Here is a 72,089-nt window from a genome sequence, read left to right as displayed (position 1 = left end):
AGCCTCTGGAAGCCCACCCCACCATCCATATGCTAGCCCCGCAGTGATTTTAGCTCCCACCGAGCAGTCCCCAGTCACTTTGCACACCCCTGCATAAGTTCTCCTGGATGCCCGCAGCCCCGTTCACAGGTCTAGTGCCTTTGCCATTTTCATTCAAATTGCCAGCCCCGCAGTCCACTTCCCAGCCCCACAGAGATTTCAGCCGCACCCCAAGAGGTGCCATCACAGGCACAGGCAATATTCTACCATCGACGGGGTATTCAGGCGCAAGCTTGCGGCCCCCTTTCCCCACTCCACACATCCTGTTCTACTATTAGTGGCAATACCCAGCCCCTGCATCCATGTCACAGGCCTAGAGTGATCTCGGCGCAAGAACAATACACTGCCTTTACCAGCCCTAAGGTTGCTGTGATGTGTTAAGCTACAATTCAAGTCCCCAAAGGATGACAAGAGCAGGCGCAGTGACTCCAGCTCTTTCAGCTCTTGACCCATAAGCTTTATTTTACTGCCAGCTCTCTTCTTCCAGCCCCAGCTCTGTGTTTCTCCAGCTTCAAATGGCAGCATCTGGCTCTTGGCTCCAGCTCGGCGACAATTCAGCTCTGGCACGAGCCTCTGGAAGGCCACCCCACCATCCATATGCTAGCCCCGCAGTGATTTTAGCTCCCACCGAGCAGTCCCCAGTCACTTTGCACACCCCTGCATAAGTTCTCCTGGATGCCCGCAGCCCCGTTCACAGGTCTAGTGCCTTTGCCATTTTCATTCAAATTGCCAGCCCCGCAGTCCACTTCCCAGCCCCACAGTGCGCCCCAAGAGGTGCCATCACAGGCACAGGCAATATTCTACCATCGACGAGGTTTTCAGGCGCAAGCGTGCGGCCCCCTTTCCCCACTCCACACATCCTGTTCTACTATTAGTGGCAATACCCAGCCCCTGCATCCATGTCACAGGCCTAGAGTGATCTCGGCGCAAGAACAATACACTGCCTTTACCAGCACTAAGGTTGCTGTGATGTGTTAAGCTACAATTCCAGTCCCCAAAGGATGACAAGAGCAGGCGCAGTGACTCCAGCTCTTTCAGCTCTTGACCCATAAGCTTTATTTTTCTGCCAGCTCTCTTCTTCCAGCCCCAGCTCTGTTTTTCTCCAGCTTCAAATGGCAGCATCTGGCTCTTGGCTCCAGCTCGGCGACAATTCAGCTCTGGCACGAGCCTCTGGAAGCCCACCCCACCATCCATATGCTAGCCCCGCAGGTATTTTAGCTCCCACCGAGCAGTCCCCAGTCACTTTGCACACCCCTGCATAAGTTCTCCTGGATGCCCGCAGCCCCGTTCACAGGTCTAGTGCCTTTGCCATTTTCATTCAAATTGCCAGCCCCGCAGTCCACTTCCCAGCCCCACAGTGCACCCCAAGAGGTGCCATCACAGGCACAGGCAATATTCTACCATCGACGGGGTATTCAGGCGCAAGCTTGCGGCCCCCTTTTTCCACTCCACACGTCCTGTTCTACTATTAGTGGCAATACCCAGCCCCTGCATCCATGTCACAGGCCTAGAGTGATCTCGGCGCAAGAACAATACACTGCCTTTACCAGCCCTAAGGTTGCTGTGATGTGTTAAGCTACAATTCCAGTCCCCAAAGGATAACAAGAGCAGGCGCAGTGACTCCAGCTCTTTCAGCTCTTGACCCATAAGCTTTATTTTACTGCCAGCTCTCTTCTTCCAGCCCCAGCTCTGTGTTTCTCCAGCTTCAAATGGCAGCATCTGGCTCTTGGCTCCAGCTCGGCGACAATTCAGCTCTGGCACGAGCCTCTGGAAGGCCACCCCACCATCCATATGCTAGCCCCGCAGTGATTTTAGCTCCCACCGAACAGTCCCCAGTCACTTTGCACACCCCTGCATAAGTTCTCCTGGATGCCCGCAGCCCCGTTCACAGGTCTAGTGCCTTTGCCATTTTCATTCAAATTGCCAGCCCCGCAGTCCACTTCCCAGCCTCACAGTGCACCCCAAGAGGTGCCATCACAGGCACAGGCAATATTCTACCATCGACGGGGTTTTCAGGCGCAAGCTTGCGGCCCCCTTTCCCCACTCCACACATCCTGTTCTACTATTAGTGGCAATACCCAGCCCCTGCATCCATGTCACAGGCCTAGAGTGATCTCGGCGCAAGAACAATACACTGCCTTTACCAGCCCTAAGGTTGCTGTGATGTGTTAAGCTACCATTCCAGTCCCCAAAGGATGACAAGAGCAGGCGCAGTGACTCCAACTCTTTCAGCTCTTGACCCATAAGCTTTATTTTACTGCCAGCTCTCTTCTTCCAGCCCCAGCTCTGTGTTTCTCCAGCTTCAAATGGCTGCATCTGGCTCTTGGCTCCAGCTGGGCGACAATTCAGCTCTGGCACGAGCCTCTGGAAGCCCACCCCACCATCCATATGCTAGCCCCGCAGTGATTTTAGCTCCCACCGAGCAGTCCCCAGTCACTTTGCACACCCCTGCATAAGTTCTCCTGGATGCCCGCAGCCCCGTTCACAGGTCTAGTGCCTTTGCCATTTTCATTCAAATTGCCAGCCCCGCAGTCCACTTCCCAGCCCCACAGTGCGCCCCAAGAGGTGCCATCACAGGCACAGGCAATATTCTACCATTGACGGGGTTTTCAGGCGCAAGCTTGCGGCCCCCTTTCCCCACTCCACACATCCTGTTCTACTATTAGTGGCAATACCCAGCCCCTGCATCCATGTCACAGTCCTAGAGTGATCTCGGCGCAAGAACAATACACTGCCTTTACCAGCCCTAAGGTTGCTGTGATGTGTTAAGCTACAATTCCAGTCCCCAAAGGATGACAAGAGCAGGCACAGTGACTCCAGCTCTTTCAGCTCTTGACCCATAAGCTTTATTTTACTGCCAGCTCTCTTCTTCCAGCCCCAGCTCTCTGTTTCTCCAGCTTCAAATGGCAGCATCTGGCTCTTGGCTCCAGCTCGGCGACAATTCAGCTCTGGCACGAGCCTCTGGAAGCCCACCCCACCATCCATATGCTAGCCCCGCAGTGATTTTAGGTCCCACCGAGCAGTCCCCAGTCACTTTGCACACCCCTGCATAAGTTCTCCTGAATGCCCGCAGCCCCGTTCACAGGTCTAGTGCCTTTGCCATTTTCATTCAAATTGCCAGCCCCGCAGTCCACTTCCCAGCCCCACAGAGATTTCAGCCGCACCCCAAGAGGTGCCATCACAGGCACAGGCAATATTCTACCATTGACGGGGTATTCAGGCGCAAGCTTGCGGCCCCCTTTCCCCACTCCACACATCCTGTTCTACTATTAGTGGCAATACCCAGCCCCTGCATCCATGTCACAGGCCTAGAGTGATCTCGGCGCAAGAACAATACACTGCCTTTACCAGCCCTAAGGTTGCTGTGATGTGTTAAGCTACAATTCCAGTCCCCAAAGGATGACAAGAGCAGGCGCAGTGACTCCAGCTCTTTCAGCTCTTGACCCATAAGCTTTATTTTACTGCCAGCTCTCTTCTTCCAGCCCCAGCTCTGTGTTTCTCCAGCTTCAAATGGCAGCATCTGGCTCTTGGCTCCAGCTCGGCAACAATTCAGCTCTGGCACGAGCCTCTGGAAGGCCACCCCACCATCCATATGCTAGCCTCGCAGTGATTTTAGCTCCCACCGAGCAGTCCCCAGTCACTTTGCACACCCCTGCATAAGTTCTCCTGGATGCCCGCAGCCCCGTTCACAGGTCTAGTGCCTTTGCCATTTTCATTCAAATTGCCAGCCCCGCAGTCCACTTCCCAGCCCCACAGAGATTTCAGCCGCACCCCAAGAGGTGCCATCACAGGCACAGGCAATATTCTACCATCGACGGGGTATTCAGGCGCAAGCTTGCGGCCCCCTTTCCCCACTCCACACATCCTGTTCTACTATTAGTGGCAATACCCAGCCCCTGCATCCATGTCACAGGCCTAGAGTGATCTCGGCGCAAGAACAATACACTGCCTTTACCAGCCCTAAGGTTGCTGTGATGTGTTAAGCTACAATTCAAGTCCCCAAAGGATGACAAGAGCAGCCGCAGTGACTCCAGCTCTTTCAGCTCTTGACCCATAAGCTTTATTTTACTGCCAGCTCTCTTCTTCCAGGCCCAGCTCTGTGTTTCTCCAGCTTCAAATGGCAGCATCTGGCTCTTGGCTCCAGCTCGGCAACAATTCAGCTCTGGCACGAGCCTCTGGAAGGCCACCCCACCATCCATATGCTAGCCCCGCAGTGATTTTAGCTCCCACCGAGCAGTCCCCAGTCACTTTGCACACCCCTGAATAAGTTCTCCTGGATGCCCGCAGCCCCGTTCACAGGTCTAGTGCCTTTGCCATTTTCATTCAAATTGCCAGCCCCGCAGTCCACTTCCCAGCCCCACAGTGCGCCCCAAGAGGTGCCATCACAGGCACAGGCAATATTCTACCATCGACGGGGTATTCAGGCGCAAGCTTGCGGCCCCCTTTCCCCACTCCACACATCCTGTTCTACTATTAGTGGCAATACCCAGCCCCTGCATCCATGTCACAGGCCTAGAGTGATCTCGGCGCAAGAACAATACACTGCCTTTACCAGCCCTAAGGTTGCTGTGATGTGTTAAGCTACAATTCCAGTCCCCAAAGGATGACAAGAGCAGGCGCAGTGACTCCAGCTCTTTCAGCTCTTGACCCATAAGCTTTATTTTACTGCCAGCTCTCTTCTTCCAGCCCCAGCTCTCTGTTTCTCCAGCTTCAAATGGCAGCATCTGGCTCTTGGCTCCAGCTCGGCGACAATTCAGCTCTGGCACGAGCCTCTGGAAGCCCACCCCACCATCCATATGCTAGCCTCGCAGTGATTTTAGCTCCCCCCGAGCAGTCCCCAGTCACTTTGCACACCCCTGCATAAGTTCTCCTGGATGCCCGCAGCCCCGTTCACAGGTCTAGTGCCTTTGCCATTTTCATTCAAATTGCCAGCCGCGCAGTCCACTTCCCAGCCCCACAGAGATTTCAGCCGCACCCCAAGAGGTGCCATCACAGGCACAGGTAATATTCTACTATTGATGGGGTAATCAGGCGCAAGCTTGCGGCCCCCTTTCCCCACTCCACATATCCTGTTCTACTATTAGTGGCAATACCCAGCCCCTGCATCCATGTCACAGGCCTAGAGTGATCTCGGCGCAAGAACAATACACAGCCTTTACCAGCCCTAAGGTTGCTGTGATGTGTTAAGCTACAATTCCAGTTCCCAAAAGATTACAAGGGCAGGCACAGTGACTCCAGCTCTTTCAGCTCTTGACCCATAAGCTTTATTTTACTGCCAGCTCTCTTCTTCCAGCCCCAGCTCTGTGTTTCTCCAGCTTCAAATGGCAGCATCTGGCTCTTGGCTCCAGCTCGGCAACAATTCAGCTCTGGCACGAGCCTCTGGAAGGCCACCCCACCATCCATATGCTAGCCTCGCAGTGATTTTAGCTCCCACCGAGCAGTCCCCAGTCACTTTGCACACCCCTGCATAAGTTCTCCTGGATGCCCGCAGCCCCGTTCACAGGTCTAGTGCCTTTGCCATTTTCATTCAAATTGCCAGCCCCGCAGTCCACTTCCCAGCCCCACAGAGATTTCAGCCGCACCCCAAGAGGTGCCATCACAGGCACAGGCAATATTCTACCATCGACGGGGTATTCAGGCGCAAGCTTGCGGCCCCCTTTCCCCACTCCACACATCCTGTTCTACTATTAGTGGCAATACCCAGCCCCTGCATCCATGTCACAGGCCTAGAGTGATCTCGGCGCAAGAACAATACACTGCCTTTACCAGCCCTAAGGTTGCTGTGATGTGTTAAGCTACAATTCAAGTCCCCAAAGGATGACAAGAGCAGCCGCAGTGACTCCAGCTCTTTCAGCTCTTGACCCATAAGCTTTATTTTACTGCCAGCTCTCTTCTTCCAGGCCCAGCTCTGTGTTTCTCCAGCTTCAAATGGCAGCATCTGGCTCTTGGCTCCAGCTCGGCAACAATTCAGCTCTGGCACGAGCCTCTGGAAGGCCACCCCACCATCCATATGCTAGCCCCGCAGTGATTTTAGCTCCCACCGAGCAGTCCCCAGTCACTTTGCACACCCCTGAATAAGTTCTCCTGGATGCCCGCAGCCCCGTTCACAGGTCTAGTGCCTTTGCCATTTTCATTCAAATTGCCAGCCCCGCAGTCCACTTCCCAGCCCCACAGTGCGCCCCAAGAGGTGCCATCACAGGCACAGGTAATATTCTACTATCGATGGGGTATTCAGGCGCAAGCTTGCGGCCCCCTTTCCCCACTCCACACATCCTGTTCTACTATTAGTGGCAATACCCAGCCCCTGCATCCATGTCACAGGCCTAGAGTGATCTCGGCGCAAGAACAATACACTGCCTTTACCAGCCCTAAGGTTGCTGTGATGTGTTAAGCTACCATTCCAGTCCCCAAAGGATGACAAGAGCAGGCGCAGTGACTCCAGCTCTTTCAGCCCATGACCCATAAGCTTTATTTTACTGCCAGCTCTCTTCTTCCAGCCCCAGCTCTGTGTTTCTCCAGCTTCAAATGGCAGCATCTGGCTCTTGGCTCCAGCTCGGCGACAATTCAGCTCTGGCACGAGCCTCTGGAAGGCCACCCCACCATCCATATGCTAGCCCCGCAGTGATTTTAGCTCCCCCCGAGCAGTCCCCAGTCACTTTGCACACCCCTGCATAAGTTCTCCTGGATGCCCGCAGCCCCGTTCACAGGTCTAGTGCCTTTGCCATTTTCATTCAAATTGCCAGCCCCGCAGTCCACTTCCCAGCCCCACAGTGCGCCCCAAGAGGTGCCATCACAGGCACAGGCAATATTCTACCATCGACGGGGTATTCAGGCGCAAGCTTGCGGCCCCCTTTCCCCACTCCACACATCCTGTTCTACTATTAGTGGCAATACCCAGCCCCTGCATCCATGTCACAGGCCTAGAGTGATCTCGGCGCAAGAACAATACACTGCCTTTACCAGCCCTAAGGTTGCTGTGATGTGTTAAGCTACAATTCCAGTCCCCAAAGGATGACAAGAGCAGGCGCAGTGACTCCAGCTCTTTCAGCTCTTGACCCATAAGCTTTATTTTACTGCCAGCTCTCTTCTTCCAGCCCCAGCTCTGTGTTTCTCCAGCTTCAAATGGCAGCATCTGGCTCTTGGCTCCAGCTCGGCGACAATTCAGCTCTGGCACGAGCCTCTGGAAGCCCACCCCACCATCCATATGCTAGCCTCGCAGTGATTTTAGCTCCCCCCGAGCAGTCCCCAGTCACTTTGCACACCCCTGCATAAGTTCTCCTGGATGCCCGCAGCCCCGTTCACAGGTCTAGTGCCTTTGCCATTTTCATTCAAATTGCCAGCCGCGCAGTCCACTTCCCAGCCCCACAGAGATTTCAGCCGCACCCCAAGAGGTGCCATCACAGGCACAGGTAATATTCTACTATTGATGGGGTAATCAGGCGCAAGCTTGCGGCCCCCTTTCCCCACTCCACATATCCTGTTCTACTATTAGTGGCAATACCCAGCCCCTGCATCCATGTCACAGGCCTAGAGTGATCTCGGCGCAAGAACAATACACAGCCTTTACCAGCCCTAAGGTTGCTGTGATGTGTTAAGCTACAATTCCAGTTCCCAAAAGATTACAAGGGCAGGCACAGTGACTCCAGCTCTTTCAGCTCTTGACCCATAAGCTTTATTTTACTGCCAGCTTTCTTCTTCCAGCCCCAGCTCTGTGTTTCTCCAGCTTCAAATGGCAGCATCTGGCTCTTGGCTCCAGCTCGGCGACAATTCAGCTCTGGCACGAGCCTCTGGAAGCCCACCCCACCATCCATATGCTAGCCCCGCAGTGATTTTAGCTCCCACCGAGCAGTCCCCACTCACTTTGCACACCCCTGCAAAAGTTCTCCTGGATGCCCGCAGCCCCGTTCACAGGTCTAGTGCCTTTGCCATTTTCATTCAAATTGCCAGCCCCGCAGTCCACTTCCCAACCCCACAGCGCGCCCCAAGAGGTGCCATCACAGGCACAGGCAATATTCTACCATCGACGGGGTTTTCAGGCGCAAGCTTGCGGCCCCCTTTACCCACTCCACACGTCCTGTTCTACTATTAGTGGCAATACCCAGCCCCTGCATCCATGTCACAGGCCTAGAGTGATCTCGGCGCAAGAACAATACACTGCCTTTACCAGCCCTAAGGTTGCTGTGATGTGTTAAGCTACAATCCCATTCCCCAAAGGATGACAAGAGCAGGCGCAGTGACTCCAGCTCTTTCAGCTCTTGACCCATAAGCTTTATTTTACTGCCAGCTCTCTTCTTCCAGCCCCAGCTCTGTGTTTCTCCAGCTTCAAATGGCAGCATCTGGCTCTTGGCTCCAGCTCGGCGACAATTCAGCTCTGGCACGAGCCTCTGGAAGCCCACCCCACCATCCATATGCTAGCCCTGCAGTGATTTTAGCTCCCACCGAGCAGTCCCCACTCACTTTGCACACCCCTGCATAAGTTCTCCTGGATGCCCGCAGCCCCGTTCACAGGTCTAGTGCCTTTGCCATTTTCATTCAAATTGCCAGCCCCGCAGTCCACTTCCCAGCCCCACAGTGCGCCCCAAGAGGTGCCATCAAAGGCACAGGTAATATTCTACTATCGACGGGGTATTCAGGCGCAAGCTTGCGGCCCCCTTTCCCCACTCCACACATCCTGTTCTACTATTAGTGGCAATACCCAGCCCCTGCATCCATGTCACAGGCCTAGAGTGATCTCGGCGCAAGAACAATACACTGCCTTTACCAGCCCTAAGGTTGCTGTGATGTGTTAAGCTACAATTCCAGTCCCCAAAGGATGACAAGAGCAGGCGCAGTGACTCCAGCTCTTTCAGCTCTTGACCCATAAGCTTTATTTTACTGCCAGCTCTCTTCTTCCAGCCCCAGCTCTGTGTTTCTCCAGCTTCAAATGGCAGCATCTGGCTCTTGGCTCCAGCTCGGCGACAATTCAGCTCTGGCACGAGCCTCTGGCAGCCCACCCCACCATCCATATGCTAGCCCTGCAGTGATTTTAGCTCCCACCGAGCAGTCCCCACTCACTTTGCACACCCCTGCATAAGTTCTCCTGGATGCCCGCAGCCCCGTTCACAGGTCTAGTGCCTTTGCCATTTTCATTCAAATTGCCAGCCCCGCAGTCCACTTCCCAGCCCCACAGAGATTTCAGCCGCACCCCAAGAGGTGCCATCACAGGCACAGGCAATATTCTACCATCGACGGGGTATTCAGGCGCAAGCTTGCGGCCCCCTTTCCCCACTCCACACGTCCTGTTCTACTATTAGTGGCAATACCCAGCCCCTGCATCCATGTCACAGGCCTAGAGTGATCTCGGCGCAAGAACAATACACTGCCTTTACCAGCCCTAAGGTTGCTGTGATGTGTTAAGCTACAATTCCAGTCCCCAAAGGATGACAAGAGCAGGCACAGTGACTCCAGCTCTTTCAGCTCTTAACTCATAAGCTTTATTTTACTGCCAGCTCTCTTCTTCCAGCCCCAGCTCTGTGTTTCTCCAGCTTCAAATGGCTGCATCTGGCTCTTGGCTCCAGCTCGGCGACAATTCAGCTCTGGCACGAGCCTCTGGAAGGCCACCCCACCATCCATATGCTAGCCCCGCAGTGATTTTAGCTCCCACCGAGCAGTCCCCAGTCACTTTGCACACCCCTGCATAAGTTCTCCTGGATGCCCGCAGCCCCGTTCACAGGTCTAGTGCCTTTGCCATTTTCATTCAAATTGCCAGCCCCGCAGTCCACTTCCCAGACCCACAGTGCGCCCCAAGAGGTGCCATCACAGGCACAGGCAATATTCTACCATCGACGGGGTTTTCAGGCGCAAGCTTGCGGCCCCCTTTACCCACTCCACACATCCTGTTCTACTATTAGTGGCAATACCCAGCCCCTGCATCCATGTCACAGGCCTAGAGTGATCTCGGCGCAAGAACAATACACTGCCTTTACCAGCCCTAAGGTTGCTGTGATGTGTTAAGCTACAATTCCAGTCCCCAAAGGATGACAAGAGCAGGCACAGTGACTCCAGCTCTTTCAGCTCTAAACTAATAAGCTTTATTTTACTGCCAGCTCTCTTCTTCCAGCCCCAGCTCTGTGTTTCTCCAGCTTCAAATGGCTGCATCTGGCTCTTGGCTCCAGCTCGGCGACAATTCAGCTCTGGCACGAGCCTCTGGAAGCCCACCCCACCATCCATATGCTAGCCCCGCAGTGATTTTAGCTCCCACCGAGCAGTCCCCAGTCACTTTGCACACCCCTGCATAAGTTCTCCTGGATGCCCGCAGCCCCGTTCACAGGTCTAGTGCCTTTGCCATTTTCATTCAAATTGCCAGCCCCGCAGTCCACTTCCCAGCCCCACAGAGATTTCAGCCGCACCCCAAGAGGTGCCATCACAGGCACAGGCAATATTCTACCATCGACGGGGTATTCAGGCGCAAGCTTGCGGCCCCCTTTCCCCACTCCACACATCCTGTTCTACTATTAGTGGCAATACCCAGCCCCTGCATCCATGTCACAGGCCTAGAGTGATCTCGGCGCAAGAACAATACACTGCCTTTACCAGCCCTAAGGTTGCTGTGATGTGTTAAGCTACAATTCAAGTCCCCAAAGGATGACAAGAGCAGGCGCAGTGACTCCAGCTCTTTCAGCTCTTGACCCATAAGCTTTATTTTACTGCCAGCTCTCTTCTTCCAGCCCCAGCTCTGTGTTTCTCCAGCTTCAAATGGCAGCATCTGGCTCTTGGCTCCAGCTCGGCGACAATTCAGCTCTGGCACGAGCCTCTGGAAGGCCACCCCACCATCCATATGCTAGCCCCGCAGTGATTTTAGCTCCCACCGAGCAGTCCCCAGTCACTTTGCACACCCCTGCATAAGTTCTCCTGGATGCCCGCAGCCCCGTTCACAGGTCTAGTGCCTTTGCCATTTTCATTCAAATTGCCAGCCCCGCAGTCCACTTCCCAGCCCCACAGTGCGCCCCAAGAGGTGCCATCACAGGCACAGGCAATATTCTACCATCGACGAGGTTTTCAGGCGCAAGCGTGCGGCCCCCTTTCCCCACTCCACACATCCTGTTCTACTATTAGTGGCAATACCCAGCCCCTGCATCCATGTCACAGGCCTAGAGTGATCTCGGCGCAAGAACAATACACTGCCTTTACCAGCACTAAGGTTGCTGTGATGTGTTAAGCTACAATTCCAGTCCCCAAAGGATGACAAGAGCAGGCGCAGTGACTCCAGCTCTTTCAGCTCTTGACCCATAAGCTTTATTTTTCTGCCAGCTCTCTTCTTCCAGCCCCAGCTCTGTTTTTCTCCAGCTTCAAATGGCAGCATCTGGCTCTTGGCTCCAGCTCGGCGACAATTCAGCTCTGGCACGAGCCTCTGGAAGCCCACCCCACCATCCATATGCTAGCCCCGCAGGTATTTTAGCTCCCACCGAGCAGTCCCCAGTCACTTTGCACACCCCTGCATAAGTTCTCCTGGATGCCCGCAGCCCCGTTCACAGGTCTAGTGCCTTTGCCATTTTCATTCAAATTGCCAGCCCCGCAGTCCACTTCCCAGCCCCACAGTGCACCCCAAGAGGTGCCATCACAGGCACAGGCAATATTCTACCATCGACGGGGTATTCAGGCGCAAGCTTGCGGCCCCCTTTTTCCACTCCACACGTCCTGTTCTACTATTAGTGGCAATACCCAGCCCCTGCATCCATGTCACAGGCCTAGAGTGATCTCGGCGCAAGAACAATACACTGCCTTTACCAGCCCTAAGGTTGCTGTGATGTGTTAAGCTACAATTCCAGTCCCCAAAGGATAACAAGAGCAGGCGCAGTGACTCCAGCTCTTTCAGCTCTTGACCCATAAGCTTTATTTTACTGCCAGCTCTCTTCTTCCAGCCCCAGCTCTGTGTTTCTCCAGCTTCAAATGGCAGCATCTGGCTCTTGGCTCCAGCTCGGCGACAATTCAGCTCTGGCACGAGCCTCTGGAAGGCCACCCCACCATCCATATGCTAGCCCCGCAGTGATTTTAGCTCCCACCGAACAGTCCCCAGTCACTTTGCACACCCCTGCATAAGTTCTCCTGGATGCCCGCAGCCCCGTTCACAGGTCTAGTGCCTTTGCCATTTTCATTCAAATTGCCAGCCCCGCAGTCCACTTCCCAGCCTCACAGTGCACCCCAAGAGGTGCCATCACAGGCACAGGCAATATTCTACCATCGACGGGGTTTTCAGGCGCAAGCTTGCGGCCCCCTTTCCCCACTCCACACATCCTGTTCTACTATTAGTGGCAATACCCAGCCCCTGCATCCATGTCACAGGCCTAGAGTGATCTCGGCGCAAGAACAATACACTGCCTTTACCAGCCCTAAGGTTGCTGTGATGTGTTAAGCTACCATTCCAGTCCCCAAAGGATGACAAGAGCAGGCGCAGTGACTCCAACTCTTTCAGCTCTTGACCCATAAGCTTTATTTTACTGCCAGCTCTCTTCTTCCAGCCCCAGCTCTGTGTTTCTCCAGCTTCAAATGGCTGCATCTGGCTCTTGGCTCCAGCTGGGCGACAATTCAGCTCTGGCACGAGCCTCTGGAAGCCCACCCCACCATCCATATGCTAGCCCCGCAGTGATTTTAGCTCCCACCGAGCAGTCCCCAGTCACTTTGCACACCCCTGCATAAGTTCTCCTGGATGCCCGCAGCCCCGTTCACAGGTCTAGTGCCTTTGCCATTTTCATTCAAATTGCCAGCCCCGCAGTCCACTTCCCAGCCCCACAGTGCGCCCCAAGAGGTGCCATCACAGGCACAGGCAATATTCTACCATTGACGGGGTTTTCAGGCGCAAGCTTGCGGCCCCCTTTCCCCACTCCACACATCCTGTTCTACTATTAGTGGCAATACCCAGCCCCTGCATCCATGTCACAGTCCTAGAGTGATCTCGGCGCAAGAACAATACACTGCCTTTACCAGCCCTAAGGTTGCTGTGATGTGTTAAGCTACAATTCCAGTCCCCAAAGGATGACAAGAGCAGGCACAGTGACTCCAGCTCTTTCAGCTCTTGACCCATAAGCTTTATTTTACTGCCAGCTCTCTTCTTCCAGCCCCAGCTCTCTGTTTCTCCAGCTTCAAATGGCAGCATCTGGCTCTTGGCTCCAGCTCGGCGACAATTCAGCTCTGGCACGAGCCTCTGGAAGCCCACCCCACCATCCATATGCTAGCCCCGCAGTGATTTTAGGTCCCACCGAGCAGTCCCCAGTCACTTTGCACACCCCTGCATAAGTTCTCCTGAATGCCCGCAGCCCCGTTCACAGGTCTAGTGCCTTTGCCATTTTCATTCAAATTGCCAGCCCCGCAGTCCACTTCCCAGCCCCACAGAGATTTCAGCCGCACCCCAAGAGGTGCCATCACAGGCACAGGCAATATTCTACCATTGACGGGGTATTCAGGCGCAAGCTTGCGGCCCCCTTTCCCCACTCCACACATCCTGTTCTACTATTAGTGGCAATACCCAGCCCCTGCATCCATGTCACAGGCCTAGAGTGATCTCGGCGCAAGAACAATACACTGCCTTTACCAGCCCTAAGGTTGCTGTGATGTGTTAAGCTACAATTCAAGTCCCCAAAGGATGACAAGAGCAGCCGCAGTGACTCCAGCTCTTTCAGCTCTTGACCCATAAGCTTTATTTTACTGCCAGCTCTCTTCTTCCAGGCCCAGCTCTGTGTTTCTCCAGCTTCAAATGGCAGCATCTGGCTCTTGGCTCCAGCTCGGCAACAATTCAGCTCTGGCACGAGCCTCTGGAAGGCCACCCCACCATCCATATGCTAGCCCCGCAGTGATTTTAGCTCCCACCGAGCAGTCCCCAGTCACTTTGCACACCCCTGAATAAGTTCTCCTGGATGCCCGCAGCCCCGTTCACAGGTCTAGTGCCTTTGCCATTTTCATTCAAATTGCCAGCCCCGCAGTCCACTTCCCAGCCCCACAGTGCGCCCCAAGAGGTGCCATCACAGGCACAGGCAATATTCTACCATTGACGGGGTTTTCAGGCGCAAGCTTGCGGCCCCCTTTCCCCACTCCACACATCCTGTTCTACTATTAGTGGCAATACCCAGCCCCTGCATCCATGTCACAGTCCTAGAGTGATCTCGGCGCAAGAACAATACACTGCCTTTACCAGCCCTAAGGTTGCTGTGATGTGTTAAGCTACAATTCCAGTCCCCAAAGGATGACAAGAGCAGGCGCAGTGACTCCAGCTCTTTCAGCTCTTGACCCATAAGCTTTATTTTACTGCCAGCTCTCTTCTTCCAGCCCCAGCTCTCTGTTTCTCCAGCTTCAAATGGCAGCATCTGGCTCTTGGCTCCAGCTCGGCGACAATTCAGCTCTGGCACGAGCCTCTGGAAGCCCACCCCACCATCCATATGCTAGCCTCGCAGTGATTTTAGCTCCCCCCGAGCAGTCCCCAGTCACTTTGCACACCCCTGCATAAGTTCTCCTGGATGCCCGCAGCCCCGTTCACAGGTCTAGTGCCTTTGCCATTTTCATTCAAATTGCCAGCCGCGCAGTCCACTTCCCAGCCCCACAGAGATTTCAGCCGCACCCCAAGAGGTGCCATCACAGGCACAGGTAATATTCTACTATTGATGGGGTAATCAGGCGCAAGCTTGCGGCCCCCTTTCCCCACTCCACATATCCTGTTCTACTATTAGTGGCAATACCCAGCCCCTGCATCCATGTCACAGGCCTAGAGTGATCTCGGCGCAAGAACAATACACAGCCTTTACCAGCCCTAAGGTTGCTGTGATGTGTTAAGCTACAATTCCAGTTCCCAAAAGATTACAAGGGCAGGCACAGTGACTCCAGCTCTTTCAGCTCTTGACCCATAAGCTTTATTTTACTGCCAGCTTTCTTCTTCCAGCCCCAGCTCTGTGTTTCTCCAGCTTCAAATGGCAGCATCTGGCTCTTGGCTCCAGCTCGGCGACAATTCAGCTCTGGCACGAGCCTCTGGAAGCCCACCCCACCATCCATATGCTAGCCCCGCAGTGATTTTAGCTCCCACCGAGCAGTCCCCACTCACTTTGCACACCCCTGCAAAAGTTCTCCTGGATGCCCGCAGCCCCGTTCACAGGTCTAGTGCCTTTGCCATTTTCATTCAAATTGCCAGCCCCGCAGTCCACTTCCCAACCCCACAGCGCGCTCCAAGAGGTGCCATCACAGGCACAGGCAATATTCTACCATCGACGGGGTTTTCAGGCGCAAGCTTGCGGCCCCCTTTACCCACTCCACACGTCCTGTTCTACTATTAGTGGCAATACCCAGCCCCTGCATCCATGTCACAGGCCTAGAGTGATCTCGGCGCAAGAACAATACACTGCCTTTACCAGCCCTAAGGTTGCTGTGATGTGTTAAGCTACAATCCCAGTCCCCAAAGGATGACAAGAGCAGGCGCAGTGACTCCAGCTCTTTCAGCTCTTGACCCATAAGCTTTATTTTACTGCCAGCTCTCTTCTTCCAGCCCCAGCTCTGTGTTTCTCCAGCTTCAAATGGCAGCATCTGGCTCTTGGCTCCAGCTCGGCGACAATTCAGCTCTGGCACGAGCCTCTGGAAGCCCACCCCACCATCCATATGCTAGCCCTGCAGTGATTTTAGCTCCCACCGAGCAGTCCCCACTCACTTTGCACACCCCTGCATAAGTTCTCCTGGATGCCCGCAGCCCCGTTCACAGGTCTAGTGCCTTTGCCATTTTCATTCAAATTGCCAGCCCCGCAGTCCACTTCCCAGCCCCACAGTGCGCCCCAAGAGGTGCCATCAAAGGCACAGGTAATATTCTACTATCGACGGGGTATTCAGGCGCAAGCTTGCGGCCCCCTTTCCCCACTCCACACATCCTGTTCTACTATTAGTGGCAATACCCAGCCCCTGCATCCATGTCACAGGCCTAGAGTGATCTCGGCGCAAGAACAATACACTGCCGTTACCAGCCCTAAGGTTGCTGTGATGTGTTAAGCTACAATTCCAGTCCCCAAAGGATGACAAGAGCAGGCGCAGTGACTCCAGCTCTTTCAGCTCTTGACCCATAAGCTTTATTTTACTGCCAGCTCTCTTCTTCCAGCCCCAGCTCTGTGTTTCTCCAGCTTCAAATGGCAGCATCTGGCTCTTGGCTCCAGCTCGGCGACAATTCAGCTCTGGCACGAGCCTCTGGAAGCCCACCCCACCATCCATATGCTAGCCCTGCAGTGATTTTAGCTCCCACCGAGCAGTCCCCACTCACTTTGCACACCCCTGCATAAGTTCTCCTGGATGCCCGCAGCCCCGTTCACAGGTCTAGTGCCTTTGCCATTTTCATTCAAATTGCCAGCCCCGCAGTCCACTTCCCAGCCCCACAGTGCGCCCCAAGAGGTGCCATCACAGGCACAGGTAATATTCTACTATCGACGGGGTATTCAGGCGCAAGCTTGCGGCCCCCTTTCCCCACTCCACACATCCTGTTCTACTATTAGTGGCAATACCCAGCCCCTGCATCCATGTCACAGGCCTAGAGTGATCTCGGCGCAAGAACAATACACTGCCTTTACCAGCCCTAAGGTTGCTGTGATGTGTTAAGCTACAATTCCAGTCCCCAAAGGATGACAAGAGCAGGCGCAGTGACTCCAGCTCTTTCACCTCTTAACTCATAAGCTTTATTTTACTGCCAGCTCTCTTCTTCCAGCCCCAGCTCTATGTTTCTCCAGCTTCAAATGGCTGCATCTGGCTCTTGGCTCCAGCCTGGCGACAATTCAGCTCTGGCACGAGCCTCTGGCAGCCCACCCCACCATCCATATGCTAGCCCCGCAGTGATTTTATCTCCCACCGAGAAGTCCCCAGTCACTTTGCACACCCCTGCATAAGTTCTCCTGGATGCCCGCAGCCCCGTTCACAGGTCTAGTGCCTTTGCCATTTTCATTCAAATTGCCAGCCCCGCAGTCCACTTCCCAGCCCCACAGAGATTTCAGCCGCACCCCAAGAGGTGCCATCACAGGCACAGGCAATATTCTACCATCGACGGGGTATTCAGGCGCAAGCTTGCGGCCCCCTTTCCCCACTCCACACATCCTGTTCTACTATTAGTGGCAATACCCAGCCCCTGCATCCATGTCACAGGCCTAGAGTGATCTCGGCGCAAGAACAATACACTGCCTTTACCAGCCCTAAGGTTGCTGTGATGTGTTAAGCTACAATTCAAGTCCCCAAAGGATGACAAGAGCAGGCGCAGTGACTCCAGCTCTTTCAGCTCTTGACCCATAAGCTTTATTTTACTGCCAGCTCTCTTCTTCCAGGCCCAGCTCTGTGTTTCTCCAGCTTCAAATGGCAGCATCTGGCTCTTGGCTCCAGCTCGGCGACAATTCAGCTCTGGCACGAGCCTCTGGAAGGCCACCCCACCATCCATATGCTAGCCCCGCAGTGATTTTAGCTCCCACCGAGCAGTCCCCAGTCACTTTGCACACCCCTGCATAAGTTCTCCTGGATGCCCGCAGCCCCGTTCACAGGTCTAGTGCCTTTGCCATTTTCATTCAAATTGCCAGCCCCGCAGTCTACTTCCCAGCCCCACAGTGCGCCCCAAGAGGTGCCATCACAGGCACAGGCAATATTCTACCATCGACGAGGTTTTCAGGCGCAAGCGTGCGGCCCCCTTTCCCCACTCCACACATCCTGTTCTACTATTAGTGGCAATACCCAGCCCCTGCATCCATGTCACAGGCCTAGAGTGATCTCGGCGCAAGAACAATACACTGCCTTTACCAGCACTAAGGTTGCTGTGATGTGTTAAGCTACAATTCCAGTCCCCAAAGGATGACAAGAGCAGGCGCAGTGACTCCAGCTCTTTCAGCTCTTGACCCATAAGCTTTATTTTTCTGCCAGCTCTCTTCTTCCAGCCCCAGCTCTGTTTTTCTCCAGCTTCAAATGGCAGCATCTGGCTCTTGGCTCCAGCTCGGCGACAATTCAGCTCTGGCACGAGCCTCTGGAAGCCCACCCCACCATCCATATGCTAGCCCCGCAGGTATTTTAGCTCCCACCGAGCAGTCCCCAGTCACTTTGCACACCCCTGCATAAGTTCTCCTGGATGCCCGCAGCCCCGTTCACAGGTCTAGTGCCTTTGCCATTTTCATTCAAATTGCCAGCCCCGCAGTCCACTTCCCAGCCCCACAGTGCACCCCAAGAGGTGCCATCACAGGCACAGGCAATATTCTACCATCGACGGGGTATTCAGGCGCAAGCTTGCGGCCCCCTTTTTCCACTCCACACGTCCTGTTCTACTATTAGTGGCAATACCCAGCCCCTGCATCCATGTCACAGGCCTAGAGTGATCTCGGCGCAAGAACAATACACTGCCTTTACCAGCCCTAAGGTTGCTGTGATGTGTTAAGCTACCATTCCAGTCCCCAAAGGATGACAAGAGCAGGCGCAGTGACTCCAACTCTTTCAGCTCTTGACCCATAAGCTTTATTTTACTGCCAGCTCTCTTCTTCCAGCCCCAGCTCTGTGTTTCTCCAGCTTCAAATGGCTGCATCTGGCTCTTGGCTCCAGCTGGGCGACAATTCAGCTCTGGCACGAGCCTCTGGAAGCCCACCCCACCATCCATATGCTAGCCCCGCAGTGATTTTAGCTCCCACCGAGCAGTCCCCAGTCACTTTGCACACCCCTGCATAAGTTCTCCTGGATGCCCGCAGCCCCGTTCACAGGTCTAGTGCCTTTGCCATTTTCATTCAAATTGCCAGCCCCGCAGTCCACTTCCCAGCCCCACAGTGCGCCCCAAGAGGTGCCATCACAGGCACAGGCAATATTCTACCATTGACGGGGTATTCAGGCGCAAGCTTGCGGCCCCCTTTCCCCACTCCACACATCCTGTTCTACTATTAGTGGCAATACCCAGCCCCTGCATCCATGTCACAGGCCTAGAGTGATCTCGGCGCAAGAACAATACACTGCCTTTACCAGCCCTAAGGTTGCTGTGATGTGTTAAGCTACAATTCCAGTCCCCAAAGGATGACAAGAGCAGGCGCAGTGACTCCAGCTCTTTCAGCTCTTGACCCATAAGCTTTATTTTACTGCCAGCTCTCTTCTTCCAGCCCCAGCTCTGTGTTTCTCCAGCTTCAAATGGCAGCATCTGGCTCTTGGCTCCAGCTCGGCGACAATTCAGCTCTGGTACGAGCCTCTGGAAGGCCACCCCACCATCCATATGCTAGCCTCGCAGTGATTTTAGCTCCCACCGAGCAGTCCCCAGTCACTTTGCACACCCCTGCATAAGTTCTCCTGGATGCCCGCAGCCCCGTTCACAGGTCTAGTGCCTTTGCCATTTTCATTCAAATTGCCAGCCCCGCAGTCCACTTCCCAGCCCCACAGAGATTTCAGCCGCACCCCAAGAGGTGCCATCACAGGCACAGGCAATATTCTACCATCGACGGGGTATTCAGGTGCAAGCTTGCGGCCCCCTTTCCCCACTCCACACATCCTGTTCTACTATTAGTGGCAATACCCAGCCCCTGCATCCATGTCACAGGCCTAGAGTGATCTCGGCGCAAGAACAATACACTGCCTTTACCAGCCCTAAGGTTGCTGTGATGTGTTAAGCTACAATTCAAGTCCCCAAAGGATGACAAGAGCAGCCGCAGTGACTCCAGCTCTTTCAGCTCTTGACCCATAAGCTTTATTTTACTGCCAGCTCTCTTCTTCCAGGCCCAGCTCTGTGTTTCTCCAGCTTCAAATGGCAGCATCTGGCTCTTGGCTCCAGCTCGGCAACAATTCAGCTCTGGCACGAGCCTCTGGAAGGCCACCCCACCATCCATATGCTAGCCCCGCAGTGATTTTAGCTCCCACCGAGCAGTCCCCAGTCACTTTGCACACCCCTGAATAAGTTCTCCTGGATGCCCGCAGCCCCGTTCACAGGTCTAGTGCCTTTGCCATTTTCATTCAAATTGCCAGCCCCGCAGTCCACTTCCCAGCCCCACAGTGCGCCCCAAGAGGTGCCATCACAGGCACAGGTAATATTCTACTATCGATGGGGTATTCAGGCGCAAGCTTGCGGCCCCCTTTCCCCACTCCACACATCCTGTTCTACTATTAGTGGCAATACCCAGCCCCTGCATCCATGTCACAGGCCTAGAGTGATCTCGGCGCAAGAACAATACACTGCCTTTACCAGCCCTAAGGTTGCTGTGATGTGTTAAGCTACCATTCCAGTCCCCAAAGGATGACAAGAGCAGGCGCAGTGACTCCAGCTCTTTCAGCCCATGACCCATAAGCTTTATTTTACTGCCAGCTCTCTTCTTCCAGCCCCAGCTCTGTGTTTCTCCAGCTTCAAATGGCAGCATCTGGCTCTTGGCTCCAGCTCGGCGACAATTCAGCTCTGGCACGAGCCTCTGGAAGGCCACCCCACCATCCATATGCTAGCCCCGCAGGTATTTTAGCTCCCCCCGAGCAGTCCCCAGTCACTTTGCACACCCCTGCATAAGTTCTCCTGGATGCCCGCAGCCCCGTTCACAGGTCTAGTGCCTTTGCCATTTTCATTCAAATTGCCAGCCCCGCAGTCCACTTCCCAGCCCCACAGTGCGCCCCAAGAGGTGCCATCACAGGCACAGGCAATATTCTACCATCGACGGGGTATTCAGGCGCAAGCTTGCGGCCCCCTTTCCCCACTCCACACATCCTGTTCTACTATTAGTGGCAATACCCAGCCCCTGCATCCATGTCACAGGCCTAGAGTGATCTCGGCGCAAGAACAATACACTGCCTTTACCAGCCCTAAGGTTGCTGTGATGTGTTAAGCTACAATTCCAGTCCCCAAAGGATGACAAGAGCAGGCGCAGTGACTCCAGCTCTTTCAGCTCTTGACCCATAAGCTTTATTTTACTGCCAGCTCTCTTCTTCCAGCCCCAGCTCTGTGTTTCTCCAGCTTCAAATGGCAGCATCTGGCTCTTGGCTCCAGCTCGGCGACAATTCAGCTCTGGCACGAGCCTCTGGAAGCCCACCCCACCATCCATATGCAAGCCTCGCAGTGATTTTAGCTCCCCCCGAGCAGTCCCCAGTCACTTTGCACACCCCTGCATAAGTTCTCCTGGATGCCCGCAGCCCCGTTCACAGGTCTAGTGCCTTTGCCATTTTCATTCAAATTGCCAGCCGCGCAGTCCACTTCCCAGCCCCACAGAGATTTCAGCCGCACCCCAAGAGGTGCCATCACAGGCACAGGTAATATTCTACTATTGATGGGGTAATCAGGCGCAAGCTTGCGGCCCCCTTTCCCCACTCCACATATCCTGTTCTACTATTAGTGGCAATACCCAGCCCCTGCATCCATGTCACAGGCCTAGAGTGATCTCGGCGCAAGAACAATACACAGCCTTTACCAGCCCTAAGGTTGCTGTGATGTGTTAAGCTACAATTCCAGTTCCCAAAAGATTACAAGGGCAGGCACAGTGACTCCAGCTCTTTCAGCTCTTGACCCATAAGCTTTATTTTACTGCCAGCTTTCTTCTTCCAGCCCCAGCTCTGTGTTTCTCCAGCTTCAAATGGCAGCATCTGGCTCTTGGCTCCAGCTCGGCGACAATTCAGCTCTGGCACGAGCCTCTGGAAGCCCACCCCACCATCCATATGCTAGCCCCGCAGTGATTTTAGCTCCCACCGAGCAGTCCCCACTCACTTTGCACACCCCTGCAAAAGTTCTCCTGGATGCCCGCAGCCCCGTTCACAGGTCTAGTGCCTTTGCCATTTTCATTCAAATTGCCAGCCCCGCAGTCCATTTCCCAACCCCACAGCGCGCCCCAAGAGGTGCCATCACAGGCACAGGCAATATTCTACCATCGACGGGGTTTTCAGGCGCAAGCTTGCGGCCCCCTTTACCCACTCCACACGTCCTGTTCTACTATTAGTGGCAATACCCAGCCCCTGCATCCATGTCACAGGCCTAGAGTGATCTCGGCGCAAGAACAATACACTGCCTTTACCAGCCCTAAGGTTGCTGTGATGTGTTAAGCTACAATCCCAGTCCCCAAAGGATGACAAGAGCAGGCGCAGTGACTCCAGCTCTTTCAGCTCTTGACCCATAAGCTTTATTTTACTGCCAGCTCTCTTCTTCCAGCCCCAGCTCTGTGTTTCTCCAGCTTCAAATGGCAGCATCTGGCTCTTGGCTCCAGCTCGGCGACAATTCAGCTCTGGTACGAGCCTCTGGAAGCCCACCCCACCATCCATATGCTAGCCCTGCAGTGATTTTAGCTCCCACCGAGCAGTCCCCACTCACTTTGCACACCCCTGCATAAGTTCTCCTGGATGCCCGCAGCCCCGTTCACAGGTCTAGTGCCTTTGCCATTTTCATTCAAATTGCCAGCCCCGCAGTCCACTTCCCAGCCCCACAGTGCGCCCCAAGAGGTGCCATCAAAGGCACAGGTAATATTCTACTATCGACGGGGTATTCAGGCGCAAGCTTGCGGCCCCCTTTCCCCACTCCACACATCCTGTTCTACTATTAGTGGCAATACCCAGCCCCTGCATCCATGTCACAGGCCTAGAGTGATCTCGGCGCAAGAACAATACACTGCCTTTACCAGCCCTAAGGTTGCTGTGATGTGTTAAGCTACAATTCCAGTCCCCAAAGGATGACAAGAGCAGGCGCAGTGACTCCAGCTCTTTCAGCTCTTGACCCATAAGCTTTATTTTACTGCCAGCTCTCTTCTTCCAGCCCCAGCTCTGTGTTTCTCCAGCTTCAAATGGCAGCATCTGGCTCTTGGCTCCAGCTCGGCGACAATTCAGCTCTGGCACGAGCCTCTGGCAGCCCACCCCACCATCCATATGCTAGCCCTGCAGTGATTTTAGCTCCCACCGAGCAGTCCCCACTCACTTTGCAAACCCCTGCATAAGTTCTCCTGGATGCCCGCAGCCCCGTTCACAGGTCTAGTGCCTTTGCCATTTTCATTCAAATTGCCAGCCCCGCAGTCCACTTCCCAGCCCCACAGTGCGCCCCAAGAGGTGCCATCACAGGCACAGGCAATATTCTACCATCGACGGGGTATTCAGGCGCAAGCTTGCGGCCCCCTTTCCCCACTCCACACATCCTGTTCTACTATTAGTGGCAATACCCAGCCCCTGCATCCATGTCACAGGCCTAGAGTGATCTCGGCGCAAGAACAATACACTGCCTTTACCAGCCCTAAGGTTGCTGTGATGTGTTAAGCTACAATTCCAGTCCACAAAGGATGACAAGAGCAGGCACAGTGACTCCAGCTCTTTCACCTCTTAACTCATAAGCTTTATTTTACTGCCAGCTCTCTTCTTCCAGCCCCAGCTCTATGTTTCTCCAGCTTCAAATGGCTGCATCTGGCTCTTGGCTCCAGCCTGGCGACAATTCAGCTCTGGCACGAGCCTCTGGCAGCCCACCCCACCATCCATATGCTAGCCCCGCAGTGATTTTATCTCCCACCGAGAAGTCCCCAGTCACTTTGCACACCCCTGCATAAGTTCTCCTGGATGCCCGCAGCCCCGTTCACAGGTCTAGTGCCTTTGCCATTTTCATTCAAATTGCCAGCCCCGCAGTCCACTTCCCAGCCCCACAGAGATTTCAGCCGCACCCCAAGAGGTGCCATCACAGGCACAGGCAATATTCTACCATCGACGGGGTATTCAGGCGCAAGCTTGCGGCCCCCTTTCCCCACTCCACACATCCTGTTCTACTATTAGTGGCAATACCCAGGCCCTGCAACCATGTCACAGGCCTAGAGTGATCTCGGCGCAAGAACAATACACTGCCTTTACCAGCCCTAAGGTTGCTGTGATGTGTTAAGCTACAATTCCAGTCCCCAAAGGATGACAAGAGCAGGCGCAGTGACTCCAGCTCTTTCAGCTCTTGACCCATAAGCTTTAATTTACTGCCAGCTCTCTTCTTCCAGCCCCAGCTCTGTGTTTCTCCAGCTTCAAATGGCAGCATCTGGCTCTTGGCTCCAGCTCGGCGACAATTCAGCTCTGGCACGAGCCTCTGGCAGCCCACCCCACCATCCATATGCTAGCCCCGCAGTGATTTTATCTCCCACCGAGAAGTCCCCAGTCACTTTGCACACCCCTGCATAAGTTCTCCTGGATGCCCGCAGCCCCGTTCACAGGTCTAGTGCCTTTGCCATTTTCATTCAAATTGCCAGCCCCGCAGTCCACTTCCCAGCCCCACAGAGATTTCAGCCGCACCCCAAGAGGTGCCATCACAGGCACAGGCAATATTCTACCATTGACGGGGTATTCAGGCGCAAGCTTGCGGCCCCCTTTCCCCACTCCACACATCCTGTTCTACAATTAGTGGCAATACCCAGCCCCTGCATCCATGTCACAGGCCTAGAGTGATCTCGGCGCAAGAACAATACACTGCCTTTACCAGCCCTAAGGTTGCTGTGATGTGTTAAGCTACAATTCCAGTCCCCAAAGGATGACAAGAGCAGGCGCAGTGACTCCAGCTCTTTCAGCCCATGACCCATAAGCTTTATTTTACTGCCAGCTCTCTTCTTCCAGCCCCAGCTCTGTGTTTCTCCAGCTTCAAATGGCTGCATCTGGCTCTTGGCTCCAGCTCGGCGACAATTCAGCTCTGGCACGAGCCTCTGGAAGGCCACCCCACCATCCATATGCTAGCCCCGCAGTGATTTTAGCTCCCCCCGAGCAGTCCCCAGTCACTTTGCACACCCCTGCAAAACTTCTCCTGGATGCCCGCAGTCCCGTTCACAGGTCTAGTGCCTTTGCCATTTTCATTCAAATTGCCAGCCCCGCAGTCCACTTCCCAGCCCCACAGAGATTTCAGCCGCACCCCAAGAGGTGCCATCACAGGCACAGGCAATATTCTACCATCGACGGGGTATTCAGGCGCAAGCTTGCGGCCCCCTTTCCCCACTCCACACATCCTGTTCTACTATTAGTGGCAATACCCAGCCCCTGCATCCATGTCACAGGCCTAGAGTGATCTCGGCGCAAGAACAATACACTGCCTTTACCAGCCCTAAGGTTGCTGTGATGTGTTAAGCTACAATTCAAGTCCCCAAAGGATGACAAGAGCAGGCGCAGTGACTCCAGCTCTTTCAGCTCTTGACCCATAAGCTTTATTTTACTGCCAGCTCTCTTCTTCCAGGCCCAGCTCTGTTTTTCTCCAGCTTCAAATGGCAGCATCTGGCTCTTGGCTCCAGCTCGGCAACAATTCAGCTCTGGCACGAGCCTCTGGAAGGCCACCCCACCATCCATATGCTAGCCCCGCAGTGATTTTAGCTCCCACCGAGCAGTCCCCAGTCACTTTGCACACCCCTGAATAAGTTCTCCTGGATGCCCGCAGCCCCGTTCACAGGTCTAGTGCCTTTGCCATTTTCATTCAAATTGCCAGCCCCGCAGTCCACTTCCCAGCCCCACAGTGCGCCCCAAGAGGTGCCATCACAGGCACAGGTAATATTCTACTATCGATGGGGTATTCAGGCGCAAGCTTGCGGCCCCCTTTCCCCACTCCACACATCCTGTTCTACTATTAGTGGCAATACCCAGCCCCTGCATCCATGTCACAGGCCTAGAGTGATCTCGGCGCAAGAACAATACACTGCCTTTACCAGCCCTAAGGTTGCTGTGATGTGTTAAGCTAAAATTCCAGTCCCCAAAGGATGACAAGAGCAGGCGCAGTGACTCCAGCTCTTTCAGCCCATGACCCATAAGCTTTATTTTACTGCCAGCTCTCTTCTTCCAGCCCCAGCTCTGTGTTTCTCCAGCTTCAAATGGCAGCATCTGGCTCTTGGCTCCAGCTCGGCGACAATTCAGCTCTGGCACGAGCCTCTGGAAGCCCACCCCACCATCCATATGCTAGCCCCGCAGTGATTTTAGCTCCCCCCGAGCAGTCCCCAGTCACTTTGCACACCCCTGCATAAGTTCTCCTGGATGCCCGCAGCCCCGTTCACAGGTCTAGTGCCTTTGCCATTTTCATTCAAATTGCCAGCCCCGCAGTCCACTTCCCAGCCCCACAGTGCGCCCCAAGAGGTGCCATCACAGGCACAGGCAATATTCTACCATCGATGGGGTATTCAGGCGCAAGCTTGCGGCCCCCTTTCCCCACTCCACACATCCTGTTCTACTATTAGTGGCAATACCCAGCCCCTGCATCCATGTCACAGGCCTAGAGTGATCTCGGCGCAAGAACAATACACTGCCTTTACCAGCCCTAAGGTTGCTGTGATGTGTTAAGCTACAATTCCAGTCCCCAAAGGATGACAAGAGCAGGCGCAGTGACTCCAGCTCTTTCAGCTCTTGACCCATAAACTTATTTTACTGCCAGCTCTCTTCTTCCAGGCCCAGCTCTGTGTTTCTCCAGCTTCAAATGGCAGCATCTGGCTCTTGGCTCCAGCTCGGCGACAATTCAGCTCTGGCACGAGCCTCTGGAAGGCCACCCCACCATCCATATGCTAGCCTCGCAGTGATTTTAGCTCCCCCCGAGCAGTCCCCAGTCACTTTGCACACCCCTGCATAAGTTCTCCTGGATGCCCGCAGCCCCGTTCACAGGTCTAGTGCCTTTGCCATTTTCATTCAAATTGCCAGCCGCGCAGTCCACTTCCCAGCCCCACAGAGATTTCAGCCGCACCCCAAGAGGTGCCATCACAGGCACAGGTAATATTCTACTATTGATGGGGCATTCAGGCGCAAGCTTGCGGCCCCCTTTCCCCACTCCACATATCCTGTTCTACTATTAGTGGCAATACCCAGCCCCTGCATCCATGTCACAGGCCTAGAGTGATCTCGGCGCAAGAACAATACACTGCCTTTACCAGCCCTAAGGTTGCTGTGATGTGTTAAGCTGCAATTCCAGTTCCCAAAAGATTACAAGGGCAGGCACAGTGACTCCAGCTCTTTCAGCTCTTGACCCATAAGCTTTATTTTACTGCCAGCTTTCTTCTTCCAGCCCCAGCTCTGTGTTTCTCCAGCTTCAAATGGCAGCATCTGGCTCTTGGCTCCAGCTCGGCGACAATTCAGCTCTGGCACGAGCCTCTGGAAGCCCACCCCACCATCCATATGCTAGCCCCGCAGTGATTTTAGCTCCCACCGAGCAGTCCCCACTCACTTTGCACACCCCTGCAAAAGTTCTCCTGGATGCCCGCAGCCCCGTTCACAGGTCTAGTGCCTTTGCCATTTTCATTCAAATTGCCAGCCCCGCAGTCCACTTCCCAACCCCACAGCGCGCCCCAAGAGGTGCCATCACAGGAACAGGCAATATTCTACCATCGACGGGGTTTTCAGGCGCAAGCTTGCGGCCCCCTTTCCCCACTCCACACGTCCTGTTCTACTATTAGTGGCAATACCCAGCCCCTGCATCCATGTCACAGGCCTAGAGTGATCTCGGCGCAAGAACAATACACTGCCTTTACCAGCCCTAAGGTTGCTGTGATGTGTTAAGCTACAATCCCAGTCCCCAAAGGATGACAAGAGCAGGCGCAGTGACTCCAGCTCTTTCAGCTCTTGACCCATAAGCTTTATTTTACTGCCAGCTCTCTTCTTCCAGCCCCAGCTCTGTGTTTCTCCAGCTTCAAATGGCAGCATCTGGCTCTTGGCTCCAGCTCGGCGACAATTCAGCTCTGGCACGAGCCTCTGGAAGCCCACCCCACCATCCATATGCTAGCCCTGCAGTGATTTTAGCTCCCACCGAGCAGTCCCCAGTCACTTTGCACACCCCTGCATAAGTTCTCCTGGATGCCCGCAGCCCCGTTCACAGGTCTAGTGCCTTTGCCATTTTCATTCAAATTGCCAGCCGCGCAGTCCACTTCCCAGCCCCACAGAGATTTCAGCCGCACCCCAAGAGGTGCCATCACAGGCACAGGCAATATTCTACCATCGACGGGGTGTTCAGGCGCAAGCTTGCGGCCCCCTTTCCCCACTCCACACATCCTGTTCTACTATTAGTGGCAATACCCAGGCCCTGCAACCATGTCACAGGCCTAGAGTGATCTCGGCGCAAGAACAATACACTGCCTTTACCAGCCCTAAGGTTGCTGTGATGTGTTAAGCTACAATTCCAGTCCCCAAAGGATGACAAGAGCAGGCGCAGTGACTCCAGCTCTTTCAGCTCTTGACCCATAAGCTTTAATTTACTACCAGCTCTCTTCTTCCAGCCCCAGCTCTGTGTTTCTCCAGCTTCAAATGGCAGCATCTGGCTCTTGGCTCCAGCTCGGCGACAATTCAGCTCTGGCACGAGCCTCTGGAAGCCCACCCCACCATCCATATGCTAGCCCCGCAGTGATTTTAGCTCCCACCGAGCAGTCCCCACTCACTTTGCACACCCCTGCATAAGTTCTCCTGGATGCCCGCAGCCCCGTTCACAGGTCTAGTGCCTTTGCCATTTTCATTCAAATTGCCAGCCCCGCAGTCCACTTCCCAGCCCCACAGAGATTTCAGCCGCACCCCAAGAGGTGCCATCACAGGCACAGGCAATATTCTACCATTGACGGGGTATTCAGGCGCAAGCTTGCGGCCCCCTTTCCCCACTCCACACATCCTGTTCTACTATTAGTGGCAATACCCAGCCCCTGCATCCATGTCACAGGACTAGAGTGATCTCGGCGCAAGAACAATACACTGCCTTTACCAGCCCTAAGGTTGCTGTGATGTGTTAAGCTACAATTCCAGTCCCCAAAGGATGACAAGAGCAGGCACAGTGACTCCAGCTCTTTCAGCTCTTGACCCATAAGCTTTAATTTACTGCCAGCTCTCTTCTTCCAGCCCCAGCTCTGTGTTTCTCCAGCTTCAAATGGCAGCATCTGGCTCTTGGCTCCAGCTCGGCGACAATTCAGCTCTGGCACGAGCCTCTGGCAGCCCACCCCACCATCCATATGCTAGCCCCGCAGTGATTTTAGCTCCCACCGAGCAGTCCCCAGTCACTTTGCACACCCCTGCATAAGTTCTCCTGGATGCCCGCAGCCCCGTTCACAGGTCTAGTGCCTTTGCCATTTTCATTCAAATTGCCAGCCCCGCAGTCCACTTCCCAACCCCACAGCGCGCCCCAAGAGGTGCCATCACAGGCACAGGCAATATTCTACCATCGACGGGGTATTCAGGAGCAAGCTTGCGGCCCCCTTTCCCCACTCCACACGTCCTGTTCTACTATTAGTGGCAATACCCAGCCCCTGCATCCATGTCACAGGCCTAGAGTGATCTCGGCGCAAGAACAATACACTGCCTTTACCAGCCCTAAGGTTGCTGTGATGTGTTAAGCTACAATTCCAGTCCCCAAAGGATGACAAGAGCAGGCGCAGTGACTCCAGCTCTTTCAGCTCTTGACCCATAAGCTTTATTTTACTGCCAGCTCTCTTCTTCCAGCCCCAGCTCTGTGTTTCTCCAGCTTCAAATGGCAGCATCTGGCTCTTGGCTCCAGCTCGGCGACAATTCAGCTCTGGCACGAGCCTCTGGAAGCCCACCCCACCATCCATATGCTAGCCCCGCAGTGATTTTAGCTCCTCCCGAGAAGTCCCCACTCACTTTGCACACCCCTGCATAAGTTCTCCTGGATGCCCGCAGCCCCATTCACAGGTCTAGTGCCTTTGCCATTTTCATTCAAATTGCAAGCCGCGCAGTCCACTTCCCAGCCCCACAGAGATTTCAGCGGCACCCCAAGAGGTGCCATCACAGGCACAGGCAATATTCTACCATTGACGGGGTTGTTAGGCCCAAGCTTGCGGCCCCCTTTCCCCACTCCACACATCCTGTTCTACTATTAGTGGCAATACCCAGCCCCTGCATCCATGTCACAGGCCTAGAGTGATCTCGGCGCAAGAACAATACACTGCCTTTACCAGCCCTAAGGTTGCTGTGATGTGTTAAGCTACAATTCCAGTCCCCAAAGGATGACAAGAGCAGGCGCAGTGACTCCAGCTCTTTCAGCTCTTGACCCATAAGCTTTATTTTTCTGCCAGCTCTCTTCTTCCAGCCCCAGCTCTGTGTTTCTCCAGCTTCAAATGGCAGCATCTGGCTCTTGGCTCCAGCTCGGCGACAATTCAGCTCTGGCATGAGCCTCTGGAAGCCCACCCCACCATCCATATGCTAGCCCCGCAGTGATTTTAGCTCCCACCGAGCAGTCCCCACTCACTTTGCACACCCCTGCATAAGTTCTCCTGGATGCCCGCAGCCCCGTTCACAGGTCTAGTGCCTTTGCCATTTTCATTCAAATTGCCAGCCCCGCAGTCCACTTCCCTGCCTCACAGAGATTTCAGCCGCACCCCAAGAGGTGCCATCACAGGAACAGGCAATATTCTACCATCGACGGGGTATTCAGGCGCAAGCTTGCGGCCCCCTTTCCCCACTCCACACATCCTGTTCTACTATTAGTGGCAATACCCAGCCCCTGCATCCATGTCACAGGCCTAGAGTGATCTCGGCGCAAGAACAATACACTGCCTTTACCAGCCCTAAGGTTGCTGTGATGTGTTAAGCTACAATTCAAGTCCCCAAAGGATGACAAGAGCAGGCGCAGTGACTCCAGCTCTTTCAGCTCTTGACCCATAAGCTTTATTTTACTGCCAGCTCTCTTCTTCCAGCCCCAGCTCTGTGTTTCTCCAGCTTCAAATGGCAGCATCTGGCTCTTGGCTCCAGCTCGGTGACAATTCAGCTCTGGACGAGCCTCTGGAAGCCCACCCCACCATCCATATGCTAGCCCCGCAGTGATTTTAGCTCCCACCGAGCAGTCCCCAGTCACTTTGCACACCCCTGCATAAGTTCTCCTGGATGCCCGCAGCCCCGTTCACAGGTCTAGTGCCTTTGCCATTTTCATTCAAATTGCCAGCCCCGCAGTCCACTTCCCAGCCCCACAGTGCGCCCCAAGAGGTGCCCTCACAGGCACAGGCAATATTCTACCATCGACGGGGTATTCAGGCGCAAGCTTGCGGCCCCCTTTCCCCACTCCACACATCCTGTTCTACTATTAGTGGCAATACCCACCCCCTGCATCCTTGTCACAGGCCTACAGTGATCTCGGCGCAAGAACAATACACTGCCTTTACCAGCCTTAAGGTTGATGTGATGTGTTAAGCTGCAATTAACACATTAACACACAAAATACCAGTGCCACAATTATGACAATAGCAGGCCCAGTGATTTATGCTCTTTCAGCTCTTGTCCCACAAGCTTTATTTTATCGTCTCTGTGCCAGCCCTATAGTTCCCATGTTGTGTGCAGACCCGATCCTAGTCCCACAATGATAAGACCAGGCCCAGTGATTCCAGCTCTTTCAGTTCTTGACCCACAAGCTTTATTTTACTGCCAGCTCTCTTCTTCCAGCCCCAGCTCTGTGTTTCTCCAGCTTCAAATGGCTGCATCTGGCTCTTGGCTCCAGCTGGGCGACAATTCAGCTCTGGCACGAGCCTCTGGAAGCCCACCCCACCATCCATATGCTAGCCCCGCAGTGATTTTAGCTCCCACCGAGCAGTCCCCAGTCACTTTGCACACCCCTGCATAAGTTCTCCTGGATGCCCGCAGCCCCGTTCACAGGTCTAGTGCCTTTGCCATTTTCATTCAAATTGCCAGCCCCGCAGTCCACTTCCCAGCCCCACAGAGATTTCAGCCGCACCCCAAGAGGTGCCATCACAGGCACAGGCAATATTCTACCATTGACGGGGTATTCAGGCGCAAGCTTGCGGCCCCCTTTCCCCACTCCACACATCCTGTTCTACTATTAGTGGCAATACCCAGCCCCTGCATCCATGTCACAGGACTAGAGTGATCTCGGCGCAAGAACAATACACTGCCTTTACCAGCCCTAAGGTTGCTGTGATGTGTTAAGCTACAATTCCAGTCCCCAAAGGATGACAAGAGCAGGCACAGTGACTCCAGCTCTTTCAGCTCTTGACCCATAAGCTTTAATTTACTGCCAGCTCTCTTCTTCCAGCCCCAGCTCTGTGTTTCTCCAGCTTCAAATGGCAGCATCTGGCTCTTGGCTCCAGCTCGGCGACAATTCAGCTCTGGCACGAGCCTCTGGCAGCCCACCCCACCATCCATATGCTAGCCCCGCAGTGATTTTAGCTCCCACCGAGCAGTCCCCAGTCACTTTGCACACCCCTGCATAAGTTCTCCTGGATGCCCGCAGCCCCGTTCACAGGTCTAGTGCCTTTGCCATTTTCATTCAAATTGCCAGCCCCGCAGTCCACTTCCCAACCCCACAGCGCGCCCCAAGAGGTGCCATCACAGGCACAGGCAATATTCTACCATCGACGGGGTATTCAGGAGCAAGCTTGCGGCCCCCTTTCCCCACTCCACACGTCCTGTTCTACTATTAGTGGCAATACCCAGCCCCTGCATCCATGTCACAGGCCTAGAGTGATCTCGGCGCAAGAACAATACACTGCCTTTACCAGCCCTAAGGTTGCTGTGATGTGTTAAGCTACAATTCCAGTCCCCAAAGGATGACAAGAGCAGGCACAGTGACTCCAGCTCTTTCAGCTCTTGACCCATAAGCTTTATTTTACTGCCAGCTCTCTTCTTCCAGCCCCAGCTCTGTGTTTCTCCAGCTTCAAATGGCAGCATCTGGCTCTTGGCTCCAGCTCGGCGACAATTCAGCTCTGGCACGAGCCTCTGGAAGCCCACCCCACCATCCATATGCTAGCCCCGCAGTGATTTTAGCTCCTCCCGAGCAGTCCCCACTCACTTTGCACACCCCTGCATAAGTTCTCCTGGATGCCCGCAGCCCCATTCACAGGTCTAGTGCCTTTGCCATTTTCATTCAAATTGCAAGCCGCGCAGTCCACTTCCCAGCCCCACAGAGATTTCAGCGGCACCCCAAGAGGTGCCATCACAGGCACAGGCAATATTCTACCATTGACGGGGTTGTTAGGCCCAAGCTTGCGGCCCCCTTTCCCCACTCCACACATCCTGTTCTACTATTAGTGGCAATACCCAGCCCCTGCATCCATGTCACAGGCCTAGAGTGATCTCGGCGCAAGAACAATACACTGCCTTTACCAGCCCTAAGGTTGCTGTGATGTGTTAAGCTACAATTCCAGTCCCCAAAGGATGACAAGAGCAGGCGCAGTGACTCCAGCTCTTTCAGCTCTTGACCCATAAGCTTTATTTTTCTGCCAGCTCTCTTCTTCCAGCCCCAGCTCTGTGTTTCTCCAGCTTCAAATGGCAGCATCTGGCTCTTGGCTCCAGCTCGGCGACAATTCAGCTCTGGCATGAGCCTCTGGAAGCCCACCCCACCATCCATATGCTAGCCTCGCAGTGATTTTAGCTCCCACCGAGCAGTCCCCACTCACTTTGCACACCCCTGCATAAGTTCTCCTGGATGCCCGCAGCCCCGTTCACAGGTCTAGTGCCTTTGCCATTTTCATTCAAATTGCCAGCCCCGCAGTCCACTTCCCTGCCTCACAGAGATTTCAGCCGCACCCCAAGAGGTGCCATCACAGGAACAGGCAATATTCTACCATCGACGGGGTATTCAGGCGCAAGCTTGCGGCCCCCTTTCCCCACTCCACACATCCTGTTCTACTATTAGTGGCAATACCCAGCCCCTGCATCCATGTCACAGGCCTAGAGTGATCTCGGCGCAAGAACAATACACTGCCTTTACCAGCCCTAAGGTTGCTGTGATGTGTTAAGCTACAATTCAAGTCCCCAAAGGATGACAAGAGCAGGCGCAGTGACTCCAGCTCTTTCAGCTCTTGACCCATAAGCTTTATTTTACTGCCAGCTCTCTTCTTCCAGCCCCAGCTCTGTGTTTCTCCAGCTTCAAATGGCAGCATCTGGCTCTTGGCTCCAGCTCGGTGACAATTCAGCTCTGGACGAGCCTCTGGAAGCCCACCCCACCATCCATATGCTAGCCCCGCAGTGATTTTAGCTCCCACCGAGCAGTCCCCAGTCACTTTGCACACCCCTGCATAAGTTCTCCTGGATGCCCGCAGCCCCGTTCACAGGTCTAGTGCCTTTGCCATTTTCATTCAAATTGCCAGCCCCGCAGTCCACTTCCCAGCCCCACAGTGCGCCCCAAGAGGTGCCCTCACAGGCACAGGCAATATTCTACCATCGACGGGGTATTCAGGCGCAAGCTTGCGGCCCCCTTTCCCCACTCCACACATCCTGTTCTACTATTAGTGGCAATACCCACCCCCTGCATCCTTGTCACAGGCCTACAGTGATCTCGGCGCAAGAACAATACACTGCCTTTACCAGCCTTAAGGTTGATGTGATGTGTTAAGCTGCAATTAACACATTAACACACAAAATACCAGTGCCACAATTATGACAATAGCAGGCCCAGTGATTTATGCTCTTTCAGCTCTTGTCCCACAAGCTTTATTTTATCGTCTCTGTGCCAGCCCTATAGTTCCCATGTTGTGTGCAGACCCGATCCTAGTCCCACAATGATAAGACCAGGCCCAGTGATTCCAGCTCTTTCAGTTCTTGACCCACAAGCTTTATTTTACTGCCAGCTCCCTTCTTCCAGCTCTGTGTCCCATTCTGCGTTTAGTCCTCAGATCCACAGTGAGTATCCCTTCTAGCAGTGACGGTTTCTGCAGCACTGCAGTCCCCACCCCGTCCCCAGTGATTTCAGCTCCAGTCCCACAAGCTTTATTTAACTGCCAGCTCTTCTCTTACACTTCCTGCTCAACATTTTCGCAGTAGTGCCACACAATACTACTTGTGCTTCTCAGGACAGGATCTTTGTTTTAGCTCTAGTTCTTGAGCTCAGATCACAGCCCTTACAGCAATTTCAATTCCAACCATGCAGTTCACCTCCCCACTCCACAATCCCTATCCCAGCCCCACAGAGGTTTTACATCAAACCCTACCATATTTCTGTCTCCTCCAGCTCTTCTGCCTCAGCTGCAGCTCCTCAGCTTCCTACTGGCTGCAGCTAAAAGCTGCTCATGCTTCTCACTGCACCTTGGGGCTGTTCATAAGGCCACAAATCAGTTACTGCCATCATTTCAATTTCAGTGTCTCTAGAAGCTGTCCCATCCACCCACCCAGCCCTAAGTGGCAACCCTAAGTGGCATCCCAACTCTGGGGACACTGGAGGCCTGAAGCTCAACATCCACCCTCCCCCTCACCCTGGCTCTCTGCCCAGCACGTGCACAAAGGCCCCCTCACCTCCCCTCAGGCAGCTCCAGGGGCTGGGAAGAGCCACTGGACTCCTTCCTCCCCATCCCAAAAGGCACTCTTGGGCTGGTTCTTGGGCCCTAGAACCCTCTGAGCCCCCACACCCTCAGCCCCTCGTTGGTACCACAGGGCAGGGGCTGGGAACCCCCAGGAATAACCTGCAGGCCCTGTGCTGTAGCTCCATGCCTTCCTCCCATGGCATTTATCTGGCCTCAGCATTTCCACCACTCCACATTGTTTTGGGCCTGACTCATGCCAAAATCATTATTCCACACCCTGGGGTTTTATGTCCCCACTGCTCTCACAACTGGTGTTTCAGCCCCAGTCCCACAACCCTTACCGAATTAACATGAGATATCCAGTAAAGAAAACAAATCAAACCAAAAAGATGTATTAAAACGGGCAATACTAAAATAACACAATTAAAAGAAAAACATTACAAGTAAAAACAAAATAAAGTAATAAAAATACAAAAAGCAAGCTTTATTCCTCGTATTCTGAACATTTCTTTAAATCCAGAAACCGCGAAGCGGCTACTTCCCAGTCCCCAGTGACAGCAGGCGGTGCCCCCCCCCCCCACCGCGCCACTCCAGGCCCCACACCAGCCGCCGGCTACCCGAGCCACGCAGGGCGCGGCAGAAAGAACTGGACACGGCCGGCCCCCAGATACTGCCGCAGGCGTCGCGTCCGTGCTCACCAGCGCTCCCCGGATCAGCTGCCGCGGGGGTCCCGTCCTGGCGCAGCGCCGCTCCTCAGATCGCGCATCTGCAGCTCCCGTCTCTCCCAGCTTCACCGCCGAACTGACGCCACTGCCGCCCCAACGCACGCTATTTATGCCCCACGGGCGGACAGCCAGCCAATCACAACCCGAGGCAGCGCCTGCCGGCTCCACCAATCCCAGCCCGCCCATTCCCGCCGCGCTCTGCTCCGCGACTCCCCGCGGTCCCCTCAAGCGCTGCTCCCGCCGCCGCCATTGCTGTGGCCGCGTCCGCCCGCTCCCCGCCGCCTGCCCGTTTCCCTGGACCAGAACCTGATCCCGACCAGGACCTGAACTGGAAGCTCCCGGCCGCCCTTCCCGTCCGCAACAGCGCCTGCCGAGGCAGCGGCAGCAGGGACACTGCTCCGCCGGCTCCCAAAGCAGCAGTGGCAGGAGCGGCACCTCAGGCGTACGGGCGAGCGGGGCCAGTCTGACGGGTCAAGCCGCGACTGAGCGGGCTGAGATTGGCGGGACCGCTTCCGGTTTGAAAGGGCGGCTGTGATTGGACAGGGCGGACAGAGAAAGACGGGCCGTGATTGGCAGGCTTGGGAGCCGTCAGGCTGCGGCCCGTGGGAGCGTGGGGCGGAGCTCGGGCTGCCCGAAGGGCTCGCAGGCGGCGGCGGTGGCGGTCCCGCTCGCGAAACCCCCGTCCCCTTCTCCGGCCCTCTCTCGTGCCCAGATCCCGGCGAAAAGACCCCCGCAGAGCGCCTACCGGAGCGCCCCATCGGCACTCGGGGCAGGAGGCGGAGAGGAGTGTAGCCCGGGAGGGGTTCCGGGTCGTCTTTGCGACAGCAGCGCGGACCAGGGAGCGGCGGCGATTTGGTCAGGAGAGGGCTCGGGAGCGGGGAGGGCGTGCAGCGCCCGCTGCGGGCTCTGGGTGCCTCTTCTACCGCAGTGCTTCCGCTTCTGCGGGGACTTGGCCTGCCCCGCCTGGCCGAGATCAGCACCCTGGCCAAAGTTAAGTGCCCGCGTCCCCCTGCCCGCCCTCCGCCTGCTGCGGGCCCGCTGCTCACCCTCGTCGTCGGATGTTATAGATGATAAAACAATACTGGCTTTCACATTCATAGATTAGCTTTTTGCATTACAAGTATTTTGATGTGGTAAAACTTATACTTACTTTGAACTGCTTTGTATAGTGTAATATGCCAGTTTATGTATGCACTGTATATTTCATGTGAATAGTAGCGTGATAAATATATGGTAGGCAAAATGTTAAAATAGAAACTAAAATACTTCTATGTAACTAACTCAGAAAATGGTGTAAAGCAATTATTCTGTTTCTTATAACTGCAGACTGCCCCTACCAAGTGATAAGATAATAGTGACACAAAAAGCTTAAGCATCCAGGAAGGATTTATCGACTCTTATCAGTGTTATCAGGGAGTGTGAAGCAACAGGATAAAACTACAGGAAGAAATAAAATATGTAGACCTAATTTACAGAACGTTCTGCAGACAAGTCAGAGGTTAAAACCAAACAAGAGAGTTCCTGGAACATCAAAAAGTCAAAGGAATGTTTGAATAATGTGTAAGTTAATGAATATGCCTGTAACCTCAGCAATGTAACAGTATATAGTGAACATGTTTTTAAGCTACCTCTGTGCTCTTTGGCTGTGTGCTAAAAGCATCCCAGTGCTGGATTATTTTGTCCTTTTATCCTTTATTAAAATTTTAAAAATTATAAAGAGTGAACTCTGTTTATCACATCAGTGAAGCTTAAGCTGATCTGCATCCAGGTGTTTTGGGACCTGCTGGGGGAGGCCATCGAGGTAAGCGTGGGGCTACCGCAGTGGAGGCCAAGTATTTCAACACAATAGCATAATCAGCAACGTTAATTAATTTTGTATTCTTCATGCAAGCCTCAGCCTAAAGAACGCTACCAGCCTCTACTAGGATTAATAATACGCATAGTAAGTGTTACTAGTATTAATATTTAGGTAAGAACTGTTAGTGTTAACACTGGCAGTCAGTGTGTTAGCTGGTGTTTACTGTGAAGCTCTGCTCTCCCACAGTATGACAAGGTCCTGAAGCTGTCCTCAGGTGCGCAGTTAGGTGAGCACTGCTGTCCTTACCACGGTCCCCCGATGGAGCCACGCTCCAGAGACGGGCAGCAGTGACTCTGCAGAGGCCTTCCCAAGGTGACAGAGCTCGCCCTCCTTCCCATCTGCAGTCAGGGGATGTGAAGGCAACCATTGCTGTCCTCGGCTTCATCATCTCCAGTGCAGCCAAGCACAGTATAGACAATGAGTCTCTGTCAAGTGAGCTGCAGCAGCTGGGACTGCCCAAAGGCAGGGGAAGCCCTCAGGGTGGCACCATCAGCCAGACCTGCTGGGATGTTGCTGACAGTTCCCAGCCCTGCCTTCTTCACAGCCAGATGGAGGGCAGGCTGCCTGCTGTGCTGTCCTCCATCACCTCCCTTCTGTACCATCAGTCCCTGGGGGCTCCTCAGGTGCTTTGGTGAGGTTTGGCAGCTGCAGGTCTGGTGTGAGCAGAGGGATTCTTCTCTTGTCTCCCCTCATGAGCAAAGCATGCCAGCCAGCTGTGCTGTTTTACATGTGACTGACCCACAAAATTGCAGGAGACTGAGGACTCGTAACGGGTGCAGGACAGGTTCAAAAGCAACTTGGGACAAAACCTCTGTCTTTGTCAGTCCAAAGGGACAGCAGAGCTCACATCTGCTCACAATAATCCTCTGGGGAGTGGAGCAATGTCTGTATGGAAAGATGACTGGGGGTAAAATCAGTGGAAACCGAGAAGTTACATTTGTATCCTAACAGGAGCTATAATGGGACAGAAATTTTAGGGTAAAATACAGGTGCTGTTCCCAGGATGGAGCTGGGTTGGCATGCTCCACGATGATTCCCCATGCAACCATAAGGACCTGCTAAGGGTGGTGGAGTGGAGTGGGGCACCACAACCAGGCTCTGCCAAAATCTTTGCAGGGGCAGCAACTCCATGGTAATTTGAAGCTTATTAATTGCATAGCAAGGGCTATTTGGCATATGTAGGAACACTTTCAAACCTAGCGTCTGAAGACCAATTTAGAGGAGGCGCCTCTAAGTCGAAAGCCAGCCAGACCTTATGTTCTTAGCACCATTCATTTAGAAGAAATCCTGTGACATTTGCAAATTTAAGAGGTGACACCCCCATTCAGACCATGGCTCCTGGGTGCGAACAATAGCTCTTTACAACAGCAAGGAAATCTGCACGCCCTAGTGTCTCAAGGTCACTTCACCTGAGAGTCCAGAGACCCAAATCCAGCCAGAGTCCTAGTTCCCAAAAAACTTCTGCTATAAGAAATCCTTCAAAGTGTGCAATTCTAGGAGTGGAAATCCTACAGGAAACATGAGGCTTCAGGCTGCAAATGGGATCTCTTTTCCACACAATGGAAAACTCAGCAAGCCCTTCTGGCAAGACCAGTTCACAGGAGGCCCACAATTCTCAAGGGCCAGGCTTGAGAGATCCGACTCCATGGAAGCTTTAATCTGAGAAAAATCCTGTGATGTTGGTACTTTTAAAAGGCAGAATGGCACATTTAGACCCTGGCTGATGCTTTGGAGAGTGATTCTTTTACACAGTAAATAATGATTTCATTCCAATGTCTGTAGGTCACTTTGGAAACAGCCCCTGAAACCCAAGACCAAGAAGAGCCATACTTCATGACAGCTGCCATCTGGGAGGAATCCTATGACATTTGTGATTCAAGAAATTGAACCCAAAATTTCAACAGCTGATATGCAGATGCAAAAGACTGCTGTTTTCCTGAGATAAGAAATACTCCAAACCTAACATTCTGAAGGAGTTCAGAATACACACCCAGGACTGTCATACCCCCCAAAGCGCTACCTCCTGGCAGATTGTCTCTATGGTAAACCCTGTCACACTAGAAATGTTAGGAAGCAGAATCCAAACTACAGCACAAGCACCTGTAAGGAAAAGGTACCTCTGTTCATGAGATAGAACCCTTTCTGTTCCCTTCAGCCCCTGCAGCTGTTCTCATGCTTTCAGGGCACTTGATTGGTTCATTCCTAGATAAAACTTATGTCTTTATTTTCAAAGCTATTACCCATCTCTAGTCAGAGTTTCCTACATTCCTGTATACAAATAAGTGGATAGAGAGAGGGTTTCTTTCCAAATGAATTTAGAGATAAATTCCTTTTCTTTGCCAATACCTATAAAAATGAAAACTTTGACAGGTTTTAGTATTCTACACCCACCCCTCCCTGTGAAATTTATGGCAGTTTTGGGTCCCTCTGGGAGACGACATCCAGCATGTCATGCTGGACTGTTCTAGAGAGTAATTTTCAAATGTAAGCTTAGCAAAGTTTGAATTGACTTGTCCAGAGAAAACACCTACAAGTGAACACCTACACCTGCCTACAAAGAGCTAACAAGCCCCTGGCAGCTGCCAGCATCAAAGCACAGCGGATGTTTCTAATACAGGGTAAGGATAACAATATCACCTTCTGTTCTCTCCAGCTTCTTTTCCCTGCAGTCATATTTGCTTCTTATGATTTTTTTAGTCTCTGTATCTTCTTGGACAGCACCGAGCCCGACGACAAGGATACGAGAGCCTTTCCCTGCCGTGCGGAGAGAACCAGGAAAACAGTTAAAATAAGAACAGGGCAGTTTGAAATTCATACTTGTAACAAAAGCAGCGCCTAACCAACAGAACAGAAATAAACAAAGCATGATACCTCCCTGGGGACAGTAGACTTACAAACTCTCCAGGATTTACAATTCCAGCGACCAACCCCTTCAGGACAGCAGCCAAGTGTCCCGTGGGGTGGTGCTGCACCAAAGAACCATCTGAGAGGTTCCAAAGAGTGAAATGCACAATATTTTGCAAAGACAAAAAATCTTGCAAAATAACAAAAATACAATAGATGTAAACTACAGGGCAAGAGTACAAGTGTTACCTTTGGGAGCTGGAACCATCCAGGTGAGCACCTGATAACTGGATCCTCACCAGAGTTTGAACCCTTCAGGACACAGAAGTGTTTTCCCCAGAAATTTCACAGACTGAGTTTTGACAGAAGCACGCTCGCCGGATCCTCAGAAACGTCGCCCATTCTCCAGGTGTCTGGAGAGAACTGCAAATGGCTCTCACGTAGTTGGAGCTAGTTCTGTAAGGTCTCAGGGTGAATTTCACCAGATGCAACTGAATTGGGCAACTCCCAGTGAGACAGAAGGAACCCAAAGCTTGTTTTACCCAAACCTTGGGTAAGCACAGCTCCAGCAAATACTGAGGAAACAGACATAACAGGGTAAAAATAATAAAACTATTGCTTTTTCTTTAATCTTGTCTTTTTTTTTTTTATTCAGATGAGCAAAACAATGAAGGAGAAGGTGAAAAACTCACCATTACTGAACATTTCATCATCTGTAAGCTGAGCATCCTTAGCATAGAGGACTCCAGAGTTAAAATTCACTGATCCCTGGGAAATAAAACCAAATATATGACAAACAGTCAAACAGAAGGCATAAAAATTTGTTTCCTCTACGGACTTTCAAGTATGTATCTTTGTATATATCCTACACATTACAACATACACTTTATACCATCTCCTAATATATAATAATTTACCTTTAAACTTTGATAGTATAGTGTGGAGAAATGGCTCCATGACAGAGGTCACACAGACATTCGCTTGTTAGCCGACCAGGAGCTGGGAAAGTACCGAACACAGGTAGTTTGAGTTTTGCACCTGCAAGATAGCGTGTGCCTGGGCCTAGCTGGGTAGGATAACAAGTAGACAGAGAGACGTGGGAAATAGGGAATGTAGGCCCAAAGGAATGAGGAAGAGTTGATGGTATAGTTTAACCAATAGATCGCTTGGCTTACAGAATATTCATAAGCTTATTATGTGCTGTATAAGTGTCTGATACTCTCTGCAATAAACATAGCTTGCTGATCTCATATTGAGTGTCCGAGTCTTCCCTCACCCAAGAGTATAGCATAAAATTATTAACTAAAATTGGTGATCTATTATTATTAAGTTGTGCTTAAAGTTATTTTTGCTGTCATGTTCAAAACAATTTTTTTTTTTTTTTTTACTGTAATGAATGAGCAATTGATCTCAAAGTCATCACAAGCCCATCAAAAAAACAAAGCTCTATTCACCGGGCAGGTCTGTGAGCTAGAGGGTAGTTAGGCTTGTACTTACCTCTTGCTCTTCATGAACAAATAAATCAATAAATCCTGTAAACAAAACCAGGATCTTTAGCCCACTCCTATTAAAGATTCAACAAGATTTGTGTTTAGAAGTTTAGATTTGAAATGGCCAGTTCAATGGATAAATAAAGACAGTTTAAGTAGTATTACTTTACTCTTATTATTATTATTATTGGTATTAGTATTATCAGCTACTGGAAGAAACAAACCAGTACTATCTATACTTAATTACTTCTATTTCCAGAAAATAATAAAGAAAAAGAACCAAACCAAAAAAAGTCACTTCCTACCTTTTGTATCTCAGGATGATGAATTTCTCTTGGGCACTTCTCCAATTTATCAAGACTCATAGCACTGAAAGGCAAACAAAACAGTGCTTTATAGAAGGCCAAGTGCACGTTTCAAGGCTGAACCACCAACTGATTGCAGTGACAGCAGTTACAACATGAATCGTTCCCAGAGCCTCTGTTCAATGGAATGGAATGTTTTGCGGAACTGCCATTTCTTTCCCAAAATACTAACTTCCAACACTTCCTAAACTTATTTTGCATTTTAAAAACAGAAATTAGTAAGACTCTGTGTGGACATCAGGTTTATTTCCTTCTAATGCACAGAGCTCTGTTCCATCATCCTTCACTTTGGCTCTACACAGAATCATGGTGAGCTTTTTAGGAGTGCTCAATAACCAATTCTATTTCTTTTCCTAGTTCTCTCTCTTCTTCAATAATTAAAGGCAAGTCAAATGAAAAATGACAAGTTCAGCATCAAAGTCACACTTTTTCCCTTTGTCTGCTCAAGAACAGGCTCTAAATCCACTTATTGCTGCCTTCAACGATTCAGACTTGCAAAACCATTCTTAGATGTTTTACAGGTTTATCATAAAACCCACAGAACGCAAGCTCTGAATTACAGGAAAAGGTACACAGGCAAATATCTAAACTGATTACTTATTTGAAAACACATACCTTAATTCAGATTTCACCCAGAATGTTTCTGTGGGACACTAAGGGAGACATATTTTGTGAGTACCCTGTAAACGAGAAAAGCCAGCATAGATTACAGGACATACCCACTTTTTCTGCATATTCAAATAGAATTATTAATAAAAACAATTAAGTTTAAAAAGAAGGAAGATAACCAAGGTAATTTTACTCAGCTATATTTACTCCTGATTTAGAGAAAAAAAAAAGGCCCGGGTGCTGCAAAGAAAAAAAAAGTGAACCACAAACGCTTACAGTAGAATTTTAAAACAATCGCTTGGATAAAAGAATCTTATGGAACGTGAAGTAGAAAAAAAGTGAAACCACTATCAGACCTGCCTATTTTCTCACCAGTGTACAAGAAAATCCTAAAAGCAGTATAAAGTCACTGCCTAAAACCGGTCATGGGATATAACCAAGAACAATTCAGGCATTTGCTAATCTAGACAGAAACCTTTTCTGGATGCTAGTGTCAAATCACAAGTTTTGTCTTTCAGAAGCTCGACAATGCTGGAAAGCATTTTCCCCGGGGCTCGGGAGGGCAGGGGCGGAAGGGGGGGTGACTTTGCAGCTCGCACCTGTGCCATCCGAAGCATACAGCCCGCCCGCTCTCTGCGCTGGGCATTCTCCCGGCCATCTCTGGGTGTCCCGCTCAGTGCCGCTCCATCCGTTTCCATGGCACAAAGAGCCGCGAGCACTAACGCAGGCAGCAGCCCCGTCATGCCGGCGATATCGCAGCGCTCCCTGCTCGCAGCACCCAACACGCGGCGGAGCCGCCGCCGCCCGCAGCACCGGCAGCAGCCCGAGGGAGACGGCTGCAGCTCGGGGGCTCCTCCGGCGCCTCCGCCAGCCCGAGGGCAGCCGCCCCACCGGGACCGCGGGAGCGCCCGGCGCCGCTCGCCCGGGACGGCTCCTGCAGCTCCCGGCCCGCGGCAGCAAAGCACCTCCTCGCCCTCCGCCATCGGCGGGCGGAAGCGCCCCCGCCCCCGGCACCGCTGAGTGACGCCGAGGAACCGGGCGGACGCTCCTTCCGCGCTGCTCAGCTCGGTGCGGGCGGCCAGACGGAGGCTGCGCCCCTCCAGCGTCGCTGTCCCGCGCGGGAGAGGCGCCGGCAGCTGCGCGCGCACAGCCCCGCGCGGCCGCCTGGCACGCCAGCCACTCATGTGCCGCGTCAGCCGTTGCGTCACACGCCGCGCTGGCAGCAGGGCCTGCCGGGAGTTGTAGTCTCGGGCTGACAGCCACGGCTCCGTCCCCCGCCACCGGGAGCTGCAGTCCCTCCCGGGCATCAAACGGGTCCTTCGCCCCAGGGCGGGGAAGCACCTGAGGCAACACCGCTCCTCCCGAATGCCCTCTCTTTTTCCCTCCAACTCTTTTTACTTTTTTCACTCGGTTTTTTTTTTCACCACTTCCCTTCCTTCTTGCTCTCCTGCTTCCTTTCCTTTCCTTTCCTTTCCTTTCCTTTCCTTTCCTTTCCTTTCCTTTCCTTTCCTTTCCTTTCCTTTCCTTTCCTTTCCTTTCCTTTCCTTTCATTTCCTTTCCTTTCCTTTCCTTTCCTTTCCTTTCCTTTCCTTTCCTTTCCTTTCCTTTCCTTTCCTTTCCTTTCCTTTCCTTCCCTTCCCTTCCCTTCCCTTCCCTTCCCTTCCCTTCCCTTCCCTTCCCTATCCTTCCCTATCCTTCCCTTTGCCTTTCTTGTATTTCTGATCTTGGTTTACCTTTCCACCTTTAGAATAAAAAAGCAGCAGTAGAAACTTTCAGGCTACCCGGGAGTAAAAAAAAAAACTCCAAAACGAAAATGATTTAAAGAAAACTATTTATTCCCTGGGAGCCTGAAATTTTCTACTGCTGCACGTGACACAGAGCTTTTATTCCTTCTTATGGATAGTTGATATTTTATATATATTTATAGTTTATACTGTTTCCTCAGCCTTTTAATTTGGTCACAGATTCTGCTTATGTTGCTAATGTAGTCAGGAGAATAGAAGGTTCCATTTTAAAGGATGTTAGTAATGAAACTTTACATCGTTGGCTTTCATGTCTTTTTATAACTTTGCAATATAGAACTAATCCATATTTTGTTTCTCACATTAGGGCGCATTCTTCACTTCCTGGATTTTTAGTGGAAGGAAATGCAAGAGCGGACAAGCTGACAATGGTCATTTCTAACACATTGCCAAATAGTTTTGAACAAGCAAAATTGAGTCATGCCTTTTTCCACCAAAATGCACAAGCACTCATGCGAATGTTCCAAATCACTAAAAGTCAAGCTAAAGCTATCATTCATATTTGCCCTGACTGTCAATTGGTACAACCTCCTGTTTCTACAGGAGCAATCAACCCCCGAGGCTTACAAAGCCTACAGTTGTGGCAAACAGGTGTTACTAAATAGCCTTCTTTTGGTAAATTTAAAAATATTCATGTTTCCATAGACACGTTCTCTGGTGCAGTTTTTGCTTCCCTTCACACAGGTGAAACTGGCAGCCATGCCTGTCATCATTTCCTGCAAGCTTTTGCTTCATTGGGTATACCCCAAGAAGTAAAAACTGACAATGGTCCCGCATACATATCTCAAAAATTGGCCACATTTTTAAATGAATGGGGTGTTCGACACATTTTTGGTATTCCCCACTCTCCCACAAGCCAAGCAATCATTGAAAGAACACATCAAACCTTAAAACGCGTATTAGATCAACAGAGAGGGGGAACGGAAATCACCCCACAGATGAGACTGAGTAAGGCTTTGTATGGTTTTAATTTTCTAAATAGTTCAAGTACAGAACCAGATCCACCAATCTTTAGACACTTTTCAAATAGCACACAGGCAAAACTGAAAGAACATCCTCCTCTTCTAATTAGAAACCCTGACTCTGGACAGATGGAAGGCCCGTTACAATTAATAACGTGGGGCAAAGGGTATGCTTCTATTTCCACAGGTGCTGGAAGAATTAAGTGGGTTCCTGCCAAAAACGTCAAACCGTATCGCACTTCAGAACCTGTTGTCGAGCCTAGAACTGAGGAAGCGAGTACGCAGACGTGGACCGAATGGAAGGATCCAGGGTCTCGCCTGACGCCTCTTGTGCCTGACGTTCTTTGTGCATCGGTGGAACCCATGAACTCTGATTTTGTGCAATGTTATTTATGAGTACACGAATTGAATGCTGAATGTTTGTTTTACAAAGCTAGTTTTTGGCTGAAAATTTAGGTTATTGTTTTTGTTTAGAAAGAATTCTGCCAAAACTTAGTTCTTGAAAGAGATGGGGCAGAATCAAATGGTATACTTGTTTTGCTTGATGTTAATTGTTTTTTGTCGTGCAGATTTGCCTGTGGATCAACCGAAAACGAGTGTTTGGGTGACCTTAGCCAAGGCTGCTGGATCGGATACTACATGTCTGTCTAATTCGGAACCAGAAAAGCCTTTCTCAACCTGTTTGGTTGGTGTGCCAGTGAAAGAGTTTCCTTTGGTCAGAAAAGAATCCAATGGTAAACCAGGTGGAATTGATAATGGAAACAGTCCTTCCTTCAATTGGAACATTTGTTCGAAAAAACTTCTCAGGGCAGCAAATGTTTCAAACAGTTGGGATGTGTTTCTGGAGACGGACCAATATCCACGGCAATTGCCAAAAGGGTATTGGATCATTTGCGGAGACAGAGGTTGGCAAGGCATTCCAGCCCACCTTGAAGGTGGCCCTTGTAGCATTGGTATGCTTACCATAATTGCCCCCACTGCCAAAGCAGTGATGAAAAAGAAACAAAGGAAAACAAGAGCTGTTCCTCATTATGATGAGAACTGTCAGAGTGATTTTATGCCTTGGAATGCCGCCAGAAGGCTTTCAGCAGGTATATTTCTACCCCAATTGGCTTCAGCTGTGGCATTGAGACAATTAGATCGAGTTGGATGTTGGCTGAGCAAACAAGCTAATGCCACATCCTCCGCAATCAGTGATATGTTGACCGATGTTGATAGTATTAGACATGCTACTCTTCAAAACAGAGCAGCCATTGATTTTCTCTTACTGGCACAAGGACATGGTTGTGAGGAATTTGAAGGATTGTGTTGTATGAATTTGTCTGATCGTTCTGAATCCATTCACAAAAGCATTCAAAAATTAAAGGATCTGACAGCCCAAATTAAAGAAGATGGAGGTTCCTGGTTGGATGATTTGTTTCAAAATTGGAGTTTTGCACCTTGGCTAAGGCAACTTTGCAAGATAGGTCTTTACATATTAGGTGTTCTAATACTGATATTGATAGTGGCACCTTGTATACTCTGTTGTGTTCGGCGAATGATGAACAAAACAGTCCGAGAAGTTTTTGTCATTCAAGCAGGAGAACTAGGAAGTAGAAGCACAGAGAGTGTACGAAATCTCACGAAAGCAGTAGATGAGGGTATTGACATGAACGAAGGTTTTGAATTAAGGCCTTGGAATCGACCAGAGTTTTTTGAACGATGCCTTGTGACTGTTGCCAAACGTGATTCACATCTCTCTTTCAGGGATTGGGTCTTCACAGCATTAAGTTGCTGTGCCGCAATATAGCAATGCTTCAGTTTAGTGAAAATAGGTCTTCAGCAGATAATAAGCAGAAATTTTGCAATAGAGCTATGAAACGCAAATAGCAAGCGACAAGAAAATGAAAGCTTCTGGGTCAAACAGAGAGGGGGAAATGTTGGAATCCATAAGGTTAGAGGATTTTTAAGAAATGGTTACAAAGAAGTATGTAGGCCTTAGACTGGAGTTTTGTTAGCATTGCAGAAAAGTTTCCCATGCAAGCAGAAAAAGTTTTCCATGCAAGCAGAAAAGTTTCCCAAGCAGTAGACGTGACAAATAACAATAGGCTTCTGTAGAATTGGCTTTAGGATGGCAACAAAGTTATTTAATGTATATCTTTAGAAGGTTAGCATGAATAGAACTCTGTTCTTTGTCTCTTATCAACTAGTCTTTGTTTTAGCTACCATTACCTATGTTTATAAGACTGCATAGAATGCTTGTCAAGATGTGTTTTCTGTGTCTGATTGGCTGAATTCTAGTCTGAGATGATTTTATGTATTGCTGTATGAGCCCTGTTGAAGGAGACATTTTTTGGTGTGGATCAGTGAGCTGTCATGTCTCCATTTTGTATTTTGAGACCGATGTGCTGGAAATAAAAGCAAAAATCTCTTCACTGGTCTGGTTACCATGTTATCCATATTTGGATATTTTGCCGCGGCCTAGTGGGTTCCTTTTTTAAGGCGTGGGTTCCTGACACTATTGGACTTATACCTGTCCCGTCCCCCGCATATTGGTGCCTCGTGTGAGGACGTAGAATAGAAGAAAAACAAAGAAAACTCGTGGAAGTACCAGCTGCGGAGACCCAAGTGTTAACAAGGAGCACACTGTATCATCTCTCCCGCCGAAGCCAAGAAAATTGTAAGTAACTTATCTCGGGAGAGCGCTTGGGTGACGTTGGGAGGCAAAATAGAGAAAAAGAAAATTATTAAAAGAACACAAAAATGGGAACGAATTTATCAAAAGTTGAATGGGATGTTTTTCATCAATTAGAGACAATGTTACAAGAAAAAGGTCACTCTGAAATTTCAAAAACTGAGCTTAAAAACTTACTTATCTGGGTTAAAGCCAATACGCAAGATTTAAATCTGCAGTCTGCTTTTACTTTTCATTTTTGGGATCAGATAAACTGGAGAATCTATAAACTAGTCTCTCTCAAAAAAGATGAAAGCTTAAGAGAACTTATGCCGGTTTGTAGAGCGCTGTTGGAACACTGTTTTAAACAAACTGATAATAATAAGATCAACTTGGACTCAGAAAACAAAGCTTCTGTTTCTGTCTCATTAAATTCCAGTAAACCGGAGACTGTGTGAGTATCGGAGAATGTTACAAGTGTTGTTGCAAATGCTGAAAGTATTGCTTTGAACTCTGTTGAACAAAATCTTTCTTCTCTCTCTCTGGGAAAAAATGAGACTCTTTTGGACTTTTCTTCGCGTTGTTCTGTTAATGTAAAAATATGTGACTCTTGTAAGGGGGATGGAACAAAGTGTGTAAAAGATGGAAATGAAAAAGTGACTGTACTTCCTAAAATTGTTTGTGCAGGGACACTGAAACCTGAATTGGATTCTGTTGGGCCTGGGGTGGAGGCTGAGGTGGCTGCTTCCACTCGGGAAATTGTGGTTCCGGGGAACTCTTTTTCACTTAAGCAAAAACATGGTTGTTCTGGTGTTTGTCAATCTATAGATACAGAGAAAGAAAAATTGGCTTTAAGGGTGGAGTCCTTTGAAAGGAAGAGATGGAAGAAACTCGCGACTGTGTTGTTGCTGAAATTCAAAAAGCTGGACTTGAAATCTCTGCAACGAAAATTCAACAAGTTTCACCTTAGAAGTACCTGGGATGGAAGATGATGGAAGACGATGGAAGACGACAATAATACCACAGAAAATTCAGATCCGAACCAGAGTCAACAACCTACAAGAGTTACAACAACTTCTAGGAGAAATCAACTGGGTCAGACCGATGCTGGGAATCACCAATGATGAACTGAGTCCGCTCTTCCATTTGCTGAGAGGAAGTTGCGACATCACTTCGCCAAGAACTTTAACCCCTGAAGCTCGTGCTGCTCTCGACAAAGTCACAGAAGCTCTTCAAAAAAGACAAGCTCATCGCTGCGTTCCTGAAAATCCTTTCTTTCTTGCAATCTTAGGAGAGAAGATGCAGCTTTGTGGTCTCATTTTCCAGTGGGATGCCACAGAACAAGATCCTTTGTTAATAATGGAATGGGTTTTTCCTCCCTACAGGTTTTCAAAGACCATTTGCTCAGTTTTAGAAATGATTGCATACATTATAATTAAGGCTAGAACCAGATTGTTAACTTTGGCAGGTCAAGAATGTTCAGTTATCTATTTGCCATTGAAAAATGATTATTTCAATTGGGCAATGCAAAATTCTGATGATTTACAATATGCATTCTTAGGTTTTCCAGGTGTTTGTTCCATACACTATCCAGCTCACAAACTACTGCAAGCAAAATTGAGTTTCAGAGAAAAACCTAAATTAAGTGAAGAACCTTTACATGCTGTGACTCTCTTCACTGATGGCTCTGGTAAAAGCCACAAGTCCGTTGTGACTTGGTTTAATCAAAAGACTGATGTTTGGGAATCTGATATTCAAACAGTAGAGGGATCCCCTCAAATTGTTGAGCTTGCTGCAGTAGTTTGAGCTTTTCAGCTGTTTCCTCAGCCTTTTAATTTGGTCACAGATTCTGCTTATGTTGCTAATGTAGTCAGGAGAATAGAAGGTTCCATTTTAAAGGATGTTAGTAATGAAACTTTACATCGTTGGCTTTCATGTCTTTTTATAACTTTGCAATATAGAACTAATCCATATTTTGTTTCTCACATTAGGGCGCATTCTTCACTTCCTGGATTTTTAGTGGAAGGAAATGCAAGAGCGGACAAGCTGACAATGGTCATTTCTAACACATTGCCAAATATTTTTGAACAAGCAAAATTGAGTCATGCCTTTTTCCACCAAAATGCACAAGCACTCATGCGAATGTTCCAAATCACTAAAAGTCAAGCTAAAGCTATCATTCATACTTGCCCTGACTGTCAATTGGTACAACCTCCTGTTTCTACAGGAGCAATCAACCCCCGAGGCTTACAAAGCCTACAGTTGTGGCAAACAGGTGTTACTAAATAGCCTTCTTTTGGTAAATTTAAAAATATTCATGTTTCCATAGACACGTTCTCTGGTGCAGTTTTTGCTTCCCTTCACACAGGTGAAACTGGCAGCCATGCCTGTCATCATTTCCTGCAAGCTTTTGCTTCATTGGGTATACCCCAAGAAGTAAAAACTGACAATGGTCCCGCATACATATCTCAAAAATTGGCCACATTTTTAAATGAATGGGGTGTTCGACACATTTTTGGTATTCCCCACTCTCCCACAAGCCAAGCAATCATTGAAAGAACACATCAAACCTTAAAACGCGTATTAGATCAACAGAGAGGGGGAACGGAAATCACCCCACAGATGAGACTGAGTAAGGCTTTGTATGGTTTTAATTTTCTAAATAGTTCAAGTACAGAACCAGATCCACCAATCTTTAGACACTTTTCAAATAGCACACAGGCAAAACTGAAAGAACATCCTCCTCTTCTAATTAGAAACCCTGACTCTGGACAGATGGAAGGCCCGTTTCAATTAATAACGTGGGGCAAAGGGTATGCTTCTATTTCCACAGGTGCTGGAAGAATTAAGTGGGTTCCTGCCAAAAACGTCAAACCGTATCGCACTTCAGAACCTGTTGTCGAGCCTAGAACTGAGGAAGCGAGTACGCAGACGTGGACCGAATGGAAGGATCCCGGGTCTCGCCTGACGCCTCTTGTGCCTGACGTTCTTTGTGCATCGGTGGAACCCATGAACTCTGATTTTGTGCCAATGTTATTTATGAGTATACGAATTGAATGCTGAATGTTTGTTTAACAAAGCTAATTTTTGGCTGAAAATTTAGGTTATTGTTTTTGTTTAGAAAGAATTCTGCCAAAACTTAGTTCTTGAAAGAGATGGGGCAGAATCAAATGGTATACTTGTTTTGCTTGATTTTAATTGTTTTTTGTCGTGCAGATTTGCCTGTGGATCAACCGAAAACGAGTGTTTGGGTGACCTTAGCCAAGGCTGCCGGATCGGATACTACATGTCTGTCTAATTCGGAACCAGAAAAGCCTTTCTCAACCTGTTTGGTTGGTGTGCCAGTGAAAGAGTTTCCTTTGGTCAGAAAAGAATCCAATGGTAAACCAGGTGGAATTGAAAATGGAAACAGTCCTTCCTTCAATTGGAACATTTGTTTGAAAAAACTTCTCAGGGCAGCAAATGTTTCAAACAGTTGGGATGTGTTTCTGGAGACGGACCAATATCCACGGCAATTGCCAGAAGGGTATTGGATCATTTGCGGAGACAGAGGTTGGCAAGGCATTCCAGCCCACCTTGAAGGTGGCCCTTGTAGCATTGGTATGCTTACCATAATTGCCCCCACTGCCAAAGCAGTGATGAAAAAGAAACAAAGGAAAACAAGAGCTGTTCCTCATTATGATGAGAACTGTCAGAGTGATTTTATGCCTTGGAATGCTGCCAGAAGGCTTTCAGCAGGTATATTTCTACCCCAATTGGCTTCAGCTGTGGCATTGAGACAATTAGATCGAGTTGGATGTTGGCTGAGCAAACAAGCTAATGCCACATCCTCCGCAATCAGTGATATGTTGACCGATGTTGATAGTATTAGACATGCTACTCTTCAAAACAGAGCAGCCATTGATTTTCTCTTACTGGCAGAAGGACATGGTTGTGAGGAATTTGAAGGATTGTGTTGTATGAATTTGTCTGATCGTTCTGAATCCATTCACAAAAGCATTCAAAAATTAAAGGATCTGATAGCCCAAATTAAAGAAGATGGAGGTTCCTGGTTGGATGATTTGTTTCAAAATTGGAGTTTTGCACCTTGGCTAAGGCAACTTTGCAAGATAGGTCTTTACATATTAGGTGTTCTAATACTGATATTGATAGTGGCACCTTGTATACTCTTTTGTGTTCGGCGAATGATGAACAAAACAGTCCGAGAAGTTTTTGTCATTCAAGCAGGAGAACTAGGAAGTAGAAGCACAGAGAGTGTACGAAATCTCATGAAAGCAGTAGATGAGGGTATTGACATGAACGAAGGTTTTGAATTAAGGCCTTGGAATCGACCAGAGTTTTTTGAACGATGCCTTGTGACTGTTGCCAAACGTGATTCATATCTCTCTTTCAGGGATTGGGTCTTCACAACATTAAGTTGCTGTGCCGTAATATAGCAATGCTTCAGTTTAGTGAAAATAGGCCTTCAGCAGATAATAAGCAGAAATTTTGCAATAGAGCTATGAAACACAAATAGCAAGCGACAAGAAAATGAAAGCTTCTGGGTCAAACAGAGAGGGGGAAATGTTGGAATCCATAAGGTTAGAGGATTTTTAAGAAATGGTTAAAAAGAAGTATGTAGGCCTTAGACAGGAGTTTTGTTAGCATTGCAGAAAAGTTTCCCATGCAAACAGAAAAAGTTTTCCATGCAAGCAGAAAAGTTTCCCAAGCAGTAGACGTGACAAATAACAATAGGCTTCTGTAGAATTGGCTTTAGGATGGCAACAAGGTTATTTAATGTATATCTTTAGAAGGCTAGCATGAATAGAACTCTGTTCTTTGTCTCTTATCAACTAGTCTTTGTTTTAGCTATGATTACCTATGTTTTATAAGATTGGATAGAATGCTTGTCAAGATGAACCACACCAAAAATGTCTCCTTCAACAGGGCTCATACAGCAATACATAAAATCATCTCAGACTAGAATTCAGCCAATCAAACACAGAAAACACATCTTGACAAGGGCCACCTTCAAGGTGGGCTGGAATGCCTTGCCAACCTCTGTCTCCGCAAATGATCCAATACCCTTTTGGCAATTGCCGTGGATATTGGTCCGTCTCCAGAAACACATCCTAACTGTTTGAAACATTTGCTGCCCTGAGAAGTTTTTTCGAACAAATGTTCCAATTGAAGGAAGGACTGTTTCCATTGTCAATTCCACCTGGTTTACCATTGGATTCTTTTCTGACCAAAGGAAACTCTTTCACTGGCACACCAACCAAACAGGTTGAGAAAGGCTTTTCTGGTTCCGAATTAGACAGACATGTAGTATCCGATCCAGCAGCCTTGGCTAAGGTCACCCAAACACTCGTTTTCGGTTGATCCACAGGCAAATCTGCACGACAAAAAACAATTAACATCAAGCAAAACAAGTATACCATTTGATTCTGCCCCATCTCTTTCAAGAACTAAGTTTTGGCAGAATTCTTTCTAAACAAAAACAATAACCTAAATTTTCAGCCAAAAACTAGCTTTGTAAAACAAACATTCAGCATTCAATTCGTATACTCATAAATAACATTGGCACAAAATCAGAGTTCATGGGTTCCACCGATGCACAAAGAACGTCAGGCACAAGAGGCGTCAGGCGAGACCCGGGATCCTTCCATTCGGTCCACGTCTGCGTACTCGCTTCCTCAGTTCTAGGCTCGACAACAGGTTCTGAAGTGCGATACGGTTTGACGTTTTTGGCAGGAACCCACTTAATTCTTCCAGCACCTGTGGAAATAGAAGCATACCCTTTGCCCCACGTTATTAATTGAAACGGGCCTTCCATCTGTCCAGAGTCAGGGTTTCTAATTAGAAGAGGAGGATGTTCTTTCAGTTTTGCCTGTGTGCTATTTGAAAAGTGTCTAAAGATTGGTGGATCTGGTTCTGTACTTGAACTATTTAGAAAATTAAAACCATACAAAGCCTTACTCAGTCTCATCTGTGGGGTGATTTCCGTTCCCCCTCTCTGTTGATCTAATATGCGTTTTAAGGTTTGATGTGTTCTTTCAATGATTGCTTGGCTTGTGGGAGAGTGGGGAATACCAAAAATGTGTCGAACACCCCATTCATTTAAAAATGTGGCCAATTTTTGAGATATGTATGCGGGACCATTGTCAGTTTTTACTTCTTGGGGTATACCCAATGAAGCAAAAGCTTGCAGGAAATGATGACAGGCATGGCTGCCAGTTTCACCTGTGTGAAGGGAAGCAAAAACTGCACCAGAGAACGTGTCTATGGAAACATGAATATTTTTAAATTTACCAAAAGAAGGCTATTTAGTAACACCTGTTTGCCACAACTGTAGGCTTTGTAAGCCTCGGGGGTTGATTGCTCCTGTAGAAACAGGAGGTTGTACCAATTGACAGTCAGGGCAAGTATGAATGATAGCTTTAGCTTGACTTTTAGTGATTTGGAACATTCGCATGAGTGCTTGTGCATTTTGGTGGAAAAAGGCATGACTCAATTTTGCTTGTTCAAAAATATTTGGCAATGTGTTAGAAATGACCATTGTCAGCTTGTCCGCTCTTGCATTCCCTTCCACTAAAAATCCAGGAAGTGAAGAATGCGCCCTAATGTGAGAAACAAAATATGGATTAGTTCTATATTGCAAAGTTATAAAAAGACATGAAAGCCAACGATGTAAGTTTCATTACTAACATCCTTTAAAATGGAACCTTCTATTCTCCTGACTACATTAGCAACATAAGCAGAATCTGTGACCAAATTAAAAGGCTGAGGAAACAGCTGAAAAGCTCAAACTACTGCAGCAAGCTCAACAATTTGAGGGGATCCCTCTACTGTTTGAATATCAGATTCCCAAACATCAGTCTTTTGATTAAACCAAGTCACAACGGACTTGTGGCTTTTACCAGAGCCATCAGTGAAGAGAGTCACAGCATGTAAAGGTTCTTCACTTAATTTAGGTTTTTCTCTGAAACTCAATTTTGCTTGCAGTAGTTTGTGAGCTGGATAGTGTATGGAACAAACACCTGGAAAACCTAAGAATGCATATTGTAAATCATCAGAATTTTGCATTGCCCAATTGAAATAATCATTTTTCAATGGCAAATAGATAACTGAACATTCTTGACCTGCCAAAGTTAACAATCTGGTTCTAGCCTTAATTATAATGTATGCAATCATTTCTAAAACTGAGCAAATGGTCTTTGAAAACCTGTAGGGAGGAAAAACCCATTCCATTATTAACAAAGGAACTTGTTCTGCGGCATCCCACTGGAAAATGAGACCACAAAGCTGCATCTTCTCTCCTAAGATTGCAAGAAAGAAAGGATTTTCAGGAACGCAGCGATGAGCTTGTCTTTTTTGAAGAGCTTCTGTGACTTTGTCGAGAGCAGCACGAGCTTCAGGGGTTAAAGTTCTGGGCGAAGTGATGTCGCAACTTCCTCTCAGCAAATGGAAGAGCGGACTCAGTTCATCATTGGTGATTCCCAGCATCGGTCTGACCCAGTTGATTTCTCCTAGAAGTTGTTGTAACTCTTGTAGGTTGTTGACTCTGGTTCGGATCTGAATTTTCTGTGGTATTATTGTCGTCTTCCATCGTCTTCCATCATCTTCCATCCCAGGTACTTCTAAGGTGAAACTTGTTGAATTTTCATTGCAGAGATTTCAAGTCCAGCTTTTTGAATTTCAGCAACAACACAGTCGCGAGTTTCTTCCATCTCTTCCTTTCAAAGGACTCCACCCTTAAAGCCAATTTTTCTTTCTCTGTATCTATAGATTGACAAACACCAGAACAACCATGTTTTTGCTTAAGTGAAAAAGAGTTCCCCGGAACCACAATTTCCCGAGTGGAAGCAGCCACCTCAGCCTCCACCCCAGGCCCAACAGAATCCAATTCAGGTTTCAGTGTCCCTGCACAAACAATTTTAGGAAGTACAGTCACTTTTTCATTTCCATCTTTTACACACTTTGTTCCATCCCCCTTACAAGAGTCACATATTTTTACATTAACAGAACAACGCGAAGAAAAGTCCAAAAGAGTCTCATTTTTTCCCAGAGAGAGAGAAGAAAGATTTTGTTCAACAGAGTTCAAAGCAATACTTTCAGCATTTGCAACAACACTTGTAACATTCTCCGATACTCACACAGTCTCCGGTTTACTGGAATTTAATGAGACAGAACCAGAAGCTTTGTTTTCTGAGTCCAAGTTGATCTTATTATTATCAGTTTGTTTAAAACAGTGCTCCAACAGCGCTCTACAAACCGGCATAAGTTCTCTTAAGCTTTCATCTTTTTTGAGAGAGACTAGTTTATAGATTCTCCAGTTTATCTGATCCCAAAAATGAAAAGTAAAAGCAGACTGCAGATTTAAATCTTGCGTATTGGCTTTAACCCAGATAAGTAAGTTTTTAAGCTCAGTTTTTGAAATTTCAGAGTGACCTTTTTCTTGTAACATTGTCTCTAATTGATGAAAAACATCCCATTCAACTTTTGATAAATTCGTTCCCATTTTTGTGTTCTTTTAATAATTTTCTTTTTCTCTATTTTGCCTCCCAACGTCACCCAAGCGCTCTCCCGAGATAAGTTACTTACAATTTTCTTGGCTTCGGCGGGAGAGATGATACAGTGTGCTCCTTGTTAACACTTGGGTCTCCGCAGCTGGTACTTCCACGAGTTTTCTTTGTTTTTCTTCTATTCTACGTCCTCACACGAGGCACCAATATGCGGGGGACGGGACAGGTATAAGTCCAATAGTGTCAGGAACCCACGCCTTAAAAAAGGAACCCACTAGGCCGCGGCAAAATATCCAAATATGGATAACATGGTAACCAGACCAGTGAAGAGATTTTTGCTTTTATTTCCAGCACATCGGTCTCAAAATACAAAATGGAGACATGACAGCTCACTGATCCACACCAAAAAATGTCTCCTTCAACAGGGCTCATACAGCAATACATAAAATCATCTCAGACTAGAATTCAGCCAATCAGACACAGAAAACACATCTTGACAAGCATTCTATCCAGTCTTATAAAACATAGGTAATGGTAGCTAAAACAAAGACTAGTTGATAAGAGACAAAGAACAGAGTTCTATTCATGCTAACCTTCTAAAGATATACATTAAATAACTTTGTTGCCATCCTAAAGCCAATTCTACAGAAGCCTATTGTTATTTGTCACGTCTACTGCTTGGGAAACTTTTCTGCTTGCATGGAAAACTTTTTCTGCTTGCATGGGAAACTTTTCTGCAATGCTAACAAAACTCCAGTCTAAGGCCTACATACTTCTTTTTAACCATTTCTTAAAAATCCTCTAACCTTATGGATTCCAACATTTCCCCCTCTCTGTTTGACCCAGAAGCTTTCATTTTCTTGTCGCTTGCTATTTGCGTTTCATAGCTCTATTGCAAAATTTCTGCTTATTATCTGCTGAAGACCTATTTTCACTAAACTGAAGCATTGCTATATTACGGCACAGCAACTTAATGCTGTGAAGACCCAATCCCTGAAAGAGAGATGTGAATCACGTTTGGCAACAGTCACAAGGCATTGTTCAAAAAACTCTGGTCGATTCCAAGGCCTTAATTCAAAACCTTCGTTCATGTCAATACCCTCATCTACTGCTTTCGTGAGATTTCGTACACTCTCTGTGCTTCTACTTCCTAGTTCTCCTGCTTGAATGACAAAAACTTCTCGGACTGTTTTGTTCATCATTCGCCGAAGACAACAGAGTATACAAGGTGCCACTATCAATATCAGTATTAGAACACCTAATATGTAAAGGCCTATCTTGCAAAGTTGCCTTAGCCAAGGTGCAAAACTCCAATTTTGAAACAAATCATCCAACCAGGAACCTCCATCTTCTTTAATTTGGGCTTTCAGATCCTTTAATTTTTGAATGCTTTTGTGAATGGATTCAGAACGATCAGACAAATTCATACAACACAATCCTTCAAATTCCTCACAACCATGTCCTTCTGCCAGTAAGAGAAAATCAATGGCTGCTCTGTTTTGAAGAGTAGCATGTCTAATACTATCAACATCGGTCAACATATCACTGATTGCGGAGGATGTGGCATTAGCTTGTTTGCTCAGCCAACATCCAACTCGATCTAATTGTCTCAATGCCACAGCTGAAGCCAATTGGGGTAGAAATATACCTGCTGAAAGCCTTCTGGCGGCATTCCAAGGCATAAAATCACTCTGACAGTTCTCATCATAATGAGGAACAGCTCTTGTTTTCCTTTGTTTCTTTTTCATCACTGCTTTGGCAGTGGGGGCAATTATGGTAAGCATACCAATGCTACAAGGGCCACCTTCAAGGTGGGCTGGAATGCCTTGCCAACCTCTGTCTCCGCAAATGATCCAATACCCTTTTGGCAATTGCCGTGGATATTGGTCCGTCTCCAGAAATACATCCCAACTGTTTGAAACATTTGCTGCCCTGAGAAGTTTTTTCGAACAAATGTTCCAATTGAAGGAAGGACTGTTTCCATTGTCAATTCCACCTGGTTTACCATTGGATTCTTTTCTGACCAAAGGAAACTCTTTCACTGGCACACCAACCAAACAGATTGAGAAAGGCTTTTCTGGTTCCGAATTAGACAGACATGTAGTATCCGATCCGGCAGCCTTGGCTAAGGTCACCCAAACACTCGTTTTCGGTTGATCCACAGGCAAATCTGCACGACAAAAAACAATTAAAATCAAGCAAAACAAGTATACCATTTGATTCTGCCCCATCTCTTTCAAGAACTAAGTTTTGGCAGAATTCTTTCTAAACAAAAACAATAACCTAAATTTTCAGCCAAAAACTAGCTTTGTAAAACAAACATTCAGCATTCAATTCGTATACTCATAAATAACATTGCACAAAATCAGAGTTCATGGGTTCCACCGATGCACAAAGAACGTCAGGCACAAGAGGCGTCAGGCGAGACCCGGGATCCTTCCATTCGGTCCACGTCTGCGTACTCGCTTCCTCAGTTCTAGGCTCGACAACAGGTTCTGAAGTGCGATACGGTTTGACGTTTTTGGCAGGAACCCACTTAATTCTTCCAGCACCTGTGGAAATAGAAGCATACCCTTTGCCCCACGTTATTAATTGAAACGGGCCTTCCATCTGTCCAGAGTCAGGGTTTCTAATTAGAAGAGGAGGATGTTCTTTCAGTTTTGCCTGTGTGCTATTTGAAAAGTGTCTAAAGATTGGTGGATCTGGTTCTGTACTTGAACTATTTAGAAAATTAAAACCATACAAAGCCTTACTCAGTCTCATCTGTGGGGTGATTTCCGTTCCCCCTCTCTGTTGATCTAATACGCGTTTTAAGGTTTGATGTGTTCTTTCAATGATTGCTTGGCTTGTGGGAGAGTGGGGAATACCAAAAATGTGTCGAACACCCCATTCATTTAAAAATGTGACCAATTTTTGAGATATGTATGCGGGAACATTGTCAGTTTTTACTTCTTGGGGTATACCCAATGAAGCAAAAGCTTGCAGGAAATGATGACAGGCATGGCTGCCAGTTTCACCTGTGTGAAGGGAAGCAAAAACTGCACCAGAGAACGTGTCTATGGAAACATGAATATTTTTAAATTTACCAAAAGAAGGCTATTTAGTAACACCTGTTTGCCACAACTGTAGGCTTTGTAAGCCTCGGGGGTTGATTGCTCCTGTAGAAACAGGAGGTTGTACCAATTGACAGTCAGGGCAAGTATGAATGATAGCTTTAGCTTGACTTTTAGTGATTTGGAACATTCGCATGAGTGCTTGTGCATTTTGGTGGAAAAAGGCATGACTCAATTTTGCTTGTTCAAAAATATTTGGCAATGTGTTAGAAATGACCATTGTCAGCTTGTCCGCTCTTGCATTTCCTTCCACTAAAAATCCAGGAAGTGAAGAATGCGCCCTAATGTGAGAAACAAAATATGGATTAGTTCTATATTGCAAAGTTATAAAAAGACATGAAAGCCAACGATGTAAAGTTTCATTACTAACATCCTTTAAAATGGAACCTTCTATTCTCCTGACTACATTAGCAACATAAGCAGAATCTGTGACCAAATTAAAAGGCTGAGGAAACAGCTGAAAAGCTCAAACTACTGCAGCAAGCTCAACAATTTGAGGGGATCCCTCTACTGTTTGAATATCAGATTCCCAAACATCAGTCTTTTGATTAAACCAAGTCACAACGGACTTGTGGCTTTTACCAGAGCCATCAGTGAAGAGAGTCACAGCATGTAAAGGTTCTTCACTTAATTTAGGTTTTTCTCTGAAACTCAATTTTGCTTGCAGTAGTTTGTGAGCTGGATAGTGTATGGAACAAACACCTGGAAAACCTAAGAATGCATATTGTAAATCATCAGAATTTTGCATTGCCCAATTGAAATAATCATTTTTCAATGGCAAATAGATAACTGAACATTCTTGGCCTGCCAAAGTTAACAATCTGGTTCTAGCCTTAATTATAATGTATGCAATCATTTCTAAAACTGAGCAAATGGTCTTTGAAAACCTGTAGGGAGGAAAAACCCATTCCATTATTAACAAAGGATCTTGTTCTGCGGCATCCCACTGGAAAATGAGACCACAAAGTTGCATCTTCTCTCCTAAGATTGCAAGAAAGAAAGGATTTTCAGGAACGCAGCGATGAGCTTGTCTTTTTTGAAGAGCTTCTGTGACTTTGTCGAGAGCAGCACGAGCTTCAGGGGTTAAAGTTCTTGGCGAAGTGATGTCGCAACTTCCTCTCAGCAAATGGAAGAGCGGACTCAGTTCATCATTGGTGATTCCCAGCATCGGTCTGACCCAGTTGATTTCTCCTAGAAGTTGTTGTAACTCTTGTAGGTTGTTGACTCTGGTTCGGATCTGAATTTTCTGTGGTATTATTGTCGTCTTCCATCGTCTTCCATCATCTTCCATCCCAGGTACTTCTAAGGTGAAGCTTGTTGAATTTTCGTTGCAGAGATTTCAAGTCCAGCTTTTTGAATTTCAGCAACAACACAGTCGTGAGTTTCTTCCATCTCTTCCTTTCAAAGGACTCCACCCTTAAAGCCAATTTTTCTTTCTCTGTATCTATAGATTGACAAACACCAGAACAACCATGTTTTTGCTTAAGTGAAAAAGAGTTCCCCGGAACCACAATTTCCCGAGTGGAAGCAGCCACCTCAGCCTCCACCCCAGGCCCAACAGAATCCAATTCAGGTTTCAGTGTCCCTGCACAAACAATTTTAGGAAGTACAGTCACTTTTTCATTTCCATCTTTTACACACTTTGTTCCATCCCCCTTACAAGAGTCACATATTTTTACATTAACAGAACAACGCAAAGAAAAGTCCAAAAGAGTCTCATTTTTTCCCAGAGAGAGAGAAGAAAGATTTTGTTCAACAGAGTTCAAAGCAATACTTTCAGCATTTGCAACAACACTTGTAACATTCTCCGATACTCACACAGTCTCCGGTTTACTGGAATTTAATGAGACAGAACCAGAAGCTTTGTTTTCTGAGTCCAAGTTGATCTTATTATTATCAGTTTGTTTAAAACAGTGCTCCAACAGCGCTCTACAAACCGGCATAAGTTCTCTTAAGCTTTCATCTTTTTTGAGAAAGACTAGTTTATAGATTCTCCAGTTTATCTGATCCCAAAAATGAAAAGTAAAAGCAGACTGCAGATTTAAATCTTGCGTATTCGCTTTAACCCAGATAAGTAAGTTTTTAAGCTCAGTTTTTGAAATTTCAGAGTGACCTTTTTCTTGTAACATTGTCTCTAATTGATGAAAAACATCCCATTCAACTTTTGATAAATTCGTTCCCATTTTTGTGTTCTTTTAATAATTTTCTTTTTCTCTATTTTGCCTCCCAACGTCACCCAAGCGCTCTCCCGAGATAAGTTACTTACAATTTTCTTGGCTTCGGCGGGAGAGATGATACAGTGTGCTCCTTGTTAACACTTGGGTCTCCGCAGCTGGTACTTCCACGAGTTTTCTTTGTTTTTCTTCTATTCTACGTCCTCACACGAGGCACCAATATGCGGGGGACGGGACAGGTATAAGTCCAATAGTGTCAGGAACCCACGCCTTAAAAAAGGAACCCACTAGGCCGCGGCAAAATATCCAAATATGGATAACATGGTAACCAGACCAGTGAAGAGATTTTTGCTTTTATTTCCAGCACATCGGTCTCAAAATACAAAATGGAGACATGACAGCTCACTGATCCACACCAAAAAATGTCTCCTTCAACAGGGCTCATACAGCAATACATAAAATCATCTCAAACTAGAATTCAGCCAATCAGACACAGAAAACACATCTTGACAAGCATTCTATCCAATCTTATAAAACATAGGTAATCGTAGCTAAAACAAAGACTAGTTGATAAGAGACAAAGAACAGAGTTCTATTCATGCTAACCTTCTAAAGATATACATTAAATAACCTTGTTGCCATCCTAAAGCCAATTCTACAGAAGCCTATTGTTATTTGTCACGTCTACTGCTTGGGAAACTTTTCTGCTTGCATGGAAAACTTTTTCTGCTTGCATGGGAAACTTTTCTGCAATGCTAACAAAACTCCAGTCTAAGGCCTACATACTTCTTTTTAACCATTTCTTAAAAATCCTCTAACCTTATGGATTCCAACATTTCCCCCTCTCTGTTTGACCCAGAAGCTTTCATTTTCTTGTCGCTTGCTATTTGCGTTTCATAGCTCTATTGCAAAATTTCTGCTTATTATCTGCTGAAGACCTATTTTCACTAAACTGAAGCATTGCTATATTACGGCACAGCAACTTAATGCTGTGAAGACCCAATCCCTGAAAGAGAGATGTGAATCACGTTTGGCAACAGTCACAAGGCATTGTTCAAAAAACTCTGGTCGATTCCAAGGCCTTAATTCAAAACCTTCGTTCATGTCAATACCCTCATCTACTGCTTTCATGAGATTTCGTACACTCTCTGTGCTTCTACTTCCTAGTTCTCCTGCTTGAATGACAAAAACTTCTCGGACTGTTTTGTTCATCATTCGCCGAAGACAACAGAGTATACAAGGTGCCACTATCAATATCAGTATTAGAACACCTAATATGTAAAGGCCTATCTTGCAAAGTTGCCTTAGCCAAGGTGCAAAACTCCAATTTTGAAACAAATCATCCAACCAGGAACCTCCATCTTCTTTAATTTGGGCTGTCAGATCCTTTAATTTTTGAATGCTTTTGTGAATGGATTCAGAACGATCAGACAAATTCATACAACACAATCCTTCAAATTCCTCACAACCATGTCCTTCTGCCAGTAAGAGAAAATCAATGGCTGCTCTGTTTTGAAGAGTAGCATGTCTAATACTATCAACATCGGTCAACATATCACTGATTGCGGAGGATGTGGCATTAGCTTGTTTGCTCAGCCAACATCCAACTCGATCTAATTGTCTCAATGCCACAGCTGAAGCCAATTGGGGTAGAAATATACCTGCTGAAAGCCTTCTGGCGGCATTCCAAGGCATAAAATCACTCTGACAGTTCTCATCATAATGAGGAACAGCTCTTGTTTTCCTTTGTTTCTTTTTCATCACTGCTTTGGCAGTGGGGGCAATTATGGTAAGCATACCAATGATACAAGGGCCACCTTCAAGGTGGGCTGGAATGCCTTGCCAACCTCTGTCTCCGCAAATGATCCAATACCCTTTTGGCAATTGCCGTGGATATTGGTCCGTCTCCAGAAACACATCCCAACTGTTTGAAACATTTGCTGCCCTGAGAAGTTTTTTCGAACAAATGTTCCAATTGAGGGAAGGACTGTTTCCATTGTCAATTCCACCTGGTTTACCATTGGATTCTTTTCTGACCAAAGGAAACTCTTTCACTGGCACACCAACCAAACAGGTTGAGAAAGGCTTTTCTGGTTCCGAATTAGACAGACATGTAGTATCCGATCCGGCAGCCTTGGCTAAGGTCACCCAAACACTCGTTTTCGGTTGATCCACAGGCAAATCTGCACGACAAAAAACAATTAAAATCAAGCAAAACAAGTATACCATTTGATTCTGCCCCATCTCTTTCAAGAACTAAGTTTTGGCAGAATTCTTTCTAAACAAAAACAATAACCTAAATTTTCAGCCAAAAACTAGCTTTGTAAAACAAACATTCAGCATTCAATTCGTATACTCATAAATAACATTGGCACAAAATCAGAGTTCATGGGTTCCACCGATGCACAAAGAACGTCAGGCACAAGAGGCGTCAGGCGAGACCCGGGATCCTTCCATTCGGTCCACGTCTGCGTACTCGCTTCCTCAGTTCTAGGCTCGACAACAGGTTCTGAAGTGCGATACGGTTTGACGTTTTTGGCAGGAACCCACTTAATTCTTCCAGCACCTGTGGAAATAGAAGCATACCCTTTGCCCCACGTTATTAATTGAAACGGGCCTTCCATCTGTCCAGAGTCAGGGTTTCTAATTAGAAGAGGAGGATGTTCTTTCAGTTTTGCCTGTGTGCTATTTGAAAAGTGTCTAAAGATTGGTGGATCTGGTTCTGTACTTGAACTATTTAGAAAATTAAAACCATACAAAGCCTTACTCAGTCTCATCTGTGGGGTGATTTCCGTTCCCCCTCTCTGTTGATCTAATACGCGTTTTAAGGTTTGATGTGTTCTTTCAATGATTGCTTGGCTTGTGGGAGAGTGGGGAATACCAAAAATGTGTCGAACACCCCATTCATTTAAAAATGTGGCCAATTTTTGAGATATGTATGCGGGACCATTGTCAGTTTTTACTTCTTGGGGTATACCCAATGAAGCAAAAGCTTGCAGGAAATGATGACAGGCATGGCTGCCAGTTTCACCTGTGTGAAGGGAAGCAAAAACTGCACCAGAGAACGTGTCTATGGAAACATGAATATTTTTAAATTTACCAAAAGAAGGCTATTTAGTAACACCTGTTTGCCACAACTGTAGGCTTTGTAAGCCTCGGGGGTTGATTGCTCCTGTAGAAACAGGAGGTTGTACCAATTGACAGTCAGGGCAAGTATGAATGATAGCTTTAGCTTGACTTTTAGTGATTTGGAACATTCGCATGAGTGCTTGTGCATTTTGGTGGAAAAAGGCATGACTCAATTTTGCTTGTTCAAAAATATTTGGCAATGTGTTAGAAATGACCATTGTCAGCTTGTCCGCTCTTGCATTTCCTTCCACTAAAAATCCAGGAAGTGAAGAATGCGCCCTAATGTGAGAAACAAAATATGGATTAGTTCTATATTGCAAAGTTATAAAAAGACATGAAAGCCAACGATGTAAGTTTCATTACTAACATCCTTTAAAATGGAACCTTCTATTCTCCTGACTACATTAGCAACATAAGCAGAATCTGTGACCAAATTAAAAGGCTGAGGAAACAGCTGAAAAGCTCAAACTACTGCAGCAAGCTCAACAATTTGAGGGGATCCCTCTACTGTTTGAATATCAGATTCCCAAACATCAGTCTTTTGATTAAACCAAGTCACAACGGACTTGTGGCTTTTACCAGAGCCATCAGTGAAGAGAGTCACAGCATGTAAAGGTTCTTCACTTAATTTAGGTTTTTCTCTGAAACTCAATTTTGCTTGCAGTAGTTTGTGAGCTGGATAGTGTATGGAACAAACACCTGGAAAACCTAAGAATGCATATTGTAAATCATCAGAATTTTGCATTGCCCAATTGAAATAATCATTTTTCAATGGCAAATAGATAACTGAACATTCTTGACCTGCCAAAGTTAACAATCTGGTTCTAGCCTTAATTATAATGTATGCAATCATTTCTAAAACTGAGCAAATGGTCTTTGAAAACCTGTAGGGAGGAAAAACCCATTCCAATATTAACAAAGGATCTTGTTCTGCGGCATCCCACTGGAAAATGAGACCACAAAGCTGCATCTTCTCTCCTAAGATTGCAAGAAAGAAAGGATTTTCAGGAACGCAGCGATGAGCTTGTCTTTTTTGAAGAGCTTCTGTGACTTTGTCGAGAGCAGCACGAGCTTCAGGGGTTAAAGTTCTTGGCGAAGTGATGTCGCAACTTCCTCTCAGCAAATGGAAGAGCGGACTCAGTTCATCATTGGTGATTCCCAGCATCGGTCTGACCCAGTTGATTTCTCCTAGAAGTTGTTGTAACTCTTGTAGGTTGTTGACTCTGGTTCGGATCTGAATTTTCTGTGGTATTATTGTCGTCTTCCATCGTCTTCCATCATCTTCCATCCCAGGTACTTCTAAGGTGAAGCTTGTTGAATTTTCGTTGCAGAGATTTCAAGTCCAGCTTTTTGAATTTCAGCAACAACACAGTCGTGAGTTTCTTCCATCTCTTCCTTTCAAAGGACTCCACCCTTAAAGCCAATTTTTCTTTCTCTGTATCTATAGATTGACAAACACCAGAACAACCATGTTTTTGCTTAAGTGAAAAAGAGTTCCCCGGAACCACAATTTCCTGAGTGGAAGCAGCCACCTCAGCCTCCACCCCAGGCCCAACAGAATCCAATTCAGGTTTCAGTGTCCCTGCACAAACAATTTTAGGAAGTACAGTCACTTTTTCATTTCCATCTTTTACACACTTTGTTCCATCCCCCTTACAAGAGTCACATATTTTTACATTAACAGAACAACGCAAAGAAAAGTCCAAAAGAGTCTCATTTTTTCCCAGGGAGAGAGAAGAAAGATTTTGTTCAACAGAGTTCAAAGCAATACTTTCAGCATTTGCAACAACACTTGTAACATTCTCCGATACTCACACAGTCTCCGGTTTACTGGAATTTAATGAGACAGAACCAGAAGCTTTGTTTTCTGAGTCCAAGTTGATCTTATTATTATCAGTTTGTTTAAAACAGCGCTCCAACAGCGCTCTACAAACCGGCATAAGTTCTCTTAAGCTTTCATCTTTTTTGAGAGAGACTAGATTATAGATTCTCCAGTTTATCTGATCCCAAAAATGAAAAGGAAATGCAGACTGCAGATTTAAATCTTGCGTATTCGCTTTAACCCAGATAAGTAAGTTTTTAAGCTCAGTTTTTGAAATTTCACAGTGACCTTTTTTTTGTAACATCGTCTCTAATTGATGAAAAACATCCCATTCAACTTTTGATAAATTCGTTCCCATTTTTGTGTTCTTTTAATAATTTTCTTTTTCTCTATTTTGCCTCCCAACGTCACCCAAGCGCTCTCCCGAGATAAGTTACTTACAATTTTCTTGGCTTCGGCGGGAGAGATGATACAGTGTGCTCCTTGTTAACACTTGGGTCTCTGCAGCTGGTACTTGTACAATTTTTTTCTTTTTCTTCTATTCTACGTTCTCACACGAGGCACCAATATGCGGGGGACGGGACAGGTATAAGTCCAATAGTGTCAGGAACCCACGCCTTAAAAAAGGAACCCACTAGGCCGCGGCAAAATATCCAAATATGGATAACATGGTAACCAGACCAGTGAAGAGATTTTTGCTTTTATTTCCAGCACATCAGTCTCAAAATACAAAATGGAGACATGACAGCTCACTGATCCACACCAAAAAATGTCTCCTTCAACAGGGCTCATACAGCAATACATAAAATCATCTCAGACTAGAATTCAGCCAATCGGACACAGAAAACACATCTTGACAAGCATTCTATCCAATCTTATAAAACATAGGTAATCGTAGCTAAAACAAAGACTAGTTGATAAGAGACAAAGAACAGAGTTCTATTCATGCTAACCTTCTAAAGATATACATTAAATAACCTTGTTTCCATTTTTCACGTCTACTGCTTGGGAAACTTTTCTGCAATGCTAACAAAACTCCAGTCTAAGGCCTGCATACTTCTTTTTAATAATTTCTTAAAAATCCTCTAACCTTATGGATTCCAACATCAGGCCTTTATCAGTTCCATAGCTTTAAGCCATAACAAACACAATTCAACCAACCACCATGCACCACGCTGTGAACACACGACGGTTCTAGAACTTGTTGATTTACCTCTAATTCAGCTGCCTCACCTCCCACAGTCCTTTTCTACTTAGCCAAAGTAATGGGCCTCAGCCCAAGGCCTTCCTTTTTTAAGCTTCTAGCTATATGCAGCAGCAAACCACTACTTTCTTCTGTGCCAAGACTTTAGGTAGACGATTTGCATCTGCCCTTCCAGTGAAACCTAATGGGGAGAGAAAAGCCTCTCAGAGATGTTTAGTCATTCCATTTTCTAGACAGGCCAAATCCAAAGAAAAGCAAGCTATGGGATTGTGTACTTGCTTATACAAAACACCTGCTGCCCTCTGACAATCAACTAGCAGAAAACCAGCCAAACTGAGACTTGAGGCAAACGACCCTTGGAAGGGAATAATGATGTGATCAATCAAGACAACACTTTTCCAGGCTACCGAGATATTGGAAATGTCAGCAAAGGCTTGAGAGCAAAGGCTGAACAAATGGGGAAAGGGTAAAAGAATCCCAAGAAAAACATGACCAAAGGTTAAAACAATTCCAAGAGAAACATAGGCAAGTAACCTGTTGAAGCCTTCAGGAAATCAGTGGCCGCTGATTGACATAGGCCATTCAAGTTAATTGACCCCTGCACCTTCCACTCCTTTTTCATAGGGTGAATTGAGACCATGGAAGCACAATTCCTTGGATTCTGTTCTTAACTTTAGGAGAGAAGTACAGCAGCTGAAGTACCTGTTACTGATGTGATACCCAGAAACACAGAGTTGACACATTTCATTCTTGGCCAATCACAACAAGCAAGACTAAGAGGATAAGGCTGGCTTATTTTCATGACATTTTTCTTGTTTGACAGCCTGCTCTGATTGCAGTGAAACTTTTTCATTCGCTTCTCTCTACAAGGAGAAAGTCCAGTTCACTGTCCTGCCCTACTGCTGCAAGTATACCATTTGGTTTGTCGAGCCAAAAAATTGACTTGGAAGGTACGGAGCTAAGAGCCGCTCCGGGGCGTCTTTCGGCAGAAGCCGCGCTAAGGAGAGCACTGTGAGCGGCACAATCGTCTTTGCGCGAAGAAGCCGCTTCTTCGGCTCCGGGAGCTGGAGAGAGCGGCAGCTTCGGAAAGGTGAAGAAGCAAGCTGTACAACACTGGGATTGTGTGCGCACCTTGCCAACTGATACAAAACAGTACCTTTGCACTCTCCTGACTCTTCCAATCACATGAACATTCGATTGGAAGCTGTTTTGGACAACTTTTCTTCCTGCCAAACACTTGGCAGACATCTCTGCAACGTCTAGAACACGATGGGAGATGTTTTCTGTGCTGGCACAGTTTTTCCTAGCAGACATAGTGGAAAAGCTTTTTGCCGAGATGTAGATGAGAAGAGGCGCTAATAACGAAGGTAGGATGCTGTCCGGAGCTAAGAGCCGCTCCCGGGTGTCTTTCGGCAGAAGCCGCGCTAAGGAGAGCACTGTGAGCGGCACAATCGTCTTTGCGCGAAGAAGCCGCTTCTTCGGCTCCGGGAGCCGGAGAGAGCGGCAGCTTCGGGAAGGTGAAGAAGCAAGCTGTACAACACTGGGATTGTGTGCGCACCTTGCCAACTAATAGAAAACAGTACTTTTGCACTCTCCTGACTCTTCCAATCACATGAACATTCGATTGGAAGCTGTTTTGGACAACTTTTCTTTTCTTCCTGCCAAACACTTGGCAGACATCCGTGCAATGTCTAGAACACGATGGGAGATGTTTTCTGTGCTGGCCCAGTTTTTCCTAGCAGACATAGTGGAAAAGCTTTTTGCCGAGATGTAGATGAGAAGAGGCGCTAAAGACGAAGGTAGGATGCTGTCCGGAGCTAAGAGCCGCTCCCGGGCGTCTTTCGGCAGAAGCCGCGCTAAGGAGAGCACTGTGAGCGGCACAATCGTCTTTGCGCGAAGAAGCCGCTTCTTCGGCTCCGGGAGCCGGAGAGAGCGGCAGCTTCGGGAAGGTGAAGAAGCAAGCTGTACAACACTGGGATTGTGTGCGCACCTTGCCAACTAATAGAAAACAGTACTTTTGCACTCTCCTGACTTTTCCAATCACATGAACGTTCGATTGGAAGCTGTTTTGGACAACTTTTCTTTTCTTCCTGCCAAACACTTGGCAGACATCCGTGCAACGTCTAGAACACGATGGGAGATGTTTTCTGTGCTGGCACAATTTCTCCTTGCCAGATGTAGTGGAAAAGCTTTTTGCTAAGATGTAGACGACAAGAGAGGCTAAAGAGTGGATGTAAGCAAATGACACCCATCTTCAAAAAAGGCAATTAAGAGGACTCGCGATAATACAAACCAGCCAGCCTCTTTTTTATCCCCAGGAAGTTGATGAAGCAGCTCTTCCTGGAAATCCTTGCCAGGCACATGAAAGACGACCAAATAATGTAGTTAGCATGATTTTTCAGGGGAATTTCATGCTGAACATCACTTTAAACTCCTCTGATGAATCAACTTGACTGGTAGATGAAGGGAATATTATCTGCCTGGGCTTCAGGGCGGTTTTTGACATATCTCTACATGGCAGCACACATACATATGGAAGCAATAGTGCAAAGGGGAGGGAATCAGTGTCTTTTCAGTGATGCTGAGGGAAAAGACAAGAGGCAGTGGGCACACACTGAAATACAGGAGATTGCCTTTGAACATCAGTAAATGTTTCTTTACTGTGAGGGTGACTGAACCACGGCACAGACTGCCCAGAAAGATTGTGGAGTCTGGATCTTTGAAGACATTAAAAGTACACCCAGATAGAATCCTGGGCAAGAGGCTCTAGGTATGCTGGTTTAGGCAGGGGGATTGGGCCTGGTTAGCCCCACCAACCCCTTCCACTCTCTTTCATTCTGTGCTAGTGAATTCTCTTCAAGATGCATTTCAAGCACTGGCATGACAAAGTTCTGTGCAGACAGAGATCCAAATGGACATGGCATCTAAGTTCCTTAAGCAGTGTTCAAGAAGAATGTAAAACTCTGGCACAAGTGTCTCTTCCCTAACTGAATCCTTTTCATGGGAAAATTCCCAGCTCTAGAAAGATCTTCTGATACGCATGCTTAAGACTGACACTGGCTGAGCAAATTTCTCCCTATGTGTATCTAAGACCAGTTAGGATCTTCACCCAAAGTGCTGTCAACATAGTCACAGAATGCCTATTGTTAAGAAGTGACAGCTTCCATCAGAATGGCAACTATTGGTCCACAAAATGGATTAATGGATGGGAATTATCTATGTGGGTTAAAAACAAAAATAAAGAGTTGGTCTTTATTTATCAATTTCATTGCAATATTGATAAGGGAAGAAAAAGATCTAAGTCCTTGACTTTCTGAACTCGAGGAAAGATTTTAAAAATTCCTTGTAAAAATGTATGATCACAATCAGACTATTGAAACCATTTTAGTTGGGAACAAAGTTCCAAAATTGTCTAGATAGTGGCAAAGAAGCCAAGAAAATAGGAAAGAAACAAAAAGAGAGCAAAAGAGTCAGCTTCAGTGTACAAGCTCGTTCTAGAAGTAGTCTGCTGGGAAAAGGAACCCCCAGCTAAATTTCCAATGTATTCCTGCGCTTGATTCAGTAACTGGTCAATGTAAAAACCAATCCTTTTGTACAACTTCTTCCAGCAACAAAAACTCCATCAGGTTGACACTACCATCATGCCTGTTCCAGACATATTTAAAAGAGAAATGATGATTTTCTTGAAAACCTACTTGCATAAAAGTTG

The 72,089-nt window shown here is 48.3% G+C and overlaps 2 long non-coding RNA genes across 2 annotated transcripts; both read right to left on the bottom strand.

Moving 5' to 3' along the window:
* Positions 1–38,962: 38,962 nt before the first annotated feature.
* On the bottom strand, positions 38,963–40,386 carry LOC134431503 (uncharacterized). The gene is made up of 2 exons (XR_010031002.1): positions 40,347–40,386; positions 38,963–39,510 (listed from the first exon to the last, which is right to left on the bottom strand). It is a non-coding gene; the product is annotated as an uncharacterized LOC134431503 (long non-coding RNA).
* Positions 40,387–40,677: 291 nt separating this feature from the next.
* LOC134431504 (uncharacterized) lies at positions 40,678–41,535 on the bottom strand. Its single transcript, XR_010031003.1, has 3 exons — positions 41,471–41,535; positions 41,246–41,321; positions 40,678–41,128 (listed from the first exon to the last, which is right to left on the bottom strand). It is a non-coding gene; the product is annotated as an uncharacterized LOC134431504 (long non-coding RNA).
* Positions 41,536–72,089: the final 30,554 nt, after the last annotated feature.

Source organism: Melospiza melodia, chromosome W (genome assembly GCF_035770615.1).
Source record: "Melospiza melodia melodia isolate bMelMel2 chromosome W, bMelMel2.pri, whole genome shotgun sequence".
NCBI lineage: Eukaryota > Metazoa > Chordata > Aves > Passeriformes > Passerellidae > Melospiza > Melospiza melodia.
Note: the sequence above shows the minus strand (reverse complement) of the source record. Positions and strands in the feature narration are given on the sequence as shown.